This window comes from Triticum urartu, chromosome 5A, assembly GCF_056163025.1.
Source record: "Triticum urartu cultivar PI428250 chromosome 5A, HENAU_Tu73, whole genome shotgun sequence".
In the NCBI taxonomy this organism is placed as follows: domain Eukaryota; kingdom Viridiplantae; phylum Streptophyta; class Magnoliopsida; order Poales; family Poaceae; genus Triticum; species Triticum urartu.
In genome coordinates this window covers 353739132-353811220 of record NC_141877.1, presented here as the reverse complement: position 1 = coordinate 353811220, position 72089 = coordinate 353739132, and the positions used below count along the sequence as shown (strand labels likewise).

Genomic DNA, 72089 nt, shown 5'->3' with positions numbered 1-72089 from the left:
ATGTAGAGCCTCTATGAAGAACTCTGGTAATAAAAGGATAACGAAAAGAAAGAGAAGTTGAAAACACGAGGTGAAGACTTGCAATGATTTAGATGGATCTTCGTGATGATATAATTGAGAGAGCTTGGAACTCCGGGAAAAGAAAAGATGAAACAATTGAAACCTAGAATTTTGATGAACCTCCTGAATAAGGAATTGGATTTACTCGATGAAACAGGAATAAGAATTACATTATGCTTATCCTTCACCACTTTAAATTGATGACTAGCAACGGATTTGGCATACTACTTATTCTCGTAGAAAGGATTAAGGAGAGATATAGCGTAATCTTGAGAAAGACTTCAAGAAACCACCGGTAGGGCTGGAAAGAACGAACGAATTGATATGATAACCAAGGAAGAGAATTCTTGAACGAACCACTGTAAGAATTGAAAATGAATGAAGAAAAAATAAAGAAACACAAGGAAGAATTATAAAAAGGACGAAGATACTTGAGAGAATTTAGATGCAAGTGAACGAAGAGATCCCGAGCTGATTAGCGAATACTTGAATCATGCACCAGTAAGATTTGGAGAACGAGAGTTGAAAGCTGGAATGGATAATTTTGAGATGATGGGCTCTGGAGAATCAAACTGAAAAGACTCCTGAATTACTCCGGATGGGTGAAAAGAATTCTCACAATCAAAAACAATTATGAGAGGATGTCATCAAGCTAGAGCCCTAAATCTTGAAGAGAATGAAGCAAGATTTAAGAGAAACTCTTCTTCGGTCTTCACAAACCCGAGAATGACGACGAGAAACACCACCATGAATCGTTGAGACACTCTGAAATAATGAAGAATAGAAAGATTGAGCCAATGAGGAAAAGAATTTGAAAGATCTTGGAGAAAGATATGACTGATGACAATTCATTCCTACATCAAACTTTGCAATGAATTTGATAATAACTATGAAAAGAATTAGAAGAGTTAGGTAAGTTCCTGGAGAAAGACTTGTGGGTTAGGGCCCACTCAAAAGAAACACCGTTGAACGATTGCTTAGGAAGAGATAATGCACCGGTCGATTTGAACGTCTTGAACGAGGTAACAACCTCGAAATAGCTTGGAAGGAATACGAATGGAAACCTGAATCTTCTAGGATATCTTCAGCACTCCCGAACAAATGAATGGCGAGAAGTGGATGGTTAAGAGGTGCACCGGCATGAGAAAACATGTGAAACAAGGAAAGGAATGTGATCAACACTGAAGGCTTGAATTTAGTCCACCGGGGAAGAAAGAGGACGAAGAAGGAAAGAATGATGAACTTGTAGCTCGTGAGCATCTCCATGAGAAATCGCCGGTTAAGAACATTGACGGAAAAGAATGAAGAGTCTTCGCATGAATAAAATGGATACTTGATTAAGAAATCTGAGTCTTTGAATAAAAGGGTAGGAGGGCGGGAAAACAAAGGCAACTTGGGGCCAGAAGAAACGAACAATGTTGGGAAAACTGAGAAGTGATCTAGCGAATGTTGAAATGATTGGATCCACTTGAAGAGAAGCACGCCGGTTGGAAAAGAATTTACAGGACAATCTCGATAAACAAGAAAGATTAGCATCCACATAGATATATGAGAACACCGCTTAGAAAAGGTATGGAATCTACATTTGACATTGAAGCAACTCGAATACCACAACTGAAAACAAAACAAAGATTGTCTTGCAAAATAAGCCAGAAACAAACATATGATAGATCCCATATCGTATCATGTGTCTATTGGAAAGATATCCTATGAGATACTCTAATTCCCACCTATAAACTCCAGAAACTTTCTGGTTATGCAATCAAGTGTTGGGGATACAAGGGAAGCATAACTAACAATCCCTACATCCAACTGTATCCATCCTTCAACACATAACCAAGTGTGACGCCCCCGATTTGACCGTACACTAATCATACACGCAAAAGTGTACGATCAAGATCAGGGACTCACGGGAAGATATCACAACACAACTCTACAATAAAAAAAATAAGTCATACAAGCATCATATTACAAGCCAGGGGCCTCGAAGGCTCGAATACAAGAGCTCGATCATAGACGAGTCAGCGGAAGCAACAATATCTGAGTACAGACATAAGTTAAACAAGTTGCCTTAAGAAGGCTAGCACAAACTGGGATACAGATCGAAAGAGGCGCAGGCCTCCTGCCTGGGATCCACCTAAACTACTCCTGGTCGTCGTCAGTGGGCTGCACGTAGTAGTAGGCACCTCCCGAGTAGTAGTAGTCGTCATCAACGGTGGCGTCTGGCTCCTGGACTCCAACGTCTGGTTGCAGCAATCGGATATAGGAAAGGGAAAAGGGGGAGAAAAGCAACCGTGAGTACTCATCCAAAGTACTCGCAAGCAAGGAGCTACACTACATACGTATGCATTGGTATCAAATGGAATAAGGGTATCATAAGTGGACTGAACTGCAGAAAGCCGGAATAAGAGGGGGATAGCTAGTCCTATCGAAGACTACGCTTCTGGTAACCTCCATCTTGCGGCAGGAGACGAGAGTATATGGTAAGTTCACCAAGTAGCATCGCATAGAATAATCCTAACTGATGATCCTCCCCTCGTCGCCCTGTGAGAGAGCGGCCACCAGTTGTATCTGGCACTTGGAAGGGTGTGTTTTATTAAGTATCCGGTTCTAGTTGTCATAAGGTCAAGGTACAACTCCAAGTCATCCTGTTACAGAAGATCACGGCTATTCGAATAGATTAACTTCCCTGCAGGGGTGCACCACATAACCCAACACGCTCTGTAACATCCCAAATTTCCAATTTGGAATGTTATACCTTAGATCATCATTGCATATCATATTTTATTTTGCATTTTGTTTGATCCTAGAAATTCTATGCAACTCAATGACCCACGGAGAGAGTTGGGGATTTCGTTATTTAAATATTTGAGTTTTCTCAAATTTTGAGAATAGGATCATTTGATTTTATTTATTTTATCATCAATTATTTCTATTACAAAAATATGAGAGAGGTAATAAACTGACTTCCCAAAATAAAGAAATATTGAGGATTTAAGAATAAAATCAAATAAGTTTTTATTTCGGAGTTTTTCGGTGTTTTATTTGAATTTAGGAAAAATGTGTGTTTTTCAAAATTGCACTTAGGTCCCAAATAAATGTTCACCTTGTGCGGCTTGATTTTAGAAGCCCGTGAAAATTTATTTTGGAATTTTTGGAGTCCGTTTAGTATTTCTTTTTATTTTTTTCTTCTGCACGTAATTATTAAAAAAAGAACCGACCTAGGGCCGTGTCCGACTAGGACTCCCGGCCCATTAGGCTATTTAAGCCGGGGGGGAGGCCCAGCCAGAGCTAACCCTAGCCCGAGCCGCCCCCAGCCCCCAGCCGCCGCCGCCGCCTCGCCGCCGCCGCGCCGCCTTGCCGCCGCCGCCACCGCACGCTCGCCGAGGTTCGCTGCCTCCTCGAAATCCGCGCCGTTTTTTTTGTTTTTTTCGAAAAACCATTCGGTTTTTCCGTTGGTTTTTTTTAGATTCGATTTTTTAAATAGATCGGTTTTTCCGGTTTATTTAAATAGTGAGCGTTCGTTCATTCTAGCGAACGTTCGTCGTTTTTCTTTTTCTCGGATTAAATCCGCGATTTTTCGGATCGCGATTCCTGATCCGATTTTCGTTTTAGTATAACTTTTCGCTCGTTTATCGGAATCAGGCGATTCAAGCGCCTAGAGTTTCGTCTCGAAACCCTCTATCCGTTTAACCAACTTAAACCAGTTTTTGCTACTGTAAAATTTTCCCTAGATCCAGATTAGTAGAACGAAGTTGTTTTCTTTCGCCGTTTGAATTTCGTTGCTTCATTCGATTTGATTCTTTTTGCCAACCGGAGTTCTTAAATTGAACCTTCTGGTTAGTTCTCTTATTTGAGTTTTACCCGTGCATTAGATGAGTACTTATTGTATGCTTGTTTGTTTGTCTGTGATAGAATACCCGGAGTGCGCCGCTTGTTACTTCGAATCGCTAGGTTTCCCGGATCTTCAGCAAGGCAAGTAACACTTTGATCATACCTTTCCTACTACCCAGTTTTATTGCATTAGATCAATCCCCACACATTGCATGATTAGAATCTAATTAAATTGTGGGATGGGAAGTAGTTGAGGTAGTACCTATTACCTGTTTATCAAACCTTTGGGAGTTACTTCTACGTTTGCTTTTTATGCCATGCTATGCTAGTAGATGTGGATTGGGTGAGTGATATTCATGACAGATGTGAGTTTTGTTAATTAATGGTTTGTCTAAGGTGGCAACTTAAACACACATCTGGGTGGATTGAGGCACCTGGGTATTCCAGGACTTGCCTGTTTTCTTTTGGACGCCACCCAGGCTCAAAGGGATCATGATACTATTCATACTAGAAACTTCCGTGTGCAGCCACAAGCTATTATGGGCTCTAGCATAGTTGACTAAGTTGTGCGAACTCTTACAGTGGTAGACTAGCAGATGTAGGGGATGTAGGTGGTACAGTCTACCCGATCGTAAGGTGCTAGCGCTTCTGAAAGACTATGTCTCGGTCATCTGTCTTCTCAAACACCATGTAGTGCGAGAAACCAAACGGAGGCGATCGAGTCTTGTGGGGAAAAGTGTGCAAACCTCTGCAGAGTGTACTAAACTAATCATGATTATCTGTGTCCCCGGTTATGGACATCTTGAGTATCTAGTACCTGGATTATCATGTGAATCTCAACATGTTACTCTAAATTAATTTTGTTGGGTTATGTTTAATGATGATGTTTAATTGGGATTGAGAATGTTGTCAACCATTCTCAATGTTTAACAACTACCATGATAGTTAAATAAATCTATTCCTTTGAAGTGGGGAAAAATTGGCTTTACGCAAAACTGTAACCATAGAGCTTTCCACCAGCCAAATATGCATATAGTATAGTTCTTTCATTCCATTACTCTCTATGTGTTACCTTGCCAACATATTCCATGTGCTGACCCGTTTCGGGCTGCAACGTTAATGTTGCAGACTTTTCAGACGATGATTAAGGAGTTTTTAGGTCGTGGTTCTATACTCAATGATGCCGTTGGAGTTGATGGACTCACTCATCTTCCAAGCCTTCCGCTGTTATCGTTATTAGATGGCCTTAAGCCATATTTATTGTAATAAATTCTCTATTGAGACACTCAATGTAATAAGTGTGTGATTGATACTCTGCTATAAATCCTCTGAGTACTGTGTTGTGTCAGCATTACTGGTCCAGGGATGACACCGGAGCACAGAGATCAGACTGTTTGAGGTCTGGTCGCTACAGAGATGGTATCAAAGCACACACGCTGACTGTAGGACACGACCACTAAGTTAAAAGACCTAGATCACTATCCATTCTCTTCTCTTCTGACTCCTCATCTTTTCTACTCTTTAGGATGGCGGATGCAAGGAATAAGTTCACGCAACCGGATGAAGATACACCCTTTGGACGTCACTTGAAGGAAGTCACTAGATACCTGAATATAGGAGTACCAAGCTTCACCGGAACCTACAACGCCACTTTACCTGAAGAAGAGCGTTGGATGATTCAAGTTCAAGTTCCAGGAAGGACGTTCATGCCAGTCACTGAGCCCATAGAGTTTTCTTTTGGATGCACCAACTTGGAGTCTAGGAAAGAGCATGGCAGCTCACATCGCCATGGGACGCATTGGAGAAGTCTACCACAAGGATCTCAAGGATACTATCTACTAGATTTGTGGGTGCCGAGATGAACACTGGGAGATGATCAGCACCAGGAAGGATAGATCAATCGCAGCTTTTATCCAGGAGTTAAACCAGCACATTCGACGACAGGAGAACCAGATGTGCGCCGACATGATAGATCTGAAGAAGGCTAAGACTAGAATCAAGGAACTGGAGGAAGAACTCAAGGCTACACGTGAAGATTATGAAGAGGAAATTGAAGTATTGGTGGAGAAGAATGACGACCTGATCAAGAAGATTGGAATATTTATGGGAAGCCTTATGCCAGTAGAGGAAGACGAAGAACCCAAGGAGATTAGCCCGGAAGACTACATCATCATCGACGGCACCGATTCGGATCCAGATAGTAGCGATGATGACTATGTTGATGAAGCTGGAGCAGATATCATGGAGTCTGCAACCGAAGAATATTTCTAGTAGACCACCTCATCAGTAGTAGTAGTCCACCATGTAAATATAGTAGTCCGAGCACTTTTGCGATAGATAGATCGATTGTATGCCCTTGTTTGATTGAATGAAGTGAATTGTTTGCTTTTGCCTCATGTGCATATGGGTAGTGTTTTCTCTTTAGACCCCCTCTATTCTTACATCTCATCTTTTCTAAAACCCCTCAGATGCCTCCGAGACATGACCCTGGATTCACCTTTCCACCGGAGCTCACCCAGTTGATCCAGCAGCAGAACACATTGATGCAGTTGCTAGTCCAGAATCAAAATCAAGGGAACAACAACAACAACCCACCACCACCACCACCTGTTGATCACTTATCCCGTTTTCTTAGGCTGAATCCGCCGGTGTTTTCCAGTAGCACCGAGCCGATAGTAGTAGATGATTGGCTCCGCAAGACAGCTAGGGAATTGACCATAGAAGGATGCACAGATGCGGAGAAGGTGAAGTTTGCCGCACATCAGCTAGAAGGACCCCCAGCATCATGGTGGGAGAATTTCACAGCCACTTTCCCAGTCGACACTGTCACATGGGACCAGTTTCAGCAGGCTTTTCGTACTGCCCATGTTTCAGCAGGAGCTATGGCCATGAAGAAGCGTGAGTTTCGCAACTTGCGCCAAGGAGGACGGACAGTTGGCCAGTATGTGGAGGACTTTAGTAAGTTAGCACGTTATGCCCCAGATGACGTCGCTACGGATGCAGCAAAGCAGGAGAAGTTTCTGGAAGGATTGAATGATGAGTTGAGCATGTAGTTGATGGTAGCAACCTTCAACAACTACCAGGAGTTGGTAGATCATGCTCTTATGATTGAAGGGAAGCAGCAGCAAATTGAGAATCGCAAGAGGAAGTATGGACAAGAAAAGTACAATTCAGGAGCTCAGCAGAAGCCATGTTTTACCCCTAGACCGGGAGGACATTTTCAGCATACCCATGGAGGAGGTAGCTCGCACAATCACAATGGCACCAAGAATGGCAATGGCAATGGAGGAAGCAACGGCCAGAACCGCACCAACCCATCAACCCTAGCCAAGAAGGACCTAAGCCAAGTCACTTGCTTTAAGTGTCAGAAGACCGGACATTATGCTAATGAATGTCCTGAAGGCCAAAATGGCAATGGAAGTTCTAGGAAGAAGCCGAACCCTTTCAACAGGGGACAGGTGAACCATGTTAGCGTGGAGGAGGTTGAAGCTCAGCCCGATGCAGTAATAGGTAAGTTTTTTGTTTAAGTCATTTACTGCACTCGTTCTTTTGATACTGGTGCATCGCATTCATACATCTCAAGGGGATTCATGGATAAGTATAACCTATCAACCCAAGTCCTTAGGTCACCCATGCTAGTAACCTCGCCTGGAGCAGAGTATGTGGCTAGTCTATGGTGTGATCGGTTACCATTAAGGATTGGTTACTATGTTTTTCCCTCAGACCTAATAGTATTGGAATCTCAAGGATTGGATGTGATATTAGGCATGGATTGGTTATCAAAGTATGAAGGGAATATTGAATGTGCTAGTAAGTCAATTTTGCTTACCACCCTAGAAGGGAGAAGGATCAAGTATGTATCCCGGCATGTGCCAAAGAGGACTCAAGTAAATTGCTTAACAGGAGTTTTGCAGGAGGAAGTACCAGTGGTAAGGGATTTCCCTGAAGTATTTCCAGAGGAGTTGCCAGGCATGCCACCGGATAGAGATATTGAGTTTTTGATTGAGCTATTGCCAGGCACCGGGCCAATATCAAAGAGACCATATAGGATGCCAGCAAAGGATTTGGTGGAAATTAAGAAGCAGATTAAGGAGTTACTGGATAAGGGATATATTCGCCCAAGTTCTTCACCTTGGGGATCGCTAGTACTTCTAGTGGAGAAGAAGGATGGATCGTTAAGGATGGTTGTTGATTATCGAGGATTGAATGAAGTAAAGATCAAGAACAAGTACCCACTACCAATGATCAACGATCTGTTTGATCGATTGCAAGGAGCTAAGGTATTTTCCAAGATCGATCTGTGATTAAAGTACCACCAGTTGAAGATTCAAGAACAGGATATTCCGAAGACAGCTTTTACCACCAGGTATGGGCTGTACGAGTATACCGTTATGTCATTTGGTCTGACTAACGCACCTGCCTATTTTATGAACATGATGAACAAAGTGTTTATGGAGTTCTTGGATAAGTTCGTCGTAGTGTTCATTGATGATATCCTGGTTTACTCGAAGAATTAAGAGGAGCATAAGGAACATTTGCGACTAGTACTTGAGAAACTCAGAGAACATCAATTATATGCCAAGTTCAGCAAATGTGAGTTTTGGTTGAAGGAAGTAGGATTCCTCGGACACGTTATGTCCATAGAAGGTATAGCAGTTAATCCCACTAAAGTTGAAACCGTGACCAAGTGGGAAGCCCCAACAATAGTTGGAGAGATGCGGAGTTTTCTTGGACTCGCAGGATACTACCGGAGATTTATTGAGAATTTCTCAAAGGTTGCGAAGCCTATGACTGAGTTATTGAAGAAAGATACCAAGTTAATATGGATGGAGGAATGTGAGGCTAGTTTCCAGGAGTTGAAGAAACACTTGGTTACCTCACCAGTGTTGATTTTGCCAGACCAGACCAAAGATTATGAGGTGTATTGCGACGCTTCACGTCGAGGACTTGGAGCAGTGCTTATGCAGGAAGGGAGAGTTGTTTCATATGCCTCAAGACAACTGAAACCTCATGAGTTGAATTATGCCACGCATGATTTGGAGTTAGCAACCATAGTGCATGCATTGAAAACATGGAGGCATTTCCTCATTGGAAATCATTGTGAGGTGTACACGGATCATAAGAGTTTGAAGTACATTTTCACACAGAAGGAGTTGAATCTCAGACAAAGGAGATGGTTGGAGCTCATCAAGGATTATGATATGAGATTGCATTATCACCCCGGAAAGGCTAATGTAGTAGCTGACGCATTAAGCCGTAAGAGCCATGTCAATACATTAATGACGGGAGAAATACCAAGGGAGCTAGCAGAAAATCTTCGTGAACTATGTTTGGAAATAGTTCCGAGAGGCTATGTAGCAGCATTGGAGATTCAGTCAACTTTGATGGATAGAATCAGAGAAGCTCAAAGGACTGACAAAGAGATTGCCTCCATTAAGGAGAAACTTAGCAAAGGAAAAGCTAAGGGATTTCGTGAGGATGAGCACGACACCCTATGGTTTGAAGACCGTGTTTACATGCCCAATGACCCGGAGATCAGCAAGTTGATATTGCAAGAGGCACACGACTCACCCTATTCAATTCACCCAGGAAATACCAAGATGTACTTGGATCTGAAGGATATTTTCTAGTGGCCAGAATGAAGAAGGATATTGCGGAGTATGTAGCAGTTTGTGATGTATGTCAGAGACTAAAGGCAGAGCATCAGAAGCCAGCAGGATTGTTACAACCATTGTCGATACCCGAATGGAAGTGGGATAAGTTAGGCATGGATTTTATCACAGGATTACCCAGGACTCGTTCAGGCTATGACTCAATTTGGATTGTAGTCGATCGATTGACGAAAGTAGCTCATTTCATCCCAGTAAAGACCACTTACACCAGTGCTAAGTTGGCAAAGATATACATGACCAAGATCATATGTTTGCATGGAGTTCCAAGGAGTATCGTATCAGATAGAGGAACCCAGTTTACCTCAAAGTTCTGGAAGCAGTTGCACGAAACTTTGGGTACCAGGCTAGAATTCAGTACAGTTTTTCATCCACAGACAGATGGACAGACCGAGAGAGTCAATCAGATTTTGGAGGATATGCTGAGAGCTTGTGCGCTAGATTATGGATCTAGTTGGGACGACAATTTGCCATATGCAGAGTTCTCTTACAACAACAGTTACCAAACCATTTTGAAGATGGCCCCTTTCGAAGCATTGTACGGAAGGAGGTGCAGGACACCGTTATCGTGGGATGAAGTTGGAGACCGCCAGTTGTTTGGACCTGACTTGATTAAAGAGTCTGAACAGAAGGTGAAGTTGATTCGCAATAGGCTCAAGGTAGCCCAGTCCAGACAGAAAAGTTATGCAGATTCTAAACGCAAGGAGACAGTTTACGAAGTCGGAGATAGAGCTTATCTTCGAGTATCTCCACTTCGGGGAACAAAGCGTTTTGGAGTTAAAGGAAGTTAGCGCCATGATTTGTAGGACCATATCGAGTTTTGGAGCGTATGGGAGAAGTGGCCTACAAGTTGGAATTGCCCGAAGGATTGTCAGGAGTTCATGATGTGTTCCACGTTTCTCAGTTAAAGAAATGTCACGCGGAGATGGCTGACATACCGTTGAGAGACACAGTGCCCTTGGAAACTATTCAGTTGGATAACGATTTGACCTACGAGGAGAAACCAGTTAAGATCCTCGAGTTTGCCAGTCGAGTCACTCGCAGCAAGGTTATCAAGTTTTGCAAAGTTCAGTGGAGCCACCACACGGAGAATGAAGCCACCTGGGAACGAGAGGAAGATTTGCTCAAAGACCACCCTCACCTATTTTCTAGCCAACCCGAATCTCGAGGGCGAGATTCATCTTAAGGGGGGTAGGTTTGTAACATCCCAAATTTCCAATTTGGAATGTTATACCTTAGATCATCATTGCATATCATATTTTATTTTGCATTTTGGTTGATCCTAGAAATTCTACGCAACTCAATGACCCACGGAGAGAGTTGGGGATTTCGTTATTTTCATATTTAAGTTTTCTCAAATTTTGAGAATAGGATCATTTGATTTTATTTATTTTATCATCAATTATTTCTATTACAAAAATATGAGAGAGGGAATAAAATGACTTTCCCAAAATAAAGAAATATTGAGGATTTAAGAATAAAATCAAATAAGTTTTTATTTCGGAGTTTTTCGGTGTTTTATTTGAATTTAGGAAAAATGTGCGTTTTTCAAAATTGCATTTAGGTCCCAAATAAATGTTCACCTTGTGCGCCTTGATTTTAGAAGCCCGAGAAAATTTATTTCGGAATTTTTGGAGTCCGTTTAGTTTTTTTTTTATTTTTTTTCTTCTGCGCGTAATTATTAAAAAAATGAACCGACCTAGGGCCGTGTCCGACTAGGACTCCCAGCCCGTTAGGCTATTTAAGCCGGGGGGAGGCCCAGCCAGAGCTAACCCTAGCCCGAGCCGCCCCCAGCCCCCAGCCGCCGCCGCCTCGCCGCTGCCGCCGCCCCGCCGCCGCCGCGCCGCCTCGCCCCCGCCGCCGCACGCTCGCCGAGGTTCGCCGCCACCTCGAAATCAGCGCCGTTTTTTTTTATTTTTTTCGAAAAACCGTTCGGTTTTTCCGTCGGGTTTTTTTAGATTCGGTTTTTTTAAAATAGATCGGTTTTTCCGGTTTATATAAATAGTGAGCGTTCATCCGTTCGTTCGTTCTAGCGAACGTTCGTCGTTTTTCTTTTTCTCGGATTAAATCCGCAATTTTTCTGATCGCGATTCCTGATCCGATTTTCGTTTTAGTATAACTTTTCACTCGTTTATCGGAATCAGGCGATTCAAGCGCCTAGAGTTTCGTCTCGAAACCCTCTATCCGTTTAACCAACTTAAACCAGTTGTTGCTACTGTAAAATTTGCCCTAGATCCAGATTAGTAGAACAAAGTTGTTTTCTTTCGCCGTTTGACTTTCGTTGCTTCGTTTGATTTGATTCTTTTTGCCAACCGGAGTTCTTAAATTGAACCTTCTGGTTAGTTCTCTTATTTGAGTTTTACCCATGCATTAGATGAGTACTTATTGTATGCTTGTTTGTTTGTCTGCGATAGAATACCCGGAGTGCGCCGCTTGTTACTTCGAATCGCTAGGTTTCCCGGATCTTCAGCAAGGCAAGTAACACTTTGATCATACCTTTCCTACTACCCAGTTTTATTGCATTAGATCAATCCCCACACATTGCATGATTAGGATCTAATTAAATTGTGGGATGGGAAGTAGTTGAGGTAGTACCTATTACCTGTTTATTATCAAACCTTTGGGAGTTACTTCTACGTTTGCTTATTATGCCATGCTATGCTAGTAGACATGGATTGGGTGAGTGATATCCATGACAGATGTGAGTTTTGTTAATTAATGGTTTATCTAAGGTGGCAACTTAAACACACATCTGGGTGGATTGAGGCACCTGGGTATTCCAGGACTTGCCTGTTTTCTTTTGGACCGCCACTCAGACTCAAAGGGATCATGAGACTATTCATACTAGAAACTTCCGTGTGCAGCCACAAGCTATTATGGGCTCTAGCATAGTTGACTAAGTTGTGCGAACTCTTACAGTGGTAGACTAGCAGATGTAGGGGATGTAGGTGGTACGGTCTACCCGATCGTAAGGTGCTAGCGCTTCTGAAAGACTATGTCTCGGTCATCCGTCTTCTCAAACACCATGTAGTGCGAGAAACCAAACGGAGGCGATCGAGTCTTGTGGGGAAAAGTGCGCAAACCTCTGCAGAGTGTACTAAACTAATCATGATTAGCCGTGTCTCCGGTTATGGACATCTTGAGTATCTAGTACCTGGATTATCATGTGAATCTCAACATGTTACTCTAAATTAATTTTGTTGGGTTATGTTTAATGATGATGTTTAATTGGGATTGAGAATGCTGTCAACCATTCTCAATGTTTAACAACTACCATGATAGTTAAATAAATCTATTCCTTTGAAGTAGGAAAAAATTGGCTTTACGCAAAACTGTAACCATAGAGTTTTCCACCAGCCAAATATGCATATAGTATAGCTGTTTCATTCCATTACTCTCTATGTGTTACCTTGCCAGCATATTCCATGTGCTGACCCATTTCGGGCTGCAACGTTAATGTTACAGACTTTTCAGACGACGATTAAGGAGTTTTTAGGTCGTGGTTCTATACTCAGTGATGCCGTTGGAGTTGATGGACTCACTTATCTTCCAAGCCTTCCGTTGTTATCGTTATTAGATGGCCTTAAGCCATATTTATTGTAATAAATTCTCTATTGAGACACTCAATGTAATAAGTGTGTGATTGCTACTCTACTATAAATCCTCCGAGTAATGTGTGGTGTCAGCACTACTGATCCAGGGATGACACCAGAGCACAGAGATCAGACTGTTTGAGGTCTGGTCGCTACACGCTCGATCCCATTTGGCCGAACACACTTTTTTGGGTCATGCCCTTCCTCGGAAGATCAACACGTCGCAGCCCTACGTAGGAACAACAGAGAGGTCAGCACGCCGGTCTAAATCCTATGGCACAGGGGTCTGGGCCCATCGCCCATTGCACACCTGCACGTTGCGTACGCGGCCGGTGAGCAGACCTAGCCTCCCTTATACAAGAGTAGGCGTTCCAGTCCAACCCGGCGCGCGCCGCTCAGTCGCTGACGTCACAAAGGCTTCGGCTGATACCACGACGTCGAGTGCCCATAATTGTCCCCGCGTAGATGGTTAGTGCATATAGGCCAGTAGCCAGACTCAGATCAAATACCAAGATCTCATTAAACGTGTTATTTTGAAATAACCGCGAACGCCGACCAGGGCCAGGACCACCTCTATCCTAGGTGGTCTCAACCTGCCCTGTCGCTTCGCCACAAAGATCCACTCAGAGGGCCATCGGGACAAACGTCCTTTCAGACCCAATCCGTGAATCACTCGCGGGTACTCCAACGAGCCGACCCGTCTTTAGTCACCACAAGTATCATATATTATGTATATAAGTATATACTCGTGATCAACTCCCAAGTGATCACGGCCCGATAGTATAGCATGGCAGACGGATAAGAATGTAGGGCCACTGATGGTAAACTAGCATCCTATACTAAGCATTTAGGATTGCAGGTAAGGTATCAACAGTTGTAGCAACAATGAGAGGCTATGCATCAGACTAGGATTAATGGAAAGCAGTAACAGGCTACACTACTCTAATGCAAGCAGTATAGAGGAGACTAGGTGATATCTGGTGATCAAGGGGGGGCTTGCCTGGTTGCTCTGGCAAGAGAGAGGGGTCGTCAATACCGTAGTCGTACTGGGTAGCAGCGGCGTCGGTCTCGGTGTCTAGCGAGAGAAGAGGGGGAGAAACAATAAATATAATGCAAACAAATGCATGATGATGCATGACATGGCAAAGCGTGATGCTAGGTGTGCCCTAACGTGGTACGTGGTGGTACCGGTGAAGGGGGAAACATCCGGAAAAGTATCCCCGGTGTTTCACGTTTTCGGGCAGAGGAGCCGGAGGGGGAAAGTTGCGAGTTTGATAGGTTAGGGATGCGTGGTGGGCGAACGGGCTGCGTATCCGGATTTGTCTCGTCGTTCTGAGCAACTTTCATGTTGAAAATAATTTAATCCGAGTTACGGATTAAAAGATATGATTTTCTAAAGATTTTATTAATTTTTGGAATTTAATTAATTATTTAAATTAATTCGAAAATGGATTAATGACATCAGCAAGATGTCATGCTGATGTGAGCAGTCAACAGAGTTGACTGATCAACCTGACCAGTGGGTCCCACTGGTCAATGACACATTTTAATTAAACAATTTAATTAACCTAATTAGTATTTAGGGGGTGGGCCCCACTGTCATACTAATTAATTAGCTAATTAACTAACCAGGTTAATTAGATAACTAATGTTTAATTAGTTTAATTATTTGATTAGTTTAATTAATCAAAATTAATTAACTTAATTATTTCTTTAATTAATTAATTAATTATATTTATATTTTATATTTTTTATTCTTTATATATATATATCTTTCTGGGGGTGTGCCCCACTTGTCATAGGGCCAAGGGCCATTCGGGCACCGCTAGCGGGCAGGGGGCGTTGCGGGTGCCCGAGTGCAGCGGGCTTAACGGGGCAGACGCCCGTGCGGGCACGCGGCATCAGGGGCGCCAGCGAGACCCCGATGCGGGTGGAGGGGCGGCCGCGGCCACGGCGGGGCCGCCGGTGGCGTAGGGAGCAGAGGCGGGGCGGCAGCAGCGGCGCCTGGAGCTGCAGGCGTCGGCGGGCGAGCGGCGTAGGCGCGGGCGAGGGCGAGCGGGAGCTCGGCCACAGGGGCGCGCGAGAGCGCAGTCGGGTGCGGGAAAAGGTGAGGAGGAGAGGGAGGGGCGCGCGCTCACAGTGGGGGAGCAGGGTCCGGGCAACGGGGCGCGGGCAGCGACTCGGGGAGGAGGACGAGGAGGCCCGGCGTGGGGAGGAGACGGGGAGGCGATGGCGGGGACAGGCGACGCCGGTGAGGCGGTGGCGGCGACGTCGGTGCGGCTTCAGGCGACAGCGTCGAGCGGCAGGGGAGAAGGGGATCGGGCTCCCGATCCAGATCCAGCGGGGGGAGGAGTGGTGCAAGTGGGGAGTGGGGTAGGTTAGGGTTTGGGGGGTTGGCCAAATAGGCCAGCAGGCGTGCGTGAGCGGGCCGGCCTGGCCGGCAAAGGCTAGCTGGGCCACTTGGCCCAGCGGGGGGGGGGGGGGGGGTTCTGTTGTTTCATTTTTGTTTTTTTTTTGTTTTCTGTTTTTTTTTATTTTCTTTTCTGTTTTAATTCATTTTAAAATACTTAGGCATTTTATAAAAATGTGTTTATTACAGCGTATTTACTTATGCAAAATATGGTACCACCCAAACATTTTTTTTAGCTTTTGAAAAGTTTGACGTCTGACATTTATTTAAACTTTTGAATTTGAAAAGTTTTTGATCCAAAGCGAGATTAGCAACAGTAACCGGGGTGACGTGGCATGATTAGCGTTGGATTACTGTAGCACGATTATCCGGGCGTTACACCAAGAAACCTTCGGAAATCATGTACCTCAACCTTCGAAAAGCATCCGTTATACGAGTTATGGCAATACTCCCGCCCCAGTACTGGGTGGCGTCGAGGTTATCTCACCAACAACTGCATAAAGAGATTTTCAATGTCGGCGAACACACGTATTCCAGAACTGCAATGATAAAATTGTGACGACAACACCTCAGAGCTCAACTCCCCGGGACACTGCCACAACCCCTAAATGTCAGGAGGCACCAAGAACAATGTTCTCGTCACAAGACTATCGGAACGATTCCAAGATACCCGCGTGATCCTAAAAAAATCATCAAATTTGAGGAGAGGGAAGTCAAAACTTCTACGTTAGGAGGCCTCACCAGAGCGACGAAGGGACTGAGGAGTAAAAAGAATCCTACTCTCCGATATATAATCCTAAGACTCAACATTTTGTTCTAGACTCAACAACATCAGCGATTCGATCAAGCAGGGGGGTCCTAAGTCGGGGATGGCTCTGATTACCAACTTGTAACACCCACAATGCGGCTATGTCTCCCACGTGTCGAGGCACGACTTAGAGGCATAACCGCATGGTGGTTTTGTCGCAAGAGGGGTAATCTTCACACAATCCCATGTACTGAATAAGAAAGGGATAAAGAGTTGGCTTACAATCGCCACTTCACACAAATAACAAGTTAAACATACATCATCCAGAGTACAATCAAGGTGCGACTACGGAACCAAAATAAAAGAAGACAACCCCAAATGCTAGATCCCCGATCGTCCCAACTGGGCTCCACTGCTGATCAACCGGAAAAAGACACATAACAACGACCAGCATCTTCATCGGGCTCCCACTTGAGCTCGGTTGCGTCATCTACACTGGTATCATCGGCACCTGCAACTGTTTGGAAGTATCCGTGAGTCACGAGGACTCAGCAATCTCACACCCGCGAGATCAATACTATTTAAGCTTATGGGTAGGGTAAGGTAATGAGGTGGAGCTGCAGCAAGCACTAAGCAAATATGGTGGGTAACATACGCAAATAAGAGCGAGAAGAGAAGCAACGCAACGGTCGAGAAGCTAGAAGTGATCAAGAAGTGATCCTGAAACTACTTACGGTCAAGCATAACACAAGACCGTGTTTCTTCCCGGACTCCGCCGAAAAGAGACCATCACGGCTAAACACGCGGTTGATGCATTTTAATTAAGTTAAGTGTCAAGTTCTCTACAACCGGATATTAACAAATTCCCATCTGCCACATAACCGTGGGCATAGCTCTCGGAAGTTTATACCCTACAGGGGTGTCCCAACTTAGCCCATCACAAGCTCTCATGCTCAACGAAGGATATTCCTTCTCCCGGAAAGACCCGATCTATCTCGGAATCCCGGTTACAAGACATTTAGACAATGGCAAAACAAGACCAGCAAGACCGCCCGGATGTGCCGACAAATCCCGATAGGAGCTGCACATATCTCGTTCTCAGGGCACACCGGATGAACACTACGTACAGCTAAAACCAGCCCTCAAGTTTCCCCGAGGTGGCGCTGCAAGTGGCTCTATTTTGAACCAACACTCAGAGGAGCACTGGCCCTGGGGGTTAAAATAAAGATGACCCTCGGGCTTGCGAAAACTCAAGGGAAAGTTATAGGTTGTTAGGAAAATGTAAAACCAAGGTTGGGCCTTGCTGGAGGAGTTTTATTCAAAGCGAACTGCCAAGGGGTTCCCATAACACCCAGCCGCGTAAGGAACGCAAAATCAAGGAACATAACATCGGTATGACGGAAACTAGGGCGGCAAGAGAGGAACAAAACACCAGGCATAAGGCCGAGCCTTCCACCCTTTACCAAGTATATAGATGCATTAAATTAAATAAGAGATATTGTGATATCCCAACATATCCATGTTCCAACATGGAACAAACTTCAACTTCACCTGCAAATAGCAACGCTATAAGAGGGGCTGAGCAAAAGCGGTAACATAGCCAAACAACGGCTTGCTAGGAAGGTGGGTTAGAGGCTTGACATGGCAATATGGGAGGCATGGTATAACAAGGGGTAGGTAGCGCAACATAGCAATAGAGCGAACAACTAGCAAGCAAAGATAGAAGTGATATCGAGGGTATGGTCGTCTTGCCTGAGATCCCGCAAGGAAGAAGAACGAGTCCAGGAAGTAGACAAACGGATGTAGTCGAACGAATCCTCAAAACTCCGGAACGGAACCGAAGCTAACGAGAGACGCAACCCGGAAAGAAGCAAACAACATGATAAACAACCATCACATAAACATGGCATGAAGCACAACCAAGTATGATGCATGTCCGGTTTAATGATTCATGGCATGGCAAAGTGCACAAACAATACTACAAATTAAGTGAAGCTCAATATGCAACGAGTTGCATATTGATGAATCACCACATGACGTATTTAGTTCTTTCTGGTTATGTACGCAACAATATTAAATTTGTTAAACAAGGCAAGAGGTGAAACATAAGTAAACTAACTATCTAGTCAAATTTAAATGAGGCCGGAAATAACAAACAACAATTCAGGAAAATCCCCATATGCATATTATGAATTTGGTACTATTCTACCCTAAACATAACTTTAGAGTTGTTAAACATGCAAGATGAGTGCACCATGTTAAACTAGGCATTTTTCTAGACAAGATGCACATAAAGTTTATTAAATTTGGAGCTACGGTTATTTAGTTATGAAACAAAACATTTTAACATGACAATTATGCAAAATTATAAGCAAACATCATTTAAACATTTTTAACATGGATGAAAGTTGGATATTATGAAAATAGATGAAATTCTAGTCATTTTTCATATATAATTTATTTTAATCCGATGCAGGGTTTGAGAGTTATTATATGCATGAACAACAGGGGGTTTTCTACAAAACTGTAGCCTCTAGATAATCCTAAAATTGCAGCACGAAAAAAAGGCCTATGGGCCGAAACTGGCCCGAACTGGACTGCATAGGAGCAAACAGGAGATGGCTTCCTCACATTGGGCTCCAGGGAGCCGGGCCATGGCGCTGGGCCACGCGCGTTGAGGGAGCGGTCAATGCAGGGGATCGAGCGGGACGAGTGAAGCAGGGCACGACGACGGCAGCGGGGACTTGGCGCACGGCGGACTCGAGCAGCAGCGGGCTGCAGGGAAGGCTGGCGAGGTGGAGACGGGGCGGATCCGGCTAGCCAGCGCCGGATCCGTGTGACGACGACGCGCGAGGAGCTCAGGGTCAGCGTCAGTTCCATGTGGAAGAAAGACAGGGAGGGAGCAATAGAGAGAGAGAGCAGAGAAGGGGAAGAAAGCAAGGTGCACGGCCTTGGTGCTGGCGGTCGGCTGGACGGCGGCGGGGCGCATGCCACAAGGCAGAGCACAACGACGGCGAGGATCCGGCGTCCACGGGGTAGGGGCGAGGTAGAGGAGCACGCGGCGGACTCGAGTGGCAGCGGGGACTTGGCGCACGGCGGACTCGAGCGGCAGCGGGGACTTGGCGCACGGTGGACTCGAGCGGCAGCGGGCTGCAGGGAAGGCCGGCGAGGTGGATACGGGGCGGATCCGGCTGGCCGACGCCGGATCCGTGCAACGACGATGCGGGTGGAGCTCAGGGGCGGCGTCAGTTCCTTGTGTAAGAAAGACAGGGAGGGAGCTTTAGAGAGAGAACATAAGGGGAAGGAAGCGAGGTGCTCGGCCTTGGTGTTGGCGGTCGGATGGACGGCGGCGAGGCGCACGCGACAAGGCAGAGCAAGATGACGGCGAGGATCCGGCATCCGCGGGGTAGGGGCGAGGTAGAGGAGTTCTCGGGCGCTGCTACTTCTTGGGGTGGAGCCGGAGGAGACTAGGCCCCTGCTCGGGCGGGCGGCGGTGCAAATCTGGGCCTCGGGGCCCAGATCGGGGTCCGGGCGGGCCTCGCGCGAGCTCCGCGGGCCGCGGTGGTGGGAGGCGATGTGGCAGCCTCCTGCTGGTCAGGAATGGCGGCGCTGGTGGCGGCTGGCCAATCGGGGCGCGCCAAGTGTTGCGGTGGAGGTGGAGGGCGCTAGAATCAAAGGAGAAGGTGGGAGGTGGCGACGACTGCTGATTGGGGGGCACAGATTTTAAGGAGGAGGAAGGAGAAGGCCGAAAATGGACTAGGGGTGTCCATATATACCAGGAGGAGCTAGGGTTGGGGGTTTTGCTCCGTTTTGGAGCCGTTCGATCGCTATCGGACGGTCCGGAGCGGAGGGGGTAGGTAGGTGGGCTAGATGGACTGTGTAGAGGGGCTTGGGCTGATAGTAGAGGAAAGAAGGCAGCCCGGCAACCGTTTCCGGAGACCGAAAACGTCCGACGTTATGACCGACTATAATGCCGCTATAGTTAACCGTTGGGGCATCAAACGGACTCTGAATGCGATGAACCTTGGCAGGCGGCCTACTGACAACATAACAACACCGCATGCCAACTTTCAACCCATTCCGAGAACATTTTCAGCCACTTATAAAATAATATTTTGGATGTGCCGCGGGCGCGTGCAAGTGTGTCTGGGCTCAGAATGGACAAGGAGAGAACTGGAGAACCCGGACGGATGCAAGTTTTGAAAACGTGATGATTCAATGCACATGCTGACATGACAAGATGCAACACGCAAGAAAAGACATGGCAACAACAGCGAATAACTGGAAGACACCTGGCGCAACGGTCTCGGGGTGTTACAACACTCCACCACTACAAGAGGATCTCGTCCCGAGATCTAGGATGGCACCAGAGAGAAACGGAAGAGGAAGAGAAGTGGTAAAACTAAGTTGCTTCTTTGACAACCGAGTGAAACCACGAACCTTGAGAGGTTGAACAAATTGAAAGAAAGAATACAACGAAGATGAACAAATTTCAAAACACTCCGGTTGGGAATGGAAGGCAATAATATAAACTTGGCAAAAATGAAAGCACTTGGATGAGACTCTGGTTAGAAGAGGAATGATAGGCACAACACTCCGGTTAAAACAAAATAGAGAAGGAAAAAGAATGATAAAATTTGGACAGCGCTCCGACTATGAATGGAAATAATTGAACATGAACTTGACAACATGAGTGGACTAGAATGGAGGACACGACACTCCGGTTAAATGGATAATAACGAGAAGAACACGGTCCTCAAAATTCGAGATGATGAGTGAAGAGAGCAACATCACAAAGCTTCCAGAAGAAATAATAGAAGATAGATCATTGGAATAATAGAATGGAGAAGAAAATGACAACTTTTGCCACGATTGAGCTTGGAAGGCACCCTTCCAAGAAGGTTATAATGGAGTTGTTGGAAAAACCAACAATGAAACAAAAAAGCTTGTAGTGGGCTTATGGAAAAACTTCTCAAAATTTGAGGTGAAATTCTGCCACTAATGGAATCAATTGCTTGCTTGAGAGCAACGAAGAGGTGAAAACTTCTTTCATCGCGAGAATAAGAGGAAACTTGGATTATTGATAAGCATCACAATAGCAACATTCCTTAGGGAAGGCTTTAGGTGAAGTATATCCCAAGATAACTCCAATGAAGAGATTTATAGGTTGCAAAGGATCTCATGAACGAATAGAAAATGATGGGTTTAAAATATCTCATTCTTAACAACTTGCGAATCATGAAACACAAAAGAAATTGTCAAGAATGACATAACACCACCTCAAAAGATAAGGTAGAATTAATTGCACTTCGGAATGCAAGATGAAGAATACTTGAGCTCCTCTGAAAAGAATCTTGATGAACACTTCAAGAAGGAATTAAATCCTTGATGAACCATCATGTAGAGCCTCCTTGAAGAACTCCGGTAATAAAAGGATAACGAAAAGAAAGAGAAGTTGAAAACACGAGGTGAAGACTTGCAATGATTTAGATGGATCTTCGTGATGATATAATTGAGAGAGCTTGGAACTCCGGGAAATAAAAGATGAAACAATTGAAACCGAGAATTTTGATGAACCTCCGGAATAAGGAATTGAATTTACTCGATGAAACAGGAATAAGAATTACATTATGCTTATCCTTCACCAATTTAAATTGATGACTAGCAACGGATTTGGCATACTACTTATTCTCGTAGAAAGGATTAAGGAGAGATATAGCGTAATCTTGAGAAAGACTTCAACGAACCACTGGTAGGACTGGAAAGAACGAATGAATTGATATGATAACCAAGGAAGAGAATTCTTGAACGAACCACTGTAAGAATTGAAAATGAAGGAAGAAAAAATAAAGAAACACCGGGAAGAATTATAAAAGGAACAAATATACTTGAGAGAATTTAGATGCAAGTGAACGAAGAGATCCCGAGTTGATTAGCGAATACTTGAATCATGCACCAGTAAGATTTGGAGAACGAGAGTTGAAAGCTGGAATGAATGATTCTGAGATGATGGGCTCCGGAGAATCAAACTAAAAAGACTCCTAAATTACTCCGAATGGTGAAAAGAATTCTCACAATCGAAAACAATTATGAGAGGATGGCATCAAGCTAGAACCCTGAATCTTGAAGAGAATGAAGCAAGATTTAAGAGAAACTCTTCTTCGGTCTTCACAAACCAAAGAATGACAACGAGAAACACCACCATGAATTGTTGAGACAGTCTGAAATAATGAAGAATAGAAGATTGAGCCAACGAGGAAAAGAATTTGAAAGATCTTGGAGAAAGACATATGAATAATGACAATTCATTCCTACATCAAACTTTGAAATGAATTTGATAATAACTCTGAAAAGAATTAGAAGAGTCAGGTAAGATACTGGAGAAAGATAGAAGTGATATCGAGGGTATGGCCATCTTGCCTGAGATCCCGCAAGGAAGAAGAACGAGTCCAAGAAGTAGACGAACGGATGTAGTCGAACGAATCCTCACAACTCCGGAACGGAACCGAAGCTAACGAGAGAAGCAACCCGGAAAGAAGCAAACACCATGGTAAACAACCATCACATAAACATGGCATGATGCACAACCAAGTATGATGCATGTCCGGTTTAATGATTCATGGCATGGCAAAGTGCACAAACAATACTACAAATTAAGTGGAGCTCAATATGCAACGAGTTGCATATTGACAAAACACCACATGACGTATTTAGTTCTCTCTCGGTTATGTACCCAACAATATTAAATGTTGTTAAACAAGGCAAGAGGTGAAACATAAGTAAACTAACTATCTAGTCAAATTTAAATGAGGCCGGAAATAACAAACAACAATTCCAGATAATCCCCATATACATATTATGAATTTGGTACTGTTCTGCCCTAAACATAATTTTGGAGTTGTTAAACATGCAAGATGAGTACACCATGTCAAACTAGGCATTTTTCTAGACAAGATCCATATAAAGTTTATTAAATTTGGAGATACAGTTATTTAGTTATGAAACAAAACATTTTAACATGACAATTATGCAAAATTGTAAGTAAACATCATTTTAACATTTTTAACACGGATGAAAGTTGGATATTATGAAACTAGATGATATTCTAGTCATTTTTCATATATTATTTATTTTAATCCGATGCATGGTTTGAGAGTTATTATATGCATGAACAACAAGGGGTTTTCTGCGAAACTGTAGCCTCTGGATAATCCTAAAATCGCAGCACGAAAAAAAAGTTCTATGGGCCAAAACTGGCCCGAACTGGGCTGCACAGGAGCAAACAGGAGATGGCTTCCTCACATTGGGCTCCAGGGAGCCGGGCCTTGGCGCAGGGCCACGCGCGTTGAGGGAGGGGTCAACGCAGGGGATCGAGCGGGACGAGCGAAGCAGGGCATGGTGGCGACTGCGGGGACTTGGCGCATGGCAGGCTCGAGCGGCAGCGGGCTGCAAGGAAGGCCGCCTAGGTGGAGACGGGGCGGATCCGGCTGGCCGGCGCCGGATCCGTGCAACGATGGCGCGGGCGGAGCTCAGGGGCGGCGTCAGTTCCCTGTGGAAGAAAGACAGGGAGGGAGCATTAGAGAGAGAGAGAGAGCAGAGAAGGGGAAGGAAGAGAGGTGCATGGCCTTGGTGCGGGCGGTCAGCTGGACGGCGGCGGGGCGCAGGCGACAAGGCGGAGCACGACGACGGCGAGGATCCAGCGTCCGCGGGGTAGGGGCGAGGTAGGGGAGCGCTCGGGCGCTGCTACTTCTTGGGGTGGAGCAGGAGCAGACGAGGCCCCTGCTCGGGTGGGCGGCGGTGCAGATCCGGGCCTCGGGGCCCAGATCGGGATTCGGGCGGGCCTCGTGCAAGCTCCACGGGCCGCGGTGGTGGGAGGCGATGTGGCAGCCTCCTACTCGTCAGGAATGGCGGTGCAGGCGGCGGCTGGCCAATCGGGGCGCGCCAAGTGTCGCGGTGGAGGTGGAGGGCGCCGGAATCAAAGGAGAAGGTGGGAGGGGGCGGTGGCTGCTGATTGGGGGGGCATGGATTCTGAGGAGGAGGAAGGAGAAGGCCGAAAATGGACTAGGGGGTGTCCATATATAGCAGGAGGAGCTAGGGTTGGGGGTTCTGCTCCGTTTCGGAGCCGTTCGATCGCCATCGGACGGTCCGGAGCAGAGGGGGTAGGTAGGTGGGGTAGATGGACTGTGTAGAGGGGCTTGGGCTGAGAGGAGAGGAAAGAAGGCAGCCCGGCAACTGTTTCCGGAGACCAAAAACGTCCGACGTTTTGACCGACTATAATGCCGCTATAGTTAACCGTTGGGGCGTCAAACGAACTCCGAATGCAATGAAACTTGGCAGGCGGCCTACTGACAACATAACAACACCGCATGCCAACTTTCAACCCATCCGAAAACATTTCCCAGCCACTTATAAAATAATATTTCAGACGTGCCGCGGGCGCGTGCAAGTGTGTCTAGGCTTAGAATGGACAATGGAGAGAACTGGAGAACCCGGACGGATGCAAGTTTTGAAAACATGATGATGTTGGGGAACGTAGTAATTTCAAAAAAAATTCCTACGCACACGCAAGATCATGGTGATGCATAGCAACAAGAGGGAAGAGTACCGTCCACGTACCCTCGTAGACCATAAGCGGAAGCGTTATGAGAACGCGGTTGATGTAGTCGGACGTCTTCACGATCCGACCGATCCACGTACCGAACGCACGGCACCTCCGAGTTCAGCACACGTTCAGCTCGATGACGTCCCACGAACTCTGATCCAGCAGAGCTTCACGAGAGAGTTCCGTCAGCACGATGGCGTGATGACGGTGATGATGTTGCTACCGACACAGGGCTTCGCCTAAGCACCACTACGATATGATCGAGGTGGATTATGGTGGAGGGGGCACCGCACACGGCTAAGGGATCAATGATCAACTTGTGTGTCCTAGGGTGCCCCCTGCCTCCATATATAAAGGAGCAAGGGGGGAGGCCGGCCGGCCCCTGTAGGGCGTGCCAGGAGGAGGAGTCCTCCTCCTAGTAGGAGTAGGACTCCCCTTTCCTACTCCTACTAGGAGGAGGAAAGGAAGGGGGAAGGGGAGAAGGAAGGAGCGGGAGGAAAGGAAGAAAGGGGGGCCGGCCCCCTAGTCCAATTCGGTTTGGGCTAGGGGTTCGCGTGCCCTACCTCCTCTCTTCCACCACTTGGCCCATGAGACCCAATACTTCTTCCCCGTATTCCCGTAACTCCCCGATACTCCGAAAAATACCCAAATCACTCAGAACCTTTCCGATGTCCGAATATACTTGTCCAATATATCGATCTTTACGTCTCGACCATTTTGAGACTCCTCGTCATGTCGCTGATCTCAGACGGGACACCGAACTACCTTAGGTACATCAAAACACATAAACTCATATTACCGATCGTCACCGAACTTTAAGCGTGCGGACCATACGGGTTCGAGAACTATGTGGACATGACCGAGACATGTCTCCGATCAATAACCAATAGCGGAACCTGGATTCTCATATTGGCTCCTACATATTCTACGAAGATCTTTATCGGTCAAACCGCATAACGGTATACATTGTTCCCTTTGTCATCGGTATGTTACTTGCCCGAGATTCGATCGTCAGTATCTCAATACCTAGTTCAATCTCATTACCAGCAAGTCTCTTTACTCGTTACGTAATGCATCATCCCGCAACTAACTCATTAGTCACATTGCTTGCAAGGCTTATAGTGATGTGCATTACCGAGAGGGCCCAGAGATACCTCTCCGACAATCGGAGTGACAAATCCTAATCTTGGTCTATGCCAACTCAACAAGTACCATCAGAGACAGCTGTAGAGCACCTTTATAATTACCCAGTTACATTGTGACATTTGGTAGCACACAAAGTGTTCCTCCATTATTCGGGAGTTGCATAATCTCATAGTCATAGGAACATGTATAAGTCATGAAGAAAGCAATAGCAACAAACTAAATGATCAAATGCTAAGCTAACGGAATGGGTCAAGTCAATCACATCATTCTCTAATGATGTGATCCGGTTAATCAAATGACAACTCATGTCTATGGTTAGGAAACTTAACCATCTTTGATTCAACAAGCTAGTCAAGTAGAGGCATACTAGTGACACTCTGTTTGTCTATGTATTCACACATGTACTAAGTTTTCGGTTAATACAATTCTAGCATGAATAATAAACATTTATCATGATATAAGGAAATAAATAATAACTTTATTATTACCTCCGGGGCATATTTCCTTCAGATGATGAAATGCACATGGTGAGATCGCAAGATGCAACACGCAAGAAAAGACATGGCAACAATAGCGAATAACTGGAAGACACCTGGCGCAACGGTCTCGGGGCGTTACACAAGAGCTCAAGCTTGGGGATGCCCAAGTGTTACACCCACAATGCGGCTATATCTCCCACATGTCGGGGCACGACTTAGAGGCATAGCCGCATGGTAGGTTTGTCGCAAGAGGGATAATCTTCACACAATCCCATGTACTGAATAGAAAGAGATAAAGAGTTGGCTACAATCGCCACTTCACACAAATACAAGTTAAACATACATCATCCATAATACAATCAAGGTCCGACTATGGAACCAAAGTAAAAGAAGACAACCCCAAATGCTATATCCCTGATCGTCCCAACTGGGCTCCACTACCGATCAACAGGAAACGAAACAACACAACGATCAAGATCTTCATCAAGCTCCCACTTGAGCTCGATTGCGACACCTGCACTGGTCTCATCGGCACCTGCAACTGTTTGGAAGTATCTGTGAGTCACGAGGACTCAGTAATCTCACACCCGCGAGATCAAGACTATTTAAGCTTATGGGTAGGAAAGGGTAGTGAGGTGGAGCTGCAGCAAGCACTAAGCATATATGGTGGCTAACATACGCAAATAAGAGCGAGAAGAGAAGCAACGCAGCGGTCGTGAACTAGAAGTGATCAAGAAGTGATCCTGAAACTACTTACGTTCAAGCATAACACAAGAACCATGTTCACTTATACGTCTCCAACGTATCTATAATTTTTGATTACTCCATGCTATATTATCTACTGTTTTGGACTATATTGGGATTTATTTTCCAGTTTTATATTATTTTTGGGACTAACCTATTAACCGGAGGCCCAGCCCAGAATTGTTGTTTTTTCCTATTTCAGTGTTTCGGATAAACGGAATATCAAACGGAGTCCAAACGGAATAAAATCTTTGGGAACGTGATTTTCTCACCGAACGTGATCCAGGAGACTTGGACCCTGCTCCAAGGAACAAAAGAGGCGGTCACGAGGGTGGGGGGAGCCCCCCCTAGGGCGCGCCCCCCTGCCTCGTGGGCCCCTCGTTGCTCCTCCTACGTACTTCTTCCTCCTATATATACACACGTACCCCCAAACGATCAGAACAGGAGCCAAAAACCTAATTCCACCGCCGCAACTTTCTGTATCCACGAGATCCCATCTTGGGGCCTGTTCCGGAGCTCCGCCGGAAGAGGGCCGTCATCACGGAGGGCTTCTACATCATCCTAGCCCTCCAATGAAGTGTGAGTAGTTTACCTCAGACCTTCGGGTCCATAGTTAGTAGCTAGATGGCTTCTTCTCTCTCTTTGAATCTCAATACAAAGTTCTCCCCCTCTCTTGTGGAGATCTATTCGATGTAATCTTCTTTTTGCGGTGTGTTTGTTGAGATCAATGAATTGTGGGTTTATGATCAAGTCTATCTATGAATAATATTCGAATCTTCTCTGAATTCTTTTATGTATGATTGGTTATCTTTGCAAGTCTCTTCGAATGATCTGTTTGGTTTGGCCAACTAGATTGGTAGTTCTTGCCATGGGAAAAGTGCTTAGCTTTGGGTTCGATCTTGCGGTGTCCTTACCCAGTGACAGAAGGGGCAGCAAGGCACGTATTGTATCGTTGCCATCGAGGATAACAAGATGGGGTTTATTTCATATTGCATGAATTTATCTCTCTACATCATGTCATCTTGCTTAAGGCGTTACTCTGTTTTTAACTTAATACTCTAGATGCATGCTAGATAGCGGTTGATGAGTGGAGTAATAGTAGTAGATGTAGAATCGTTTCGATCTACTTGTCACGGACGTGATGCCTATATACATGATCATGCCTAGATATTCTCATAACTATGCTCAATTCTGTCAATTGCTCAACAGTAATTTGTCCACCCACCGTAGAATACTTATGCTCTTGAGAGAAGCCACTAGTGAAACCTATGGCCCCCGGGTCTATTCTCATCATATCAATCTCCATCACTTTAATCTTGCTTTGATTTTTACTTTGCTTTTACTTTTTACTTTGCATCTTTATACCAAAAATACCAAAAATTATATCTATCAGATCTCACCCTCGTAAGTGACCGTGAAGGGATTGACAACCCCTAATCGCGTTGGTTGTGAGTAGCTATCGCTTTGTGCAGGTACGAGGGACTTGAGCGTGGCCTCCTACTGGATTGATACCTTGGTTCTCAAAAACTGAGGGAAATACTTACGCTACTCTGCTACATCATCCCTTCCTCTTCGGGGAAAACCAACGCAAGCTCAAGACGTAGCATTCACTTCCTGGACTCCACCGGAAAGAGACCATCACGGCTACACACACGGTTAATGCATTTTAATTAAGTTAAGTGTCAAGTTCTCTACAACCGGACATTAACAAATTCCCATCTGCCACATAACCGCGGGCACGGCTTTTGAAAGTTCAAACCCTACAGGGGTGTCCCAACTTAGCCCATCACAAGCTCTCACGGTCAACGAAGGATATTCCTTCTCCCGGGAAGAGCCGATCAATCTCGGAATCCCGGTTACAAGACATTTCGACAATGGTAAAACAAGACCAGCAAAGTCGCCCGATGTGTCGACAATCCCGATAGGAGTCGCATGTATCTCGTTCTCAGGACACACCGGATAGGTTAAGCTATGAGTAAAACCAGCCCTCAAGTTGCCCCGAGGTGGCCCCGTAGGTTGCCCGGTTCGGACCAACACTTAGAGAAGCACTGGCCCGGGGGGATTAAAATAAAGATGACCCTTGGGTTGGCCGACCCAAGGGAAGGGTAATAGGTTGTTAGGAAAATGTAAAACCAAGGTTGGGCCTTGCTGGAGGAGTTTTATTCAAAGCGAACTGTCAAGGGGTTCCCATAACACCCAACCACGTAAGGGACACAAAATCAAGGAACATAACACCGGTATGACGGAAACTCGGGCGGCAAGAGTGGAACAAAACACCAGGCATAAGGCCGAGCCTTCCACCCTTTACCAAGTATATAGATGCGTTAATTAAATAAGAGATATTGTGATATCCCAACATATCCATGTTCCAACATGGAACAAACTTCAGCTTCACCTGCAACTAGCAACGCTATAAGAGGGGCTGAGCAAAGCGGGAACATAGCCAAACAACGGTTTGCTAGGAAGGTGGGTTAGAGGCTTGACATGGCAATATGGGAGTCATGATATAACAAGTGGTAGGTAGCGCGGCATAGCAACAGAGCGATCAACTAGCAAGCAAAGATAGAAGTGATTTCGAGGGTATGGTCATCTTGCCTGAGATCCCGCAAGGAAGAAGAACGAGTCCATGAAGAAGACAAACGTGCGTAGGCGAACGAATCCTCACAACTCCGGAACGAAACCGAAGCTAACGAGAGAAGCAACCCGGAAAGAAGCAAACAACATGGTAAACAACCATCACATAAACATGGCATGATGTACAACCAAGTATGATGCATGTCCGGTTTAAAGAAGCATGGCATAGCAAAGTGCACAAACAAAACTACAAATTAAGTGGAGCTCAATATGCAACGAGTTGCATATTGACGAAACACCACATCTAATTACTTAGTTCTCTCTCGTTTATGTACTCAACAATATTAAATGTTGGTTAGCATGGCAAGGGGTGAAGCATATGAAAACTACCTATCTAGGCAAGTTTAAATGAGGCCGGAAATAACAAACAACAATTTCAGAAAATCCTCATGTGCATATAATAGGTTTGGTACTATTCTGCACTAAACCATATTTTAGAGTTGTTAAACATGCAAAGTAAAGTACACCATGTTAAACTAGGCATTTTTCTACCCCATTTACATATAAAGTTTGTTAAGTTTGGAGCTACGGTTATTTAGTTATGAAATAAAGCATTTTAGCATGGCAATATGGCAAATTTAAACAAACAACATCTTAAACATTTTAAACATTCATGAAAGTGGCATATTATGAAACTAGATGAAATTCTAATCATATTTCATATATAATTCATTTTAAACCGACGCACGGATGATGAATTATAATATGCATGAAGTCTAGGGGGCTTCCTGCAAATCTATTTAACACTGGAATAATAGCTAAAATCGCTGGAACAGGAAAAAAATGTATCGGGCCGAAATCTGCTGGCCCAACCGGAGAAAAAACAATAGGAGGGCGCTGGAGGGCAGCTCACCCATGGGCCTTGGCCCGGTTCAGTGGAGGAGGCAGGCCGCGAAGGGGCATGCTGGCCTGGAGGCGCGGCCAACGCGACTGCAGCGCGGCACTCTGCTCCTCTCGATGCAGGGGGGGAGAAGAGGATGCAGCGCAGGGGAAGAAGAGGATGCAGCGGCGGACTTGGCACAATGTAGGGTCAACGGAGGCGCGGCAGGAGAGGTTCGAGGTGGCAGAGAAGCAGGGGGAGCGGCGAAGGCGAACTTGACGCGCGAGGCGACCTGCAGTGCTCCCGCGCCGCGCTCGCCGGTGCGGCGGAGGAGGCCAGGACGGAGAGGTCGCCGGGGCCCTGGGCGGTGGAGTTCGTCAAAGGGCGAGGTCAACGCGGATGTAGGTCGAGCTCCTTCTTGAGGACGGAGGCGCGCGAGGTGGTGCTTCGGCACAGGAATTCGAGGCGGCGGGGTCGACGAGCTCGGGAACGAGGGCGCCATGGGAGGCGCTCTGGGTAGGAGGCGCACTAGAGCAAGGGACTGGAGGGTTTCTGGTTCCGTGGGTCGCCGGGATGCATCGGACGGGTGGCGGTGGTTCCGCTCGTGGACGAGCTCCGGCTCGAGGAGCACCTGCCTGAGCGCGGGGCCTGCTGGCTAGTCGTCAGATCCAGGTAAATGGCAGCACGGACGAAGCTCGGAGACAGAGCTGCTTGTGGTTCCCCCATGGCGGCTCCTGCGAGGGAAAAGAGGTGAGAGCGAGGAGCGGAGGGAGAAGGTTGCGCTGGCTGCTGCGGTTCGAGGAGGGCCACAGGGGGTGGTGCTGGTTGGCTTCGGTTGAATTGGGAGGAAATCCCAAGGAGGAAGGAGGTTGGTCGGGTGGCTTGAATGGATCAGGCAAGATCCCGAGGAACAAGGAAGAGTGGGTGGCGGCGGCGGGGAGGATTTGATGGATGGATGGGACAGGGCTAGGGTTAGACTATATATATAGGTAGGGATTAGGGTAGGGCTATCTCGTCCCTACAATTATAATTAGACGGCCGAGAAAATAAAGTTTAGAGGGTCCAAATAAATAATCGCAGATGTTTTAGGGATGTTTGGGGATGATCCGAAACCAACGGTGACGACTGTCCGGGTAGGTTCCGGGACAGCTTTCGGATGCGCGCGTGACGAGAGAGGTTAGGTTGGGCCTGGCGGTAGGTAGTGGACTGTGTAGACGGTCTAGAGAGGAAAGAGAGGGAAACCCCGGCAACAGTTTTCGGAGACCGAAAACGTCCGACGATTGACCGGCTATAATGCCGCTATAGTTATCCGTTGGGGCGTCAAACGGACTCTGAATGCGATGAAATTTGATAGGCGGTCTATCTACACTATAATAAGACCACACGCCAACTTTCATCCCATTCCGAGGACATTTTTTGGCCACTTATAAAATATTATTTCAGACGTGCCGCGGGCGTGTGCAAGTGTGTCTGAGCTCAGAACGGGCAACGAAAAGAACGGGGAGACCGGGACAGGTGCAAGTTTTGAAAACATGATGATGCAATGCGGATGATGACATGGAAAGATGCAACACGCAAGCGAATGACAAGGCAACAACATCGAATAACTGGAAGACACCTGGCGCATCGGTCTCGGGGCGTTACACCAAGGCACCCCAAGTAAATATTCCAAGGATACTCAAGCATCTAAGCTTGGGGATGCCCCGGTTGGCATCCCATCTTTCTTCTTCAACAATTATCGGTATACCTCAGTTTTTTTTTGTTCACATAATTTGTGTCCTTTGTGTTTTTGTTTTTCCTTTAATAACCATGCTAGTATAAGACATCCCTTTGTTGATTTATAGAATACTTCATGTGCTTCACTTATATCTTTGAAGTATGATCTTATAGAATTGCTCTTTGTGCTTCACTTAAATCTTTTGAGTATGGTTTTATAGAATGCTTCGTGTGCTTCACTTATATATTTTGAGCTTGGATATTGGTTAGTCTATATTAATTGCAGAATGATCCATGAACTTCACTTATATCTTTTGGAGTATGAATAATACTATCATCTAAAGTGGATTTAGAAGAAGTTTGCTCACACTATTCCGAATGAGGAGAATTTTGCTTATGTGGAGTGTAGTAAAATTTCTATGCTCGTAGATCATGAAAAGAATGCTTCATGTGATGGTTATATTGTTGAATTCATTCATGATGCTACTGAAAATTATTATGATGGAGGAATACATGTTTGTAGGAGTTGCAATAATATCAAGTTTCCTCTCTATATGCTTAAAGTTTTGAAGTTGTACTTGTTTTTCCTTCCTATGCTAGTTGATTCTAGTTCCTATAAATTATGTGCTCAAAAAATCCCTAGGGATAGGAAGTGGGTTAGATTTAAATATGTTAGTCATATTCTTCATGATGCTCTCTTTATGTTTCAATTCTTATCTTTTATGTCAGCATCATTGAAATCATCATGCCTAGCTAAAAGGCATTAAAGAAAAGCGCTTGCTGGGAGACAACCCAATATTTACCCTTACTGTTTTTGTGTGTTATCATGATTAAGCTACTATAGTAATCATGTATTATAGCTTTTGTATCAATAAAGTGCGAAGTAGGACCTTTGGGAAGACTTTGGTAAAAGTTAATGTGATCTTGCTATAAAAACAGAAACTTTGCCCTCACGAGATTAGCTTTCATTTTTTACAGAAGAGTGTGATTGAGTTGATTATTTTTTTCAGAAGATTAATAGACAAATTCCTCACGTCCACCAATTTATTTCATAATTTTTGGAGTAGCAGAAGTATGGTTGGTGTTCAGATCATTACAGATTGTTCTGTTTCTAACAGATTCTGTTTTCATTGCATAGTTTGCTTGTTTTCTAGTTTCTATGGCTTATATTTATCAATATAAATTGTAGAAATTATATGGTACAATAGGAATTGTGTGAGAATAATTATGAACCTTGTCTTTGACAGTACCAAAGTGAATTGTTTTCTAGTTCCGTTAAGTTTTGTATGATTGAAGTTTTCAAGTTTTGGGTGAGATATCGATGTGAGGAGAATAAGGAGTCGAAAGACTCTAAGCTTGGGGATGCCCAAGGGACCCCAAGGTAATATTCAAGGAATACTCAAGCTCCTAAGCTTTGGGATGCCCCGGCAGGCATCCCCTCTTTCTGTTGGGGAACGTAGTAATTTCAAAAAAATTCCTACGCACACGCAAGATCATGGTGATGCATAGCAATGAGAGGGGAGAGTTTTGTCTACGTACCCTCGTAGACCGAAGCGGAAGCGTTGACGCAACGTAGAGTAAGTAGTCGTACGTCTTCCCAGTCCAACCGATCCAAGTACCGTTACTCCGGCACCTCCGAGTTCTTGGCACACGTTCAGCTCGATGACGCTCCCCGGGCTCCGATCCAGCAAAGCTTCGGGGAGGAGTTCCGTCAGCACGACGGCGTGGTGATGATCTTGATGTTCAACCGTCGCAGGGCTTCGCCTAAGCACCGCTACAATATGACCGAGGTGGAATATGGTGGAGGGGGGCACCGCACACGGCTAAGGAACGATCACGAAGATCAACTTGTGTGTCCTAGGGTGCCCCCTTGCCCCCGTATATAAAGGAGCCAGGGGGAGGGGGCGGCCGGCCAAGGAGGGCGCGCCAAGGGGGAGTCCTACTCCCACCGGGAGTAGGACTCCCTTCTTTCCTAGTTGGAGAAGGAGAAGTGGGAAAGAGGAGGAAGAGGGAAAGGAAAGGGAGGCGCCGCCCCCCTCTCCATGTCCTATTCAGACTAGGGAGGGGAGGGGCGCGCGGCCACCTCTTGCCTCCTTTCCTCTTCTCCCTTAGGGCCCATGTAGGCCCAATAACCCACGGGGGGTTCCGGTAACCCCCCGGTAGTCCGGTAAAATCCCGATTTCACCCGGAACGATTCCGATATCCAAATATAGGCTTCCAATATATCGATCTTTATGTCTCGACCATTTCGAGACTCCTCTTCATGTCCATGATCACATCTGGGACTCCGAACAACCTTCGGTACATCAAAATACATAAACTCATAATGAAACTGTCATTGTAACGTTAAGCGTGCGGACCCTACGGTTCGAGAACAATGTAGACATGACCGAGACACGTCTCCGGTCAATAACCAATAGCGGAACCTGGATGCTCATATTGGTTCCTACATATTCTACGAAGATCTTTATCGGTCAGACCGCATAACAACATACGTTGTTCCCTTTGTCATCGGTATGTTACTTGCCCGAGATTCGATCGTCGGTATCTCAATACCTAGTTCAATCTCGTTACCGGAAGTCTCTTTACTCGTTCCGTAATACATCATCTCACAACTAACTCATTAGTTGAAATGCTTTCAAGGCTTATGTGATGTGCATTACCGAGAGGGCCCAGAGATACCCCTCCGACAATCGGAGTGACAAATCCTAATCTCGAAATACGCCAACCCAACATGTACCTTTGGAGACACCTGTAGAGCACCTTTATAATCACCCAGTTACGTTGTGACGTTTGGTAGCACACAAAGTGTTCCTCTGGCAAACGGGAGTTGCATAATCTCATAGTCATAGGAACATGTATAAGTCATGAAGAAAGCAATAGCAACATACTAAACGATCGGGTGCTAAGCTAATGGAATGGGTCATGTCAATCAGATCATTCACCTAATGATGTGATCCCGTTAATCAAATAACAACTATTTGTCCATGGTTAGGAAACATAACCATCTTTGATTAACGAGCTAGTCAAGTAGAGGCATACTAGTGATACTCTGTTTGTCTTTGTATTCACACATGTATTATGTTTCTGGTTAATACAATTCTAGCATGAATAATAAACATTTATCATGATATAAGGAAATAAATAATAACTTTATTATTGCCTCTAGGGCATATTTCCTTCAGTCTCCCACTTGCACTAGAGTCAATAATCTAGATTACACAGTGATGATTCTAACACCCATGGAGCCTTGGTGCTGATCATGTTTTGCTCGTGTAAGAGGCTTAGTCAACGGGTCTACTACATTCAGATCCGTATGTATCTTGCAAATCTCTATGTCTCCCACCTGGACTAGATCCCGGATGGAATTGAAGCGTCTCTTGATGTGCTTGGTTCTCTTGTGAAATCTGGATTCCTTTGCCAAGGCAATTGCACCAGTATTGACACAAAAGATTTTCATTGGACCCGATGCACTAGGTATGACACCTAGATCGGATATGAACTCCTTCATCCAGACTCCTTCATTTGTTGCTTCCGAAGCATCTATGTATTCCGCTTCACACGTAGATCCCGCCATGGCGCTTTGTTTAGAACTGCACCAACTGACAGCTCCACCGTTTAATGTAAACACGTATCCGGTTTGCGATTTAGAATCGTCCAGATCAGTGTCAAAGCTTGCATCAACGTAACCATTTACGATGAGCTCTTTTTCACCTCCATAAACGAGAAACATATCCTTAGTCCTTTTCAGGTATTTCAGGATGTTCTTGACCGTTGTCCAGTGATCCACTCCTGGATTACTTTGGTACCTCCCTGCTAGACTTATAGCAAGGCACACATCAGGTCTGGTACACAGCATTGCATACATGATAGAGCCTATGGCTGAAGCATAGGGAACATCTTTCATTTTCTCTCTATCTTCTGCAGTGGTCGGGCATTGAGTCTTACTCAACTTCACACCTTGTAACACAGGCAAGAACCCTTTCTTTGCTTGATCCATTTTGAACTTCTTCAAAACTTTGTCAAGGTATGTGCTTTGTGAAATTCCAATTAAGCGTCTTGATCTATCTCTATAGATCTTAATGCCTAATATGTAAGCAGCTTCACCGAGGTCTTTCATTGAAAAACTCTTATTCAAGTATCCCTTTATGCTATCCAGAAATTCTATATCATTTCCAATTAGTAATATGTCATCCACATATAATATCAGAAATTCTACAGAGCTCCCACTCACTTTCTTGTAAATACAGGCTTCTCCAAAAGTCTGTATAAAACCAAATGCTTTGATCACACTATCAAAGCGTTTATTCCAACTCCGAGAGGCTTGCACCAGTCCATAAATGGATCGCTGGAGCTTGCACACTTTGTTAGCTCCCTTTGGATCGACAAAACCTTCTGGTTGCATCATATACAACTCTTCTTCCAGAAATCCATTCAGGAATGCAGTTTTGACATCCACTTGCCAAATTTCATAATCATAAAATGCGGAAATTGCTAACATGATTCGGACAGACTTAAGCATCGCTACGGGTAAGAAGGTCTCATCGTAGTCAATCCCTTGAACTTGTCGAAAACCTTTTGCAACAAGTCGAGCTTTGTAGACAGTAATATTACCGTCAGCGTCAGTCTTCTTCTTGAAGATCCATTTATTCTCAATTGCTTGCCGATCATCGGGCAAGTCAAACAAAGTCCACACTTTGTTCTCATACATGGATCCCATCTCAGATTTCATGGCTTCAAGCCATTTCGCGGAATCTAGGCTCACCATCGCTTCTTCATAGTTCGTAGGTTCATCATGATCTAGTAGCATGACTTCCAGAACAGGATTACCTTACCACTCTGGTGCGGATCTTATTCTGTTTGATCTACGAGGTTCAGTAGCAACTTGATCTGAAGTTCTATGATCATCATCGTTAACTTCCTCACTAATTGGTTTAGGTGTCACAGAAAACGGTTTATGTGATGTACTTTCCAATAAGGGAACAGGTACAGTTACCTCATCAAGTTCTACTTTCCTCCCACTCATTTCTTTCGAGAGAAACTCCTTCTCTAGAAAGGATCCATTTTTAGCAACGAATGTCTTGCCTTCGGATCTGTGATAGAAGGTGTACCCAACAGTCTCCTTTGGGTATCCTATGAAGACACATTTCTCCGATTTGGGTTTGAGCTTATCAGGTTGAAGCTTTTTCACATAAGCATCACAGCCCCAAACTTTAAGAAACGACAACTTTGGTTTCTTGCGAAACCATAGTTCATAAGGCGTCGTCTCAACGGATTTTGATGGTGCCCTATTTAACGTGAATGCGGCCGTCTCTAAAGCATAACCCCAAAACGATAGCGGTAAATCTATAAGAGACATCATAGATCGCACCATATCAAGTAAAGTACGATTACGACATTCGGACACACCATTATGTTGTGGTGTTCCGGGTGGCGTGAGCTGCGAAACTATTCCGCATTGTTTCAAATGTAGACCAAACTCGTAACTCAAATATTCTCCTCCACGATCAGATCGTAGAAACTTTTTTTCTTGTTATGATGATTTTCAACTTCACTCTAAAATTCTTTGAACTTTTCAAATGTTTCAGACTTATGCTTCATTAAGTAGATATACCCATATCTGCTTAAATCATCTGTGAAGGTGAGAAAATAACGATATCCGCCACAAGCCTCAACATTCATCGGACCACATACATCTGTATGTATGATCTCCAACAAATCTGTTGCTCTCTCCATAGTACCGGAGAATGGCGTTTTAGTCATCTTGCCCATGAGGCACGGTTCGCAAGTACCAAGTGATTCATAATTAAGTGGTTCCAAAAGTCCATCAGTATGGAGTTTCTTCATGCACTTTACACCGATATGACCTAAACGGCAGTGCCACAAATAAGTTGCACTATCATTATCAACTCTGCATCTTTTGGCTTCAACATTATGAATATGTGTATCACTACTATCGAGATTCATCAAAAATAGACCACTCTTCAAGGGTGCATGACCATAAAAGATATGACTCATATAAATAGAACAACCATTATTCTCTGATTTAAATGAATAACCGTCTCGCATCAAACAAGATCCAGATATAATGTTCATGCTCAACGCTGGCACCAAATAACAATTATTTAGGTCTAATACTAATCCCGAAGGTAGATGTAGAGGTAGCGTGCCAACCGCGATCACATCGACTTTGGAACCATTTCCCACGCGCATCGTCACCTCGTCCTTTGCCAGTGTTCGCTTAATCCGTAGTCCCTGTTTCGAGTTGCAAATATTAGCAACAGAACCAGTATCAAATACCCAGGTGCTACTGCGAGCTCTAGTAAGGTACACATCAATAACATGTATATCACATATACCTTTGTTCACCTTGCCATCCCTCTTATCCGCCAAATACTTAGGGCAGTTCCGCTTCCAGTGACCAGTCTGCTTGCAGTAGAAGCACTCAGTTTCAGGCTTAGGTCCAGACTTGGGTTTCTTCTCCTGAGCAGCAACTTGCTTTCTGTTCTTCTTGAAGTTCCCCTTCTTCTTCCCTTCGCCCTTTTTCTTGAAACTAGTGGTCTTGTTGACCATCAACACTTGATGCTCCTTCTTGATTTCTACCTCCGCAGCCTTTAGCATTGCGAAGAGCTCGGGAATTGTCTTATCCATCCCTTGCATATTATAGTTCATCACGAAGCTCTTGTAGCTTGGTGGAAGTGATTGGAGAATTCTGTCAATGACGTTATCATCCGGAAGATTAACTCCCAGTTGAATCAAGTGATTACAATACCCAGACATCTTGAGTATATGCTCACTGACAGAACTATTCTCCTCCATCTTGCAGATATAGAATTTATTGGAGACTTCATATCTCTCAATCCGGGCATTCTGCTGGAATATTAACTTCAACTCCTGGAACATCTCATATGCCCCATGACGTTCAAAACGTCGTTGAAGTCCCGGTTCTAAGCCATAAAGCATGGCACATTGAACTATCGAGTAGTCATCAGCTTTACTCTGCCAGACGTTCTTAACGTCGTCAGTTGCATCAGCAGCAGGCCTGGCACCCAGCGGTGCTTCCAGGACGTAACTCTTCTGTGCAGCAATGAGGATAATCCTCAAGTTACGGACCCAGTCCGTGTAATTGCTACCATCATCTTTCAACTTTGCTTTCTCAAGGAACGCATTAAAATTCAACGGAACAACAGCACGGGCCATCTATCAACATAAACAAGCAAGATACTATCAGGGACTAAGTTCATGATAAATTTAAGTTCAATTAATCATATTACTTAAGAACTCCCACTTAGATAGACATCCCTCTAATCATCTAAGTGATCACGTGATCCAAATCAACTAAACCATAACCGATCATCACGTGAAATGGAGTAGTTTTCAATGGTGAACATCGCTATGTTGATCATATCTACTATATGATTCACGCTCGACCTTTCGGTCTCAGTGTTCCGAGGCCATATCTGCATATGCTAGGCTCGTCAAGTTTAACCTGAGTATTCTACGTGTGCAAAACTGGCTTGCACCCATTGTAGATGGACGTAGAGCTTATCACACCCGATCATCACGTGGTGTCTGGGCACGACGAACTTTGGCAATGGTGCATACTCAGGGAGAACACTTTTTATCTTGAAATTTAGTGAGAGATCATCTTATAATGCTACCGTCAATCAAAGCAAGATAAGATGCATAAAAGATAAACATCACATGCAATCAATATAAGTGATATGATATGGCCATCATCATCTTGTGCTTGTGATCTCCATCTCCGAAGCACCGTCATGATCACCATCGTCACCGGCGCGACACCTTGATCTCCATCGTAGCATCGTTGTCGTCTCGCCAATCTTATGCTTCTACGACTATCGCTACCGCTTAGTGATAAAGTAAAGCATTACAGGGCGATTGCATTGCATACAATAAAGCGACAACCATATGGCTCCTGCCAGTTGCCGATAACTTGGTTACAAAACATGATCATCTCATACAATAAAATTCAGCATCATGCCTTGACCATATCACATCACAACATGCCCTGCAAAAACAAGTTAGACGTCCTCTACTTTGTTTGTTGCAAGTTTTACGCGGCTGCTACGGGCTTAAGCAAGAACCAATCTTACCTACGCATCAAAACCACAACGATAGTTTGTCAAGTTGGTGCTGTTTTAACCTTCGCAAGGACCGGGCATAGCCATACTCGGTTCAACTAAAGTTGGAGAAACTGACACCCGCCAGCCACTTGTGTGCAAAGCACGGCGGTAGAACCAGTCTCGCGTAAGCGTACGCGTAATATCGGTCCGGGCCGCTTCATCCAACAATACCGCCGAACCAAAGTATGACATGCTGGTAAGCAGTATGACTTATATCGCCCACAACTCACTTGTGTTCTACTCGTGCATATAACATCAAACCATAAAACCTAGGCTCGGATACCACTGTTGGGGAACATAGTAATTTCAAAAAAAATCCTACGCACACGCAAGATCACGGTGATGCATAGCAACGAGAGGGGAGAGTTTTGTCTATGTACCCTCGTAGACCGAAGCGGAAGTGTTGACGCAACGTAGAGGAAGTAGTCGTACGTCTTCCCGGTCCAACCGATCCAAGCACCATTACTCCGGCACCTCCGAGTTCTTGGCACACGTTCATCTCGATGACGCTCCCCGGGCTCCGATCCAGCAAAGCTTCAGGGAGGAGTTCCGTCAGCACGACGACGTGGTGACGATCTTGATGTTCAACCGTCGCAGGGCTTCGCCTAAGCACCGCTACAATATGACCGAGGTGGAATATGGTGGAGGGGGGCACCGCACACGGCTAAGGAACAATCACGAACATCAACTTGTGTGTCCTAGGGTGCCCCCTTGCCCCCGTATATAAAGGAGCCAAGGGGAGGGGGCGGCCGGCCAAGGAGGGCGCGCCAAGGGGGAGTCCTACTCCCACCGGGAGTAGGACTCCCTTCTTTCCTAGTTGGAGAAGGAGAAGTGGGAAAGATGAGGAAGAGGAAAAGGAAAGGGGGGGCGCCGCCCCCCTCTCCTTGTCCTATTCGGACTAGGGAGGGGAGGGGCGCGCGGCCACCTCTTGCCTCCTTTCCTCTTCTCCTTAGGGCCCATGTAGGCCCAATAACCCCCGGGGGGGTTCCGGTAACCCCCCGGTACTCCGGTAAAATCCCGATTTCACCCGGAACGATTCCGATATCCAAATATAGGCTTCCAATATATCGATCTTTATGTCTCGACCATTTCGAGACTCCTCGTCATGTCCATGATCACATCCGGGACTCCGAACAACCTTCGGTACATCAAAATACATAAACTCATAATGAAACTATCATCGTAACGTTAAGCGTGCGGACCCTACGGTTCGAGAACAATGTAGACATGACCGAGACACGTCTCTGGTCAATAACCAATAGCGGAACCTGGATGCTCATATTGGTTCCTACATATTCTACGAAGATCTTTATCGGTCAGACCGCATAACAACATACGTTGTTCCCTTTGTCATCGGTATGTTACTTGCCCGAGATTCGATCGTCGGTATCTCAATACCTAGTTCAATCTCGTTACCAGCAAGTCTCTTTACTCGTTCCGTAATACATCATCTCACAACTAACTCATTAGTTGCAATGCTTGCAAGGCTTATGTGATGTGCATTACCGAGAGGGCCCAGAGATACCTCTCCGACAATCGGAGTGACAAATCCTAATCTCGAAATATGCCAACCCAACATGTACCTTTGGAGACACCTGTAGAGCACCTTTATAATCACCCAGTTATGTTGTGACGTTTGGTAGCACACAAAGTGTTCCTCCGGCAAACGGGAGTTGCATAATCTCATAGTCATAGGAACATGTATAAGTCATGAAGAAAGCAATAGCAACATACTAAACGATCGGGTGCTAAGCTAATGGAATGGGTCATGTCAATCAGATCATTCACCTAATGATGTGATCTCGTTAATCAAATAACAACTCTTTGTCCATGGTTAGGAAACATAACCATCTTTGATTAACGAGCTAGTCAAGTAGAGGCATACTAGTGACACTCTGTTTGTCTATGTATTCACACATGTATTATGTTTCCGGTTAATACAATTCTAGCATGAATAATAAACATTTATCATGATATAAGGAAATAAATAATAACTTTATTATTGCCTCTAGGGCATATTTCCTTCACTTTCGTCTTCAAAACTATTGGTATACCTTACTCAGAGCTATATTTTTATTCGTCACATGATATGTATTTTGCTTGGAGGTATTTTCAATTTTACTTGCTGTTGGAATAAAATCATTTTTTCTGAAATCTTGAGTGAAAAATAATCCTCCCACGGCTAGCTAATTATTTGACTACTCAGCGGTCTTCACTTATATCTTTTCGGAGTAGTGTGTCATTTACTCACGCGCTTCATGTATATCCTATGAGTAAATGGTTGAATGAATTGAATATCATAAATCTGAAATTATATATGTTTCATATGCTTATAACATGGGGAGTAATGACTTCACACATAATAAGTATAGGTAATAAACTCATTGAAAGTTAGCAAACGCAGAATTTGTCACTTGAACAATTCATGAAAGAATATTGAAGGAAGAGAGATTTCACATATAAATATACTATCTTGGACATATTTTGCAATTGTGAGCACTCATTAAAATATGACATGCTAAAAGGTTGATGTTGGAAAAGGAAGACAACTTAATGGGTTATGTTTTCCTATATCTGAAACGTTATATTGTCTTGGATCATCCAACATGTTGAGCTTGCCTTTCCCTCTCATGCTAGCCACATTCTTTGCACCAAGTAGAGATACTACTTGTGCTTCCAACCATTCCTTAAATCAATTTTTCCATGAGAGTCCACCATACCTACCTATGGATTGAGTAAGATCCTTCAAGTAAGTTGTCATCGGTGCATGCAATAAAAATTGCTCTCTAAATATGTATGATCTATTAGTGCGAAGAAAATAAGCTTTATACGAACTTGTGATAGGGAAGAAATAAAAGTGATGGACTGCATAATAAAGGTCTTTTATCACAAGAGGCAATATAAAGTGACATTCTTTTGCATTAAGATTTTGTGCATTCAACCATAAAAGCGCATGACAACCTCTGCTTCCCTCTGCGAAGGGCCTATCTTTTACTTTTACCTTCTACCCTTATACAAGAGGCGCGGTGATCATCACCTTTCCCCTTTTACACTTTTTCCTTTGGCAAGAACTTTGTGTTGGAGTGATCCGGATATATATATCCACTTGAATGTAGGTTTTCATAAATTATTATTGTTGAAATTACCCTTGAGGTAAAAGGTTGGGAGGCGAAACTATAAGCCTCTATCTTTCTCTGTGTCCGATTAAAACTTTGAACCCATTAATATCACATGAGTATTAGCAATTGTGAAAGATTAAATGATAGTTGAGTATGTGGAGTTTGCTGAATCAAAGCTCTTACATGGACTCTTCCCGAAAATAAGATGAATTGCAATTGTTTGAAGACTAAGAGCACGGTTTGTTAGTTCTCAAGAAAGTTTATGATCTATACTTTAACATGTGAATAGCTTGTTACTTGATCATGAGAAGTTTTATGAGTTGAGCTACTGTTATGATATATAATGATGCTAGAAAAGGTGATTGGAACTATCGTTGATCAAATTTATGCACTTGCTAGCATTCACACTTCATAAATTATTTCTTTTATCATTTACCTACTCGAGGACGAGCAAGAATTAAGCTTGGCGATGCTGATACGTCTCCAACGTATCTATAATTTATGAAGTATTCATGCCATGTTTACAATAGTTTTACATGATTTTGGTATGATTTGATTAGAACTAACCCGGACCGACGCTGTTTTCAGCAGAACTACCATGGTGTTGTTTTTCTGCAGAAATAAAAGTTCTCGGAATGCGATGAAAATCAACGGAGAATTTTTCTGAAAAATATAAAAAATACTGGAACAAAAATCTACCGGAGGGGAGTCCCGTGGGCCCCATGAGGGTGGGGGCGCACCCACCCCCCTGGGCGCGCCCATGTGCCTCATGGACTTCCTGTGGGGCCCCCTGACTTGTTCTCGATGCCAACCTCTCCTATAAATGCCCAAACCTCCAGAAAATAACCTAGATTGAAATTTCTGCCGCCGCAAGCCTATGTAGCCATGAGAAATCAATCTAGGCCCTCTCTGGCACCCTGCCGGAGGGGGCCATCATCACCAGAGGCTGTGGAGGAGGATCCCAGAGGGGCCATCATCACCATGAAGGCCAAGGACCAGAGGGAGAACCTCTCCCCATCCAAGGGGGAGGCCATGGAGGAGGAAGCACAAGGGGGAGAACCTCTCCTCCTCTCTCTCGGTGGCACCGGAGTGCCATCGGGAGGGGAATCATCGCCGCGGTGATCGTCTTCATCAACATCACCATCCTCATCTCTTTTACGTGTCCACTCTCCCGCACCCTGCTCTAATCCCTACTTGAACATGGCGCTTTATGCCACATATTATGATCCAATGATATGTTGCCATCCTATGATATTTTGAGTAGATATCCTTTGTCCTTGGGTTGATTGATGATCTAGATTGGTGTGAGTTGTATGTTTTATTTTAGTGTTGTCCTATTGTGCCCTCTGTGTCGCGCAAGCATGAGGGATTCCTGCTGTGGGGTGTTGCAATATGTTCATGATTCGCTTATAGTGGGTTGCTTGAGTGACAGAAGCATAAACCCGAGTAAGGGGGTTGCTGTGTATAGGATAAAGGGGACTTGATGCTTTAATGCTATGGTTGGGTTTTACGTTAATGATCTTTAGTAGTTGCGGATGCTTGCTAGAGTTCCAATCATAAGTGCATATGATCCCAGAAGAGAAGTATGTTAGCTTATGCCTCTCCCTCATATGAAATTGCAATGACGACTACCGGTCTTGTTAACAATTGCCTAAGACAATTCCGCACACCGATCCACCATTATTCCACACTCGCTATTTATAATATTTAGTAATATATTCTAACTTTATGATAACAGCACCTACTTTTATATTTTATCTCTCCGATACCATGCAAAGTTATCCTCTTCATACCCACAACGTAGTTTTATTTCTCGTTTCTAGTTAGAAGCAAACGTTCGGTGTACATATAGTCGTATCAGTGGCAGATAGGACTTGAGAGAATATTGATCTTACCTTTAGCTCCTTGTGAGTTCGACACTCCATACTTATCACTTCAACCTTTGGGAATTCCTACGGTGATTCCCTGCACTTGGGGATTATCAGTATGTCTCCTTCTAAAATGGTTTATGGAAAAGCTTGTCATTTGCCTCTTGAGTTAGAACATAAAGCATTTAGGGCAATCAAAGAACTCAATTATGATTTCAAACTTGCCGGTGGAAATAGGTTATTTGATATTAGCTCTCTAGATGAATGGAGAACCCAAGCTTATGAAAATGCAAAATTATTTAAATAAAAAGTTAAAAGATGGCATGAAAAAAGAATTCAAAAGCGTGAGTTTAAAGTCGGAGTATATGTTCTTTTGTACAACTCTAGTTTCAGATTCTTTGCAGGAAAACTCCTCTCAAAATGGGAAGGCCCATATGTCATCGAGGAGGCTTACCGGTCTGGAGCCATCAAAATAAATAATTCCGAAGGTACTAACCCGAAGGTTGTCAATGGGCAACGAATAAAGCATTATATCTCAGGTACAACTATTAATGTTGAAAGTAATATTGTCCAAACTATGACACCGGAAGAACACATAAAAGAGTCCTTCCGGAACACTCCAGAATCGTGAAAATAAGGAGGTACGTGATACGATAAGTAAACGGACTCCGAAAAATCCATAAAATTATTTTTTATCAGTTTTGGAATATTTAAGAATTTTGGGAATAAATAAACTTCCAGGAAGCATCCCCTAGGTGGGCACAAGACACCAAGGCGCGCCAGGCAACCTGGCGCGCCCAGGTGGGTTGTGCCCACCTGGGACACCTTCTGTACTCCATTTTTCTACCATATACTTGTCCTCCAAGATAAAAAAATCTATACATACTTCCCGAACCTGTTGATCACCGTATCGCGGAGAAATCTTCTGTTCTCTTTTCTTGTTGTTTTCTGCGTAGATCTGAAAATATGTCGTCCCAAGACTCCGACGGTGAGAGCTATGTCTCACATCTCATTGCTGACCCAAAGACCTATGGGGGCCTATCTCCGTATGGTCAAACTACAGATGACGAGGAGGATGCTCACTTGATGAGGGTTGATGATTCAAGCTCGGAGGAGTAGGATGGTCCTCTACCTCAACCTGGGGATATGCACATAGAGTTCAAGAAGTCTAGTCTCCCTAAGAGAGCTAACCGGTCTAATAACCGATCTATTCCTCCTCATTTTCGGCAGAAAAGCAAAGGAGATTTATGTAACAAGATCTTGAAGCTAGAGTTGGAGGTCGATGATTTGAAAGAGGAAATTGCTCTCCTCAACTAAAATATGAAAAAGCTCAAGGCACAATTGTCACCACTACCACCATCTTCTTCACCACCAAAAGAGAACTGAGTATCGAGTATGGGCACTCCCATTGGCTTCCGCCAAGCTTGGGGGAGGTGCCCCGGTATCGTATCATCCCACTATCTTTTTGCTTTTACTTATTTTAGTTCGATTTTTTGCTTTAGATGAATAAAAGTTTAGTTCGATCTTATTCTATGAGTGTTTTCTTAGTGATCTATCCTTGTAATCGTGTGCAAATTATATAATAAAGTTTAGTTTGAGTTTTTGCTTTCTTTACTTTCATGTTGCAGAAATAAGAAAGAATAAAAGAAAGGAAACAAATAAAAGAAAGGAAATAAATAAAGAAAATATTATATACTAATCCTATGGTGGGTGATGGCACCACATAAGGAAAAGTATAAGTAGAAAATTTTATTAGAGATTGACAAACATAGCATTAGTCAATGATGCAACTCATGAAAGAATTAATAAGGGAAGAGATGATTCACATATAAATATACTATCCTAGAAATCTTTTGTGATTGTGAGCCCTCATCAAAATATTATATAAAATTGTTGATGTTGGACAAGGAAGACAACTTAATGATTTATGTTTGTTCATATTCACATAGAAGTCATATTGTCATAGATCCTTTAACATGTGGTGCTTGCCCCCTATCTTTGCTAGCCAAAAATTCTGCACTAAGTAGAGATACTACTTGTGCATCCAGAAACCCTTAAACCCAAATCTTATTTTCAAGCGTCCACCAAAACTACCTAGGGATTGAGCAAGACCCCTCAAGTAAGTTGTCATCGGTGCAAAAAGGCAATAAAAATTGGTTCTATAAGTGTGAGATCAATTAGTGTAAGAGAAAATTGAGGGTTGCACGAACTTGTGATGGTGAAGAATAAAAGTGACAGACTACATAATAAAGGTCGCTATCACAAGGGGCAATGTAACGTGACGTTCTATTGCACTAAGGGATTGAGCATACAAACAAATAAGCGCATGGCAACCTCTGCTTCCCTCTACGAAGGGCCTATCTTTTACTTTTATGCAAGAGTTAAAGTTTTTCTCTCTATTCATTTTATTTTTCTCCTTTGGCAAGCATCATGTGGTGAGGAAAGACCTAGGCACATATGTCCAGTTGAATATGGGTGGCATGAGTTATTATTGTTGACATCACCCTTGAGGTGAGTATGTTGGGAGGCAAAACCATAAACCCCTATCTTTCTATGTGTCCGATTGAAACGTTTTGCTCATGTGTGCATGGTGAGTGTTAGCATTCATAGAAGACTATATGATGATTGAGTATGTGGACTTGCCTAAAGGCTCCGACACGTGACCCTTCCTAAAAAGATGATGAATTGTAGTTGCAAAGTTGACTGAGAACATAATTTGTTGGTTTCTAATAGAGTTTTTTCTTTATACTTCGATTGTGTGATAAACTATTACTTATTAATGGGAAGTATATGATAAAATGTCTATGATAAAAGTCCCATGTTTAATTTTTGTTGTTGTTATAATAATCAACATGATGCTTCTATGTCTGTATTTTGTTTTTATCGGCACCTCTCTCTCAAAGCACAAAGCATATGGACATGTTTTTCGATTTCGGTTTTCGCTTGAGGACAAGCTAGGTCTAAGCTTGGGGGACTTGATACGTCCATTTTGCATCATGTTTTCTTACTGTTATTTATAATGTTTTTATATATAATAATGCTTTTTGGAGTAATTCTAATGCCTTTTCTCTTATAATTTGCAAGGTACACACCAAGAGGGAGAATTCTGGCAGCTGGAAATCTGGACCTGGAAAAGCTACGTCAGGCCACCTATTCTGCACAACTCCAAACAAGCTGAAACTTCACGGAGATTTTTTATGTATTATTTAAAAATTATTGGAGCAAATAACTATCAAAGGGGGCCCATCACGTGGGCACAACCCCCCTGAGCCAGGGAGCCCAGGCGCGCCCTGGTGGGTTGTGCCCTCCTCGGCCCACCTCCGGTGCCCATCTTTTGGTATATAAGTCATTTTGACCTAGAAAAAAATGGGAGGACTTTTGGGACGGAGCGCCGCCGTCTCGAGGCGGAACTTGGGCAGGAGCACTTTTGCCCTCCGGCGGAGCGATTCCGCCGGGGAAACTTCCCACCTGGGGGGGAAATCATCGTCATCATCATCACCAACAACTCTCCCATCTTGGGGAGGACAATCTCCATCAACATCTTCAACAGCACCATCTCCTCTCAAACCCTACTTCATCTCTTGTGTTCAATCTTGTTACCGGAACTATAGATTGGTACTTGTGGGTGACTAGTAGTGTTGATTACATCCTGTAGTTGATTACTATATGATTTATTTGGTGGAAGATTATATGTTCAGATACAATATGATATTTAATACCTCTCTAATCATGAGCATGTTTATCATTTGTGAGTAGTTACCTTTGTTCTTGAGGTCACGGGAGAAATCATGTTGCAAGTAATCATGTGAATTAGATATGTGTTCGATATTTTGATAGTATGTATGTTGTCATTCCCTTAGTGGTGTCATGTGAACGTCGACTACATGACACTTCACTATATTTGGGTCTAAGGGAATGCATTGTGGAGTAGCAATTAGATGGTGGGTTGCGAGAGTGACAAAAACTCAAACCCCAGTTTATGCACTATTCCGTAACGGACCGATTGGATCCAAAAATTTAATGTTATGGTTAGAATTTATTCTTAATAATTTTCTCATAGTTGTAGATGCTTGCGGGAGGGTTAATCATAAGTAGGAGCTTGTTCAAGTAAGAACAGCACCTAAGCATCGGTCCACCCACATATCAAATTATTAAAGTAGCGAACACAAATTAAACCAACATGATGAAAGTGACTAGATGAAATTCCCGTGTACCCTCAAGAACGCTTTGCTTATTATAAGAGACCGTTTTGGCTTGTCCTTTGCCTCAAAAGAATTGGGTTACCTTGCTGCACTTTTGTTACTACTATCGTTACTTGCCCGTTACCAATTATCTTGTTATCAAACTACTCTGCTACTTACAATTTCAGCACTTGCAAACATTACCTTACTGAAAACTATTTGTCATTTCCTTCTGCTCCTCGTTGGGTTCGACACTCTTACTTATCAAAAGAGCTACAGTTGATCCCCTATACTTGTGGGTCATCAGTGAGGACATGTTGCACGTTCTTCAGTTGCATGATCTTTCCCGAAGTAAACTTTAAATCTACCATGCCAACACCATGAACAGAAGCATGCGAGCCATTCCTCATCAGGACGGAACAATCTCGTGCGACCTGATAGGAAGAAAACAAAGACACATCAGCACACACATGAATATTGGCCCAGTGTCAACCCACCAATCGGTGGACTGACAAACTGAAAGTATGGTAAACAGATTACCATACCCAGATGTTGCATCATTGTTGCTCAGAGTGACATTGACAGACTTGGAGTCATGTCCTGGCTTCTTGTACTTGTTTGGGCACTTGTTTGCCCAATGGTCCTCTGAACCACAAGTAAAGAAGTCGTCTCTCTTTTTGTCTTTCTTCTTACCCTTCTTCTTAAAGATAGTATTCTGCTGGACAGAGTTCTTTCCCTTGAACTTATGGAAATTCTTCTGCACCACATTGGCGCTAGAAGAACTCTCTGCCCCTTTCACGTGTGAGTCCTTTTCTCTCGAGTTCTGCTCAACACTTAGATGACCGATGACATCCTCGACGGAGAATTCATGTCTCAAGTGCTCGAGAGAAGTAGCAAAGTCCTCCATCCGGTAGGGAGTTTTGCAATATTGCAACCCGCGACAAACTTGCCCGATAACTCACACTTCAGGAGCTCCAGCTCCTTAGCGATGCATTGTACCTCATGAGTCTGGTCCAGTACAAAACGGTTATCGACCATCCTATAGTCATGGAACTGCTCCATGGCATACAGTTCGCTTCCAGCATCGGTTGCGCCGAATTTGACTTTGAGTGCATCCCACAAGTTTTTGGCAACCTGCATATGAATATATGTGTCAACCAACTTGTCTTCTATCACACTCACAACTGCTCCCACAAAGATTGTGGTTGCCTTCCTAAATGCCTTCTCCTGTTCAGGAGCAATCGTTTCTGTGGGGGGGCACACCACCAACCCAGAACACGTTCATCACTGTGAGCCACAAAGTGGTCCTAGTCTGTCAACGCTTAAAATGCCAATCGTTTCTGTGGGGGGCATACCACCAACCCAGAACATGTTCATCGCTGTGAGCCACAAGGTGGTCCTAGTCTGTCAACGCTTAAAATGCGTCCCGGTAAACTTTTCCGGTTTCAGAGTAGCGGCAAAGCCTTGAATCGAAAAGTGACTAAAATAAGATTTTTGAAAATATTAACACTTTTTAGATTAGGCTAATCCACGAGTAAACAGTAAGCATGGCATTATGCATCTCATAGAGATACCTAAGCATACTAGCACGTGGCCTTCTTCTTAGCGGCGGCGGCGTCGACCATGGTCATTCCCGCAACCCGCCCACCCGTGCGCGCGTGTCGTGTCGTGTCGTGTCAAGGCGGGTGGCGGAGGAGGAGAAGCGCGCGTGTACCACTCATCTTCTCAAGCTCCCAATAACAAGTGAAAGAGCAACCCTTATAAAAGGGTCTCAACTCTCCTCAACCAGCAAGGTGGGACTAAACTTCCCACCACTTGCCATATCATTCATGGGCCTCAAGATTAACCCGGAATCATTGTTCATATGGGTCTAAAGCCCATCTATGATTCAACATTTTGTTGGGCTAGAAACACATCTCATTTAACTAATTTGGTACCCCTAAAAAACTAATTTTGTAATTCGGTTAAAACAAAAATAGTTTTGCAAAAAATTAGATACTGGATAACACAGAATGCACGTGCATTTATTTTGCTCGATTCCATGTATGTTTTTTTCCACCATAACACTACCTTGCCAAGTGAAGTGGGAAATGGCGTAAGACATCATTTCCGGAATATTAGCATTTGACCATATAAATATAGCAATGTCAGTTTATGGGTAATGTCATTCAGGTTTGCTGAGTTCGAAAAGGAGATGAAAGAGAAACTCACGAAGAATAAAGGGTAAAATACAAGGGTGACACTAAGTAAGGCTCCGGCAGAATTTTTTTTCTAAGGAATACAACAATCTCAAATGTTATTCACTGGTGGTCTTTGTGAACTCCCTGGCGGGTTTTTCAGAAGCAGTTGATGATCGTGAGTGGTTGTCCAAGATGCTCTGTGAAGATCCTAAACTACCGCAAAAGATGCTACTGTAGCACAAATGTGCAGGCCAGACTGCTACTGTAGCACAAATTTTGTAGATAAACCATGCTCGATGATTCATGGATCAGTTAGCTGTCCATGGTCGGGTAGTAGGCGTAGGTGGCGATGCCGCAGTTGGCGCCGTTCCCGCGCGAGAGGCGCATGTAGCCCGCCTCGCCCCATCCCGTCCCCCACTGGTTCTTCACTACCCAGTACTCCTGCCCGCTGCCGTCCGCCCCGTAGCCCACCACCGTCACGGCGTGGTTCAGCCTCTGCCCGCACGACGAGCTACCGGAGTACACGCCGCTCATGTAGTGCCGGAAGTCAGGGTCCGATGCCTCCACGCCCACGGCCACCGGCTGGCTGGCCGCGAGCTCCTGCAACGCGCCCTCGTCGCCGTACAGGGTCGCCCACCGCGGCGCGCCGACGGAGGCGACCGAGTTTGGCATGACGCCGCCGCTGCGGCACGCGCCCTGCTGGCCGTTGTACGCGTAGGCTGCCTCCGGCTGCAGGCCGCCGCTCGCGGCGACGTAGCGCAGCGCGGCGTTGATGTCGCCGGCGTTGCAGGTGTTGGCGCCGCCCGTGCAGTCGAGCACCTGCTGCTCCGACATGGAGATGAGGTCGCCGGTGGCGATCTTCACGAGCCCCTCCGTCGCCGCCACCGCCGCGAACGACCAGCAACTCCCTGTACGCACGCAGCGTGCGCGCTTAAACATTTGTATTCGTTTGCGAACTTCGGCGTATGTATGCATGCATGCAGAATTTACCGCAGGAGAGCTGGTTCTTGACTTGGGTGACGGCACCCTGGGCCCTCCAGTCCATGCTGTCCGGCGTGTCCTGGAACTGGCCAGCGGCAGCCTTGGACATGTTCACCGCTGCCACCGGCGCCTTGTCCGCGCCGCGCTGGTGACGGTAGCCGAGGTGCATCTCGAGGAACTCGTCGTCGGTGAGGTCGGAGAACTGGTTGAGCCCGAGCGTGTACGTCCGGTCGCCCGCCCGGTTGACAGCGTCGACGTGCCGCGCGTTGGCCGCGAACACCTCCTGCCGGCTCAGTTTCTCTTCAGCGTCCGCGTACGCGCGCGCGAACTCGGCCATCCACAGCTCGTGCCTGGCGGCCACGGTGTGCACCCCTCGCGCCGCGGCGACGTCGGCGACGACAGCGGCGGCCACGAGCGCGAGCGCGAGCAGTGCGCCCTTGAGGCGGCGCGAGCTGTGAATCGGCGCCATTAGTGAGTTTGCTTATGCTCAGGTCTTGTTGCGATGGGTTCGGGAGCGAGCTAAGCACGTAGCAAGCATGCCGCCCGCGATTCTATTTGTACGCGCGCGAATGGCACGCAAGATGGGGCATCCGGGCGAGCGGATTCCATGCATTTCGTTGCCGATAACGGTCGCCGCGCGCATACAGCAGCACCATTACTGTAGATGGAGTTCTTTTCTGGAGCTACTGTAGATTGAATTGATGCGGGGCCGAGGGTAATTCTTCTTTTCTAAAAGAAATACTGTAGATGAAGTGCGTTCAAGAGCCGTAGTCCAACGTATTGATAGCGAGTCCATGACTGCATGGATGTTCCTATCCAGCGGCTGCTCTCTTCTCTCCGTATATTCTTGAATTCTTCTTCTTCCTCCTCTTCTTCTTCTTCTTCTTCCAAGAACTTGTGCGGCACACGGCAGAGCGCTCTGCCCACTCACTATGATGGACGCACAGAGCTGGAGAAGTTGATGTCTGATCGAAATGGGATCGGCCTCCACTTTGGCTTGCTTGTTTGTCCATTTTTCTTTGTGGAACTGGCGCGGATTGCCTCGTAGCGTACTACTCCAGGAAAATAGAAACAGCCTAATTTCGTAGAATAGAGTACACGATACTGTTTAGCTAGATGGTACCTGCGTGATTGATGTGAGAATTAGTTGCAATGTATCCTAGTGAGATTCTATTGTATGCAATATGAATATTTATATATTAATAACACAAGTGAACTATGCATTGCGATGGTGATGGCTGGAGGTGACTCGGGACATGGATGCTGGGGCGGCGGCCCCGGATGATGGTCTATATGGTGGCTTTCTGGCAGGCTCCATGGTGGCAGTGGTGGCTACGCTTCTCGGTCGCTTGGGTGGCGAGGGGTATCGCGGAGGGTGGTTCTCACGCTCTTTCAATTGCCCAGATCTGAATCTGGAGGCCATTTCGCGTCGTGACTGTTCTGGGTGCCCGTGGTGGCACGGGTGAGCTGCCGAGCGAAAGCTCCGTGCTTTGGCACCGGCGACGACGACATCCACGGGTGCCGTTATCTTCTTAAATACGTCGTTGCGATTCTCCTCTCCGTGCCAAAGTCTCCGGGTGAAAACCGTTATCCACCTCGGGCGCGGCAGCGGCGGTGCTTGCGTTCCCCTCTTGAGGGTGTTGTCGTGGAGGCTCGGTGTCCTAGTTCGTGTCATGGCGTTGTAATCGGGTAGTCCTGTGCTAGTTTGTCGACAGCATAGTCGCGTGCGTTTATGTTGGCCTGTTAGGGATCTGCTGTCTCAAGGACTACCTCACCATACTGTATCGTTCGATCGTGTAACCTTGGTGTTATTGCTTTATATATAAAGCAGGGCGAGAGCCTGTTTCGAGATAACACAAGTGAACTTAAAAATACATATGATTATTTTATATAGTTGTAAAATAATGTATGATTTATAAACATCTTTTAGCCCATCAACGCCAATACCGCTCCCACTGTCGCAGCCGCGGGCGTCCATCGCCCGTATACCGCTGGCGCGGCATCACCCTTATCAGTGGTGGCATCATCGGAATCTTCGTCGTCAGCCTCCTTCTTGTGTTGGAAATATGCCCTAGAGGCAATAATAAATTAGTTATTATTATATTTCCTTGTTCATGATAATCGTTTATTATCCATGCTAGAATTGTATTGATAGGAAACTCAGATACATGTGTGGATACATAGACAACACCATGTCCCTAGTAAGCCTCTAGTTGACTAGCTCGTTGATCAATAGATGGTTACGGTTTCCTGATCCATGGACACTGGATGTCGTTGATAACGGGATCACATCATTAGGAGAATGATGTGATGGACAAGACCCAATCCTAAGCCTAGCACAAAGATCGTGTAGTTCGTATGCTAAAGCTTTTCTAATGTCAACTATCATTTCCTTAGACCATGAGATTGTGCAACTCCCGGATACCGTAGGAGTGCTTTGGGTGTGCCAAACGTCACAACGTAACTGGGTGGCTATAAAGGTACACTACAGGTATCTCCGAAAGTGTCTGTTGGGTTGGCACGAATCGAGACTGGGATTTGTCACTCCGTGTAAACGGAGAGGTATCTCTGGGCCCACTCGGTAGGACATCATCATAATGTGCACAATGTGACCAAGGGGTTGATCACGGGATGATGTGTTACAGAATGAGTAAAAGAGACTTGCCGGTAACGAGATTGAACAAGGTATCGGGATACCGACGATCGAATCTCGGGCAAGTACAATACCGCTAGACAAAGGGAATTGTATACGGGATTGATCGAATCCTCGACATCGTGGTTCATCCGATGAGATCATCGTGGAACATGTGGGAACCAACATGGGTATCCAGATCCCGCTGTTGGTTATTGACCGGAGAACGTCTCGGTCATGTCTGCATGGTTCCCGAACCCGTAGGGTCTACACACTTAAGGTTCGATGACGCTGGGTTATAAAGGAAGTTTGTATGTGGTTACCGAATGTTGTTCGGAGTCCCGGATGAGATCCCGGACGTCACGAGGAGTTCCGGAATGGTCCGGAGATAAAGATTTATATATGGGAAGTCTTGTTTTGGTCACCGGAAAAGTTTCGGGTTTTATCGATAACGTACCGGGACCACCGGAAGGGTCCCGGGGGTCCACCAAGTGGGGCCACCAGCCCCGGAGGCTTGCATGGGCCAAGAGTGGTAAGGGACCAGCCCCTGAGTGGGCTGGTGTGCCTCCCACAAGGCCCAAGGCGCGGCTAGGAGGAGAAGGGGGAAACCCTAGGCACAGATAGGCCTAAGGCCCACCCTAGGGCGCGCCCCCCTCTCCCCCTCTTGGCCGCCCCCCTCCATCTAGGGCTGCCGCCCCTCTAGGGGTGGGAACCCTAGAGGGGGCGCACCCTCCTCCCCTCCTCCTATAAATAGTTGAGGTTTGGGGCTGCCCAACACAAGACGATTTGATCTCTCCCTGGCGCAGCCCTACCTCTCTCCTCCTCGTCTCTTGCGGTGCTTGGCGAAGCCCTGCTAGAGTACCACGCTCCTCCACCACCACCACGCCGTTGTGCTGCTGCTGGATGGAGTCTTCCTCAACCTCTCCCTCTCTCCTTGCTGGATCAAGGCATGGGAGACGTCACCGGGCTGTACGTGTGTTGAACGCGGAGGTGCCTTCCGTTCGGCACTAGGATCTCCGGTGATTTGGATCACGACGAGTACGACTCCTTCAACCCGTTCTCTTGAACGCTTCCGCATAGCGATCTACAAGGGTATGTAGATGCACTCTCCTTCCCCTCGCTGCTGGTTTCTCCATAGATAGATCTTGGTGACACGTAGGAAAATTTTGAATTTCTGCTACGTTCCCCAACAGTGGCATCATGAGCTAGGTCTATGCGTAGTTTCTATGCACGAGTAGAACACAAAGTAGTTGTGGGCGTTGATTTTGTTCAATATGCTTGCCGTTACTAGTCCAATCTTGATTCGGCGGCATCGTGGGATGAAGCGGCCCGGACCGACCTTACACGTACTCTTACGTGAGACTGGTTCCACCGACTGACATGCACTAGTTGCATAAGGTGGCTAGCGGGTGTCTGTCTCTCCCACTTTAGTCGGATCGGATTCGATGAAAAGGGTCCTTATGAAGGGTAAATAGCAATTGGCATATCACGTTGTGGTTTTTGCATAGGTAAGAAACGTTCTTGCTAGAAACCCATAGCAGCCACGTAAAACATGCAAACAACAATTAGAGGACGTCTAACTTGTTTTTGCAGGGTATGCTATGTGATGTGATATGGCCAAAAGGATGTGATGTATGATATATGTGATGTATGAGATTGATCATGTTCTTGTAATAGGAATCACGACTTGCATGTCGATGAGTATGACAACCGGCAGGAGCCATAGGAGTTGTCTTTATTTATTGTATGACCTGTGTGTCATTGAACAACGCCATGTAATTACTTTACTTTATTGCTAACCGGTAGCCATAGTAGTAGAAGTAATAGTTGGCGAGAAACTTCATGGAGACACGATGATGGAGATCATGATGATGGAGATCATGGTGTCATGCCGGTGACAAGATGATCATGGAGCCCCAAGATGGAGATCAAAAGAGCTATATGATATTGGCCATATCATGTCACTATTATTTGATTGCATGTGATATTTATCATGTTTATGCATCTTGTTTACTTAGAACGACGGTAGTAAATAAGATGATCCCTCATAATAATTTCAAGAAAGTGTTCCCCCTAACTGTGCACCGTTGCGACAGTTCGTTGTTTCAAAGCACCACGTGATGATCGGGTGTGATAGATTCTAACGTTCACATACAACGGGTGTAAGACAGATTTACACACGCGAAACACTTAGGTTGACTTGACGAGCCTAGCATGTACAGACATGGCCTCGGAACACAAGAGACCGAAAGGTCGAGCATGAGTCGTATGGTAGATACGATCAACATGAAGATGTTCACCGATGTTGACTAGTCCGTCTCACGTGATGATCGGACACGGCCTAGTTGACTCGGATCATGTAATCACTTAGATGACTAGAGGGATGTCTATCTGAGTGGGAGTTCATAAGATGAACTTAATTATCCTGAACATAGTCAAAAGGTCTTCGCAAATTATGTCGTAGCTCGCGCTTCAGTTCTACTGTTTAGATATGTTCCTAGAGAAAATTTAGTTGAAAGTTGATAGTAGCAATTATGCGGACTAGGTCCGTAAACTGAGGATTGTCCTCATTGCTTCATAGAAGGCTTGTGTCCTTAATGCACCGCTCAGTGTGCTGAACCTCGAACGTCGTCTGTGGATGTTGCGAACATCTGACATACACATTTTGATAACTACGTGATAGTTCAGTTAAACGGTTTAGAGTTGAGGCACCGAAGACGTTTTGAAACGTCGCAAAACATATGAGATGTTTCGAGGGCTGAAATTGGGATTTCAGGCTCGTGCCCACGTCAAGAGGTATGAGACCTCCGACGATTTTCTTAGCCTGCAAACTAAGGAGAAAAGCTCAATTGTTGAGCTTGTGCTCAGATTGTCTGAGTACAACAATCATTTGAATCGAGTGGGAGTTGATCTTCCAGATGAGATAGTGATGTTTCTCCGAAGTCATTACCACCAAGCTGCTAGAGCTTCGTGATGAACTATAATGTATCGGGGACATATATGATGATCCTTGAGATATTCGCGATGTTTGACACCACAAAAGTAGAAATCAAGAAGGAGCATCAATTGTTGATGGTTGGTGAAACCACTAGTTTCAAGAAGGGCAAGGGCAAGAAGGGATACTTCATGAAACGGCAAATCAGCTGCTGCTCTAGTGAAGAAACCCAAAGTTGAACCCAAACCCGAGACTAAGTGCTTCTGTAATAAGGGGAACAGCCACTGGAGCAGAATTACCCTAGATACTTGGTAGATGAGAAGGCTGGCAAGGTCGGTAGAAGTATACTGGATATACATTATGTTAATGTGTACTTTACTAGTACTCCTAGTAGCACCAGGGTATTAGATACCTGTTCGGTTGCTAAGTGTTAGTAACTCGAAATAAAAGCTACGGAATAAACGGAGACTAGCTAAAGGTGAGATGACGATATGTGTTGGAAGTATTTCCAAGGTTGATCAAATATCGTACGCTCCCTCTACCATCAAGATTTGTGTTTGCGTTGAGCATAGACATGATTGGATTATGTCTATCGCAATACGGTTATTCATTTAAGGAGAATAATGGTTACTCTGTTTATTTGAATAATACCTTCAATGGTCTTGCACCTAAAATGAATGGTTTATTGAATCTCGATCGTAGTGATACACATGTTCATGCCAAAAGATAGTAATGATAGTACCACCTACTTGTGGCACTGCCACGTAAGTCATATCGGTATAAAACGCATGAAGAAGCTCCATGTTGATGGATCTTTGGGCTCACTCGTTTTTTAAAAGGTTTGAGACATGCGAACCATGTCTATTGGTGTATATGCATGAAGAAACTCCATGCAAATGGACCGCTTGGATTCACTTGATTTTGAATCACTTGAGACATGCAAATCATACCACATGGGCAAGATGACTGAAAGCCTCGTTTTCAGTAAAATGGAACTAGAAAACAACTTGTTGGAAGTAATACATTTTGATGTGTGCAGTCCAATGAGTGCTGAGGCATGTAGTGGATATCGTTATGTTCTTACTTCACAGATGATTTGAGTAGATGTTGAGTATATTTACTTGATGAATCACGAGTCTGAATTATTGAAAGGTTCAAATAATTTCAGGGTGAAGTTGAAAGATCGTCGTGACAAGAGGATAAAAGATCTATGATATGATCATAGAGATGAATATCTGAATTACGAGTTTGGCACAGAATTAAGACATTGTGGAAATTGTTTCACAACTAATACAGCCTGGAATACCATAGTGTGATGGTTTGTCCGAACATCATAACAGCACCCTATTGGATATGATGCATACCATGATGTCTCTTATCGAATTACCACAATAGTTTATGGGTTAGGCATTAGAGACAACCACATTCACTTTAAAAAGGGCACCACGTAATTCCGATGAGATGACACCGTATGAACTATGGTTTAGAGAAACCTAAGTTGTCATTTCTTAAAAGTTTGGGGCTGCAACGCTTATGTGAAAAAGGTTTCAAGCTGATAAGCTCGAACCCAAAGCGGATAAATGCATCTGCATAGGACACCCAAAACAGTTGGGTATACCTCCTGTCTCAGATCCGAAAGCAATAAGGGATTGTTTCTAGAATCGGGTCCTTTCTCGAGAAAAAGTTTCTCTCGAAGAATCGAGTGGGAGGATGGTGGAGACTTGATGGGGTTATTGAACCGTCACTTCAACTAGTGTATAGCAGGGCACAAAGAGTTGTACCTGTGGCACCTACACCAATTGAAGTGGAAGCTTATGATATTGATCATGAGACTTCGGATCAAGTCACTCCCAAACCTCGTAGGATGACAAGGATGCGTACTACTTCAGAGTGGTACGTAATCCTGTCTTGGAAGTCATGTTGCTAGACAACAATGTACCTACGAGCTATGGAGAAGCAATGGTGGGCCCGGATTCCGATAAATGGCTCGAGGCCATATAATCCGAGAGAGGATCCATATATGAAAACAAAGTGTAGACTTTGGAAGAACTACTTGATGGTCGTAAGGCTGTTAGGTACATATGGATTTTAAAAGGAAGACGGACAATGATGGTAAGTATCACCATTAAGAAAGCTTGACTTGTCGTTAAGATGTTTTCCGACAAGTTCAAGGAGTTGACTACGATGAGACTTTCTCACTCGTAGCGATGCTAAGAGTCTGTTGGAATTATATTAGCGATTACTGCATTATTTATGAAATCTTGCAGATAGGATGTCAAAACATTGTTTCCTCGATGTTTTTTCTTGAGGAAAGGTTGTCTGTGATACAACCGGAAGGTTTTGTTAATCCTGAAAGATGCTAATAAGTATGCAAAGCTCCAGCAATCCTTCTAAGGACTGGAGTAAGCATCTCGGAGTTGGAATGTACGCTTTGATGAGATGATCAAAGATTTTGGGTTTATACAAAGTTTATGAGAAACTTGTATTTCCAAAGAAGTGAGTGGGAGCACTATAGAATTTCCGATGAGTATGTGTTGTTAACATGTTGTTGATCGGAAATGATGTAGAATTTCTAGAAAGCATGCAGAGTTATTTGAAAAGTGTTTTTCCATGGAAAGCCTGGATTAAGCTACTTGAACGTTGAGCATCAAGATCTATAAGGATAGATCAAAACGCTTAATGGTACTTTCAAATGAGCGCGTACCTTGACATGATCTTGAAGGTGTTCAAGATGGATCAGTCAAAGAAGGAGTACTTGCCTGAGTTGTAAGGTATGAAGTTAAGACTTAAAGCTCGACCACAGTAGAAGAAAGAGAAAGGACAAATGTCGTCCCCTATGCTTTTGTCATAGGCTCTATACGGTATGCCATGCTGAGTACCGCACCTGATGTGTGCCTTGCCACATGTCTGGCAAGAGGGTACAAAAGTGATCCAGGAGTGGATCACTAGACAGCGGTCAAATTGTCCTTGGAGTAATAAGGACATGTTTCTCAATTATGGAGGTGATAAAGAGTTCGGCGTAAAGGGTTACATCGATGCAAGCTTTAACACCTATCCGAATGACTGAGTAGCAAACCGGATACGTATAGTGGAGCAACCATTTGGAATAGCTCCAAGTGGAGCGTGGAAGCAGCATTTATAATATGACCTAGAGATTTGCAAAGTACATACGGATCTGATTGTTGCAGACCCGTTGACTAAAACCTCTCTCACAAGCAAAACATGATCAAACCTCAGAACTCATTGAGCCTTAATCACATGATGATGTGAACTAGTTTAGTGACACTAGTAAACTCTTTGGATGTTGGTCACATGGCGATGTGACCTGTGAGTGTTAATCACATGGCGATGTGAACTAGATTATTGACTCTAGTGCAAGTGGGAGACTGTTGGAAATATGCCCTAGAGGCAATAATAAATTAGTTATTATTATATTTCCTTGTTCATGATAATCGTTTATTATCCATGCTAGAATTGTATTGATAGGAAACTCAGATACATGTGTGGATACATAGACAACACCATGTGCCTAGTAAGCCTCTAGTTGACTAGCTCGTTGATCAATAGATGGTTACGGTTTCCTGATCCATGGACACTGGATGTCGTTGATAACGGGATCACATCATTAGGAGAATGATGTGATGGACAAGACCCAATCCTAAGCCTAGCACAAAGATCGTGTAGTTCGTATGCTAAAGCTTTTCTAATGTCAACTATCATTTCCTTAGACCATGAGATTGTGCAACTCCCGGATACCGTAGGAGTGCTTTGGGTGTGCCAAACGTCACAACGTAACTGGGTGGCTATAAAGGTACACTACAGGTATCTCCGAAAGTGTCTGTTGGGTTGGCACGAATCGAGACTGGGATTTGTCACTCCGTGTAAACGGAGAGGTATCTCTGGGCCCACTCGGTAGGACATCATCATAATGTGCACAATGTGACCAAGGGGTTGATCACGGGATGATGTGTTACAGAATGAGTAAAAGAGACTTGCCGGTAACGAGATTGAACAAGGTATCGGGATACCGACGATCGAATCTCGGGCAAGTACAATACCGCTAGACAAAGGGAATTGTATACGGGATTGATCGAATCCTCGACATCGTGGTTCATCCGATGAGATCATCGTGGAACATGTGGGAACCAACATGGGTATCCAGATCCCGCTGTTGGTTATTGACCGGAGAACGTCTCGGTCATGTCTGCATGGTTCCCGAACCCGTAGGGTCTACACACTTAAGGTTCGATGACGCTGGGTTATAAAGGAAGTTTGTATGTGGTTACCGAATGTTGTTCGGAGTCCCGGATGAGATCCCGGACGTCACGAGGAGTTCCGGAATGGTCCGGAGATAAAGATTTATATATGGGAAGTCTTGTTTTGGTCACCGGAAAAGTTTCGGGTTTTATCGATAACGTACCGGGACCACCGGAAGGGTCCCGGGGGTCCACCAAGTGGGGCCACCAGCCCCGGAGGCTTGCATGGGCCAAGAGTGGTAAGGGACCAGCCCCTGAGTGGGCTGGTGTGCCTCCCACAAGGCCCAAGGCGCGGCTAGGAGGAGAAGGGGGAAACCCTAGGCACAGATAGGCCTAAGGCCCACCCTAGGGCGCGCCCCCCTCTCCCCCTCTTGGCCGCCCCCCTCCATCTAGGGCTGCCGCCCCTCTAGGGGTGGGAACCCTAGAGGGGGCGCACCCTCCTCCCCTCCTCCTATAAATAGTTGAGGTTTGGGGCTGCCCAACACAAGACGATTTGATCTCTCCCTGGCGCAGCCCTACCTCTCTCCTCCTCGTCTCTTGCGGTGCTTGGCGAAGCCCTGCTAGAGTACCACGCTCCTCCACCACCACCACGCCGTTGTGCTGCTGCTGGATGGAGTCTTCCTCAACCTCTCCCTCTCTCCTTGCTGGATCAAGGCATGGGAGACGTCACCGGGCTGTACGTGTGTTGAATGCGGAGGTGCCGTCCGTTTGGCACTAGGATCTCCGGTGATTTGGATCATGACGAGTATGACTCCTTCAACCCGTTCTCTTGAACGCTTCCGCATAGCGATCTACAAGGGTATGTAGATGCACTCTCCTTCCCCTCGTTGCTGGTTTCTCCATAGATAGATCTTGGTGACACGTAGGAAAATTTTGAATTTCTGCTACGTTCCCCAACATCTTGCCCTTCTTTGATGGGGCAGGCGTTGGCGCCTGGACGGCCTTGAACAGCTCCTTTGGCTGCAAGAACTTGGAGACGCCGTAGACGGCGAGCGGCCCGCCCTCGCCAACGGTGGCGGTGATGGTGGAGGTGACGACCTTGGTCACGAGGGTCACGAGGTTCCCATCGCCAAGATCTGCTGGATTTTGCTCCATTACTGGTGGCCCATACAGGTCCTGCTAGGCGATCGTTGCGACGCAATGGGAGTTGAGATCAACGAGCAAATCAGTTGGGGTACGACCTTTGTGCAAGGATAGATCTTCATCCTTGGCAGTGTTACCCTCGTCGCAAACTCGAACGGCCACCTCAGCGAGATCAAGTATGTGACTCCTGGCCAAGTCGTTAGGATTAGCAATGTGGAGCGCACCACAAATCCCTGTGAAGAGCCGAACTTCGCGATCTTGGTAAAAACACCAACTCAAGGAGCAGCATGAGACACACTTCCGGAGTCTAGCGTCTGATTGGTCTCTGGAACCTCTCTCCTTCATCCCGGTGTCAGATTGGTCCATAATGGCACGCATGAATTCGGGATCGATGTCAGATTGGATCTAGAAACCGCTTATTTAAGATCAAAAAGAGCGTGAGAAACCCCTTCAGGGCCAGATGCCGGATTGGTTTTCCGAAGCACCCAGTGCTGGATTTCCCGATCTTGATTTATGACCAAATCCAAGAGTCCTCGAGAAAGGCCGATTTCCTCAGCCCACCCACCACCCACTTGGTCACTACCATCGGATACCGCTGACAAGACCAAAGAGAAAGAAGAGGAGATTGACATCTTCACTTGTGGTTACTTCTATCCTTTACTTTCTTTGTGCAAGTTTTTATTATTGTGTTTACTCTTAGGCTTGTACTTCTTATTGAGCTTGTCATATAGATTGTCCACCTAGTTGCGTATCTAGACAAGCTACTTTCTTGTTGTACTTCCTCCGTTTTTTTAGTCTACATATAAGATTTGGTCAAAGTCAAACTTTCTTAACTTTGACTAAGTTTATAGAAAAAAATATTAAGATTCACAATATGAAATCAATATTGTTAGATACATCATGAAATGAACTTTCATACCATATAGCCTTAGTACTGTAAATGTTAATATTTTTTCTATAAAGTTGGTCAAACTTTATAAAGTTTGACTTTGACTAGATCTTATATGCAGACTAAAAAGAAACAGAGGGAGTAAACTGAAAATTTATTAAGGAGCTTTAATTTGTTGGCCACCTACCCCCCCCCCCCCCCCTCTAGTTGCTCATACCGATTATTTGAACCTTGTTACGGGTACTATGACGCACCGCAGAGAGATATTGCTTCTTAGGGCGGGTGAGATGAGTCTTTTGAGATACCAAAGAGTTAAAACATGACTCTCTGGTACCCTATCCTCCCTAGGATTAAGGTCCTCACATAAATCTTGGATTACAGGAATTAAAAATCTATAGGGACCACCATCTTCCAGAGGTGTTACAGCGCCGGTCTTTTGTAACATAACACAAGCCGTATCAGTCTCCGGTTTAACAACTCATTGATCGGAATGGCCACCTCATGCCCATTAGAGCCCATGGAAACACCTAGTCTGGAAGCCTTGTCCCAATACCCATACCGGAAAACGAATGAACTGAATGTTTTATTAAAGATGATAGATGCAGAGGTCTCAACGTTCATGCTGCAAACCATCAGCATCTTGATGTGCATGAGGCCTTGCACTCGAATCGGCGCCTTCCGGAGTTAGGGTTGGAATGCCTCTAAAGGCAGCCACATTGTCAATAGAAAGGCGAGAGACCATGGGCATAGACCGTTGCAGCGTCACACACAATGCCTCAGAGGTCGCATGGTCAGTGCATCCACCAAACGAGATCACCAGCGCCCTAGGGGTAGAAGGACTTAGGGCATGTAAAAAAGAAGAGATGATCGCTTGCACAACATGGGTATATCGCAATAGAAGGGTACCATACATGAAAACATTCCAGCTGTATTAATTACAAGGCAAATAATTACATCATACTAGCAATCAACAAGACTCCAAAAAGAAACTACACATCGCACCTCTAAGCTAGTTTCTTGAATTTTGTAGATGTTTGAAGGAAACCAGCCGCCGACTTATTTTGTTTCTACCACCACTAACAAGTGATAGAGATTTTCCCGCAGAAAAAGGAAGATTAAAAATACCAAAGGGAAAACAAATATATAGGGGTAATAATTAAATTTGAACATGCATAAAACAGCCGGCGGCTTTTACGTACTCTTTTAGGCCATCAACAATGCCAATACTGCTCCCGCCGTCGCAGCCGCGGTGGCCCATCGCCCGTATACCGCTGGCGCGGCATCACCCTTGTCAGTGGTGGCATCATCGGAATCTTCGTCGTCAGACGAGTCGTCGTCGTCGCCAGCCTCCTTCTTGCCCTTCTTTGACGGGGCGGGCGTTGGCGCCTGGGCGACCTTGAACAGCTCCTTTGGCTTCAAGAACTTGGAGACGGCGTAGACGGCGAGCGGCTCGCTGTCGCCGACGGTGGCGGTGACGGTGGAGGTGACGACCTTGGTGACGAGGGTGACCTTCTCGTCGTCGTTCTGGACGTCATAGCTGTAGTCCTTCTTGACCTCGCTGGTGGTGGCGAGCGTGGAGACCATGCCGTTGTTGGACTTGAGCAGCTGCAGCGAGAAGTAGTCCGGCACGCCGTGGTAGAGCAGGATGGCCGTCTTGGCCTTGGCCGTGAGGTTCTTGTACTTGGGCATGAAGGCGGCGACGGCGGCGTCGACGGGGCAGAAGAGGGTGAGGCCGTTGTCCTTGGTGTCGTTGAGCGTGCGGAAGACGTCGGCGTTGCCGGAGATGAGCCCTGCGAAGGACTTGCAGTGCTTCTTGGAGAGGAGCTCGATGAGGTCGACGGGCGCCGGCGGCGGGACGGGCGCCTCGGCCTCGGAGGAGGAGAGCACGGAGGCGATCTCGAGCACGGAGATGTCGTAGGGGATCTCCTTGATGGACTTGACGTAGCGGGAAGGCTTGACGGTGTCGTCGGCATCCTGGCTGACGAACTCCACCTTGCCGCCCTTGTGGGACGTGATGTTCACGTACCCCGACATGCCCGACGCCGTCCCCGTCGACTGAAAGCATCGAGCGCGTTAGCAAATCAAAATTATACATTTCGCGATACTTTGTTTACATGTAATCTACGTGTTTATTTAATGAGTATACTCTTGTTTAATCTAGCCAACTAATGAGGATAAATCATACTATGTCCCATAACCGTTCCTCTGTTATGTGTACATGATTGGACAATGTAGGCCCAGAAGTCAATCAATCCTGTAGGTATGGAAGATAGGAAATTAGTATATGTATGCTAAAGGAAACAGCAACTGGGCTGAATGGAATTCCAAGCCTACCGTGCCAAACATCTCCGTGGGCGAATTAGTACGACAGCAGTACCACTGTCTGCTTTAGTGACTTGGCAACCAACGGCCCGATCATCATCGTGGAATTTTGTGGCCAAAGAATCAACAACTTGGGTTGAAAATGTGATACTCAATTGATACCATGGCTGGCTATGCCAAGGAGCACATTTTCAGTGGCTTGTATCTATAGCTTTTGCGAACTACATGAACACCACTACTATTAGTAGCATCGGTTTTTTTTTAATTTTTTTTTTGAGAACATCGGTTTAGATAATACGTAGAGCAGATGGGCGGTTGAAATACATATTTTGTAGGAGTATTTGTTTGTATTTAAATTGGTTTTGTTTTTTCATGTGACAAATTGTGTTGGTTTTCTCAGTTTGTTAGTATCTTGCATAATTTATGCCATATGGCATGTTTATATCTAAATCAGTTTAGATCTACTTATATCAGTCCATGTCATATAATCAAGATTTCCCCCATCTCTGCATGTATCTTAAGTATGGTGTTCACTCTCAGTGAAATTTCAGTCATTGTGGGTAAGTACTGAAATAGTTTATGTTCCGGTCATAATATTCCAGCCATTATGGTAGTACAAACAAATTAAAAATCAAAGAATTTTTAAAAATTCAAAATATTTTATTGGATTGCAATCGAATTGAAGTGCTAATCTCGTTCCGTTTGGCCGAAAATGGAAACTGTATTCGCTGGTTTCGGCTATGGCAAAAATACTTACGAAACGAAAATTCAAACTACTTTCAACACAGAGAAATCGGATGGCTAAGGGTGTTGACTTAGACAGTGGCGGAGCTTCGGACACATCTTAGGAGGGGCAAATGGGCTGGGGGGGGGGGGGGGGAGGGGGGCAACTAACATCAGGTTTAGGCTAGATTTCTATGAATCTATGGGAAATTTACTCATGATAATATGAAAAAATCTCCTAGGCAGGGGGGGGGGGGGGGGGGGGCGATGGCCCAGGTTGATCTCCACTAAGCTCCGCCACTGGACTTAGATATCAAAAAATCTCTTTTGACTTGGATCTTGCAAAATGGTGATAATTTCTGGATGTGTTAGAACCATCGATCGAGATAGCTATATATTGTGCACAGTTGGCATGTGTGCAACTAAACTGTAATAACCAAAATCTATATGTATACATGTATACAATTGTGTCGTGTGCATACCTGGAACATGGATGCGGAGGCGGTGGCGCCGCGCGAGAGCTGCTTGAGCTTCTTGTTGCCGTAGTAGTCGACGAGGACGTGCAGGGAAAGGATGTGGCGGACGGTCGGCAGCGTGTAGTGGTCCAGCGCCGCCATGGCCGAGTTGTCCAGGGCCAGCACGGTGATGGTCTGGCGCCGGTTGATGTCGGACGCGAGCCGCGTCTTGCTCAGCATCGCGTTGAACTTGGAGAACTCCGGGTGCGCCGCCAGGATCTTGGTGATGTTGTAGCTCTTGGCCGCCGCCGGGGAGGCCAGCAGCACCGCCGCCATTGCTCCGACGGCGAAGGCCAGGAGGATGGACTGCCGGCTCCTGGCCATTGCCAAGGACACAACAGTATCCACACGCAGAGAGAAAGAGAGGCCGGGGAGAGAGAAGAGGAGAGATGTGAGCGAGAGAGGTGAGGAAGGGTGTGTGTGTGTTGGTGTGTATATGTATTGGCGGGAGAGGGGAGGAGGTGTGTACTACGTAGCTGCGGGAGCCGGGAACGACGGGGTATTTCGCTCACCAGCCGGTCCGGTGGGCTGTCGTTGTCCCTCTTCTCAACTGGATTTCTTCTGTTCTTTGTTTTGTGTTGTGCAAGCCTCTTCTTCTTACCATTTGTTTGTGGCGCCATTGATCGGGATCGTTGGAACGGCAAGCTCGACGTTTGTTGGGGGAGCGCCAAACCGACAACGTTCGTGATCGGCCATTGGGCACCAAGTTCTTCTAGCCGTTGGAAGAAAGTGACGGACGCTGACGGCGACGTTTTGTAGCCGTGTCTCGAGACCTCTGTTTGGCTTATTATTATTATTAGGCAAATCGAGTATTTCTTCCCTCGACCTTGTCTGCTTCCCTAGGATGCCGAAAATGGGAACAGTTTGCGTACATGAAAATATATGGTAGGAAGCTAAAAACACATTTAAGCACAGCAACATAGCGCATACTTGGACATTGGGTTAATTCGATAAATGCCACTGCAACTAGTTATGCATAAATTTTGAGGGAATGAGGTGAACGGAGGGAGGAAGGAGAGCAAGGAGGAATACAAGGGGTTTTGGTCTTAAATTCTATGTAATGGCATCTACTGTATAAGAGTATTGCAAAGTTGGAGTGGCATTTTTCTAGACTGAAAAGTCGTAATGGCATTTATCCAAATCAACATAACTAGGCCGATGCCCGCGGACTCCACATGAGATGCATTGGAAAAGTTTACTGTTTTTCAAGGCGTGCAAAGAAGAAGCGGAATGTGTCATGCAGGTCCTAGAACGATTCCAGGCTGGATCCGGCCAACTCCTCAGTAACAATAAGTGCTCTCTGTTGTTCAGTGAGATTTGTTCAGTTGAGACACAAAAGGACATCAAGAATGCTCTTCAGATTTCATCCTCTACCTTCGAGAGTAAATATCTGGGACTCCCAACTCCCGAGGGGCGGATGAAGGACTCGATGTTTCAACCGATCATGGAGAGATTCGTGAAGAGATGCTCGGACTGGGCGGAGAGGTATATGTCTCACGCAGCTAAAGATACACTTGTCAAATCTGTGCTGCAGGCCCTACCGACGTACTGTATGGGAGTGTTCAAAATGAGTCAAGATTTTTGTGACAAGTATGAGCGTTTAATCCGAGACTTCTGGTGGGGTGATGGTAATGGACATAGGAAAGTACATTGGATGTCTTGGGAGCAAATGACCAAGCCCAAGAGAGGGGGTGGCATTGGGTTCAGGGATATGAAGCTCTTCAACCAGGCCCTTCTAGCTAGACAAGCCTGGAGGCTACTGCAGAGACCAGACAGTCTATGCGCTCGAGTCCTAAAATCTAAGTATTACCCTCATGGTAAGTTAATGGATACAGTCTTTGCCTCGGAGGCGTCACTGGTCTGGCGAGGGATTGAACATGGACTGGATCTTCTTAAGGCCGGCCTTGTCTAGAGAATAGGAGACGGAAGGAGTGTCACCATCCAGAGAGATAACTGGATCCCTCGTCAAGAGGGTCTCAAACCTGCCATGTTCATACGATGGTCCAGGTTAAGATGGGTGAATCAACTCATGTTACCCGACGGCAGTGGTTGGAATGAACAGCTGATCCACTAACTGTTTTACCGTTTTGATGCGGAGGCTATCTGTGAGATTAAGTTCCCAGCCTCCGGGGCAGAGGACACCCTAGCGTGGCACTATGAGAAATCAGGCATATTCTCTGTCAGGAGTGCGTACAAGTTGGCTGTAGCACCACTGGCGGATCCAGGAATGGAGCAAGCCCCGGGCCCAAAAAAAAATTTTGCGAGAGAAAAACTTAACCTCCATCAAACTATAGCTACCTCAAATATGTCTCAATTGTATCAATAATTTCGAATTTAAACTCAATGCTTAAAGATACACCAAAAATAGATAAAAAATGACAAAAACTACGAACAGTACATGCAGTAAAAAGAGTACCAAATCAATGACTTTAGTCCTCTCGGCCCCTTGATTCCCTGCTAAAACTCCGGGTATAGACACTTCTGTTGCGGCCATGGATGAAAATCAGAGGCAAAAACGTCCGGTGGTTGCGGCAAATGGCTCGATTTCAGGGGCACACCCGGTCGGAGGGATGGACGTGCATGGGGTGGATCCCAAGGCATGCAGCGAGAGCCGGTGGCGTAACCCGAGTGGAGGAACAGTGAAATTAAATACTGATGCGGCCTTCCACGTGGTTAGCGGCCATTCCCATTGTAACGCCTGGATAATCATGCTACAGTAATCTCACGTTAATGGTGCTACGTCATCTCGGTCACTGTAGTTAATCTCGGGCTAATTCAAAACCATTTCAAAATTCAATTCAAATTAATGTTAACAACAAAAGTTTTCAAAAATTAAGACAAAAATGTTCGGTGGTTGCCGAATATTACAAGGGTAATTATAGAGTAGCAAACATGTTTTTAGAAAATGCCTAAATGATTTAAAATGAAATAAAACAGAAAGAAAATAAATAAAAGAAAGAAAATACAAAAGGGAAAAGCAAACATAAAACAAAAAAAGAGGAACCCCCTGGGCCGTGGCCCAACTGGGCCAAACCACCAGCCCAGCAGGCCACCCACCCCCCACTCCTTATCCACTACACAACCCCCACCCACTCCACCGACACCCCACAACCCCCCCCCCCAAATATCTCCTCCCCCTCCTCTCTCCCGGTCTGGATCGGGATCGAGAGGAGGCCACCACCGCCTGGAACCGCTCGACGCCGCCCGAACCGCCCGTCGCCGTTGACCACCGCCGCCCGGAGCGCTTCCTCGCCGGCCTGCCTCCCCTCTGGCGCACGTCTCCGACCTCCCCCTCGAGCCCTGCTGCCACGGACCTTGCGGACCCCTGTGAGGCCTCGCCCCTCTCCCTCGCTCGCTCACCGCGTCGTGCCCGCGCCGTCCGCGCTCTCGCACGCACCGCGCCCGCCGCGGCCCCTGCTGGTTGCGCCCGGGCCGCGCTCGACCTCGCCTCGCGCCGCGACCCCCCCCCCCCCCCCCGTGTCGCTGCTCCCCGCACGCCCTCGTCCCGACCGTGCCTCGCCTTCTCTGCACAACGCGCCCGCCGGAGCTAGCCCGTGCTCCCCGCGCCCATCACCGCGCCCTTCCCATCGTCCGCTCGCGCACGTCGCCGGCCGCGACCACGCGCCGCCTTGGACCTGCTGCTGCTCCTTCGCGCTTGCCCACAGCCGCCATCGCCGCTCCTGCCGCTGCTCAAGCCCGCCTGGCCACGGACGCCCCACGCCGCCCACGCCTACTGTCGCCCGAGGCCGCGCCCGGCTCCCCTCGTCCCCGCCGTGGCCATGCCTTGGCCGTCCCCTGCCGCT

The 72089-nt window shown here is 45.6% G+C and overlaps 2 protein-coding genes across 2 annotated transcripts; both read right to left on the bottom strand.

The window, feature by feature from the left end:
* Positions 1-52262: 52262 nt before the first annotated feature.
* On the bottom strand, positions 52263-53412 carry LOC125555973 (fruit bromelain-like). The gene is made up of 2 exons (XM_087522769.1): positions 52941-53412; positions 52263-52858 (listed from the first exon to the last, which is right to left on the bottom strand). Exons 1-2 carry the CDS (start codon positions 53398-53400, stop codon positions 52263-52265), a joined length of 1056 nt encoding a protein of 351 aa, XP_087378895.1. The 5' UTR covers positions 53401-53412.
* Positions 53413-65634: 12222 nt separating this feature from the next.
* LOC125508894 (fasciclin-like arabinogalactan protein 2) lies at positions 65635-68721 on the bottom strand. Its single transcript, XM_048673691.2, has 2 exons — positions 68254-68721; positions 65635-66781 (listed from the first exon to the last, which is right to left on the bottom strand). Exons 1-2 carry the CDS (start codon positions 68608-68610, stop codon positions 65930-65932), a joined length of 1209 nt encoding a protein of 402 aa, XP_048529648.2. The 5' UTR covers positions 68611-68721; the 3' UTR covers positions 65635-65929.
* Positions 68722-72089: the final 3368 nt, after the last annotated feature.

Bases quoted from the DNA above. Each gene is read 5' to 3' on its own strand.
- LOC125555973 (XM_087522769.1), bottom strand. From the start codon at position 53,400: ATGGCGCCGATTCACAGCTCGCGCCGCCTCAAGGGCGCACTGCTCGCG. The intron at 52,859-52,940 runs GTAAATTCTGCA...GCGTGCGTACAG, and splicing joins CAAGAACCAGCTCTCCTGCG to GGAGTTGCTGGTCGTTCGCG.
- LOC125508894 (XM_048673691.2), bottom strand. From the start codon at position 68,610: ATGGCCAGGAGCCGGCAGTCCATCCTCCTGGCCTTCGCCGTCGGAGCA. The intron at 66,782-68,253 runs GTATGCACACGA...CGATGCTTTCAG, and splicing joins CCTCCGCATCCATGTTCCAG to TCGACGGGGACGGCGTCGGG.